This window comes from Schistocerca piceifrons, chromosome 8, assembly GCF_021461385.2.
Source record: "Schistocerca piceifrons isolate TAMUIC-IGC-003096 chromosome 8, iqSchPice1.1, whole genome shotgun sequence".
NCBI lineage: Eukaryota > Metazoa > Arthropoda > Insecta > Orthoptera > Acrididae > Schistocerca > Schistocerca piceifrons.
Genome location: NC_060145.1, coordinates 348,015,394 through 348,087,482, shown reverse-complemented (window position 1 = coordinate 348,087,482; position 72,089 = coordinate 348,015,394).

Genomic DNA, 72,089 nt, shown 5'->3' with positions numbered 1-72,089 from the left:
AGGTATTTGAAGTACAATGATACAAGGGTTTTCCGTGATATATTTCATTCTATTGCTGTAATTACATTAATCCTCAGGGGGTACACGCTTACTTTGTGTACCATGTGTTTGGCAAGCACAAGGAGCCCTATCTAATATGGTATTTGCTTATACAACTTTACACATCAGTACCATACTTCTGTAACACGCAAATTACAGAGCTATCTGATCATTTAACTGAGAGATAAACATTTTTTTTACTACATCAGTGACACATGTTTACGCAATTTCACAGTTGGGTAACTTCACACTTATGAAATTGTATTTTGTCTGTACTTTGTGAAATGCTCATATTTTTCGGAACCATTGTGATACTATGAGAGCTTTGAATGTCGTATTTCTTATGGGATCCTGATTTTTAAAGTACGTTTGAGGTAGATGACACTGTTGAAATGAGCAGAGAATTTTCTTTAGGTTTTGAAATTATTGCAGAAAGCTACGACGTTTTTGAGATTTGACTGAGGTGTTATGATGTTATTATTACGATGACTATGTGTATTATGCTGTTGCGATATGTCTATGATCACTAAGCTGATGCTTTATGAGTTATTTGATTATGCTACATATCTGTAATGATGAAATATTGAAGAAGTGTCGACGAATAAGGTAAGGAATAATGAGTAGTGGTTAGGGACTCTGGTTTGTGAAAAAGGTTGTTGGGAACCAAGAATCGTACTTTAAGAGCTATGAAATGTGTGTATATGCGTGAATGTATCACAATGCTGGCGAAAATTTTTTGGATGCTGTTATATTTATAGGATTTTGTTTCTACAGATTTGTAACCCAAATTCTTGACCTGTGAAATATTTTTATATGAGACTGTCACTGTAGCGGAAACTGGTGTCGTAAATATTTCGGTAAGAAAGTTAAGTGACCACCTGCACCTAATGCATCATGGGCACCCAGCTGGGCGACAGTCGCCTTGAAAAAAGCCATTAACGTGTGCCTTCCAGAGGCACAGGTGGAAAAAAAAAGGGAGGCCATTATCCTTGCTATTGACGTTCCTATGTAGAAAGCATCGGAAAAACGACACGGTCGAACTTGATAACATATGATTACACTGTGGAGCTCTTAATTTATGATTTACTGAAATGCCTAATGAAATGATGAGAAATATTTTTATGTCTATACACCTGATTATGACTACTGTCTCTCTAGTTGAGAGATTTTTCTACTAACTTATGAAATGCCTAATGACTACTGAATGATGTTCTTATGCTTTACTTTGTACATAGTTGCTTATTTCATTTGATATCTAGTTTCTAGCTGCACTGCAGCATTGGTTAAAATAAAATTTTATAGATGTACTAATATAAATATTTTCTGTCTACAGATTGAGTAAATAATAATTTTTTTTCAAAAAAATGAGGGATCACAAAACGACATTTACCTTCACAGGAACTACATTCATAATTTTCTTTTCAAGTACTTGGTAATTTCTTTTGTAGAATAAATTGTGACGCATCACTCTAGTATTAAGATGTGACATAGCTATTAGACATGGCCATTTTTAGTGTATTATTTTTTCTGCTTGAGCTTTGTCATGTTTAGGTATAAGTTATTTCATTTTCTGTTGTTGGTTGCCAGGCATAGTGCTACTGAATTTCAATTTGTGTTACTCTGCTAAGCCAGATTTATTTTTCTTGTTTGCTGCACATTGCCTCATATTAGTTGTAATGTTGAATTGCTTGGTAATTTAGATTTACTGTAGCTTGCTTTGCAAATTTCCATTTTTTTCATTGCCGTTTGTGTTAATTGTTTTGTGCTGCTGCATTGCCTCGTCAGTTAGTTTAGCATCTGAGCTCAGTAGATTTAAGTTAGCTTAAGAGGGGTAGACTATATAAGAAACTGACTATGGAGAATAGGTAAAGAATGCGTTGCGAAGTTATATGAAAAAGATTTGGGCCAAAATGAGTATTGTACACTGAGAAATAATTATATTGAAAGAAATATGAATAGAATACAGAAAGCAGGTATAGATAGGACTTTTTGGGAATAATGATGAATGAAGGGAGATCTCCAAGAAGTAAAGGAAGTTTTGTTTGCAAAATACTGCAGTAAAACAAACCCTGTCCTTTCCTTTTGTATTATTCCGCTATATGTGTGTGTACTCTTGTGTATTCGTGTTTTTCCTGTCTTTATGTGTTTAGCTAATACGACTTATGTTGTAGAATGTTTCTAATACTCAGCTACATGAACTATGATGAGGAATACTGTTATCCTCAAATATAATTTGCATTAATAATATGTTATTTACTTTGTATAGATGTTAGACATTATTAATTCTGTTCTGTTTTAATGCTCATGTGCGAAGTCGATGTTTCAATAATTATTCTGATCTTTTATGTATGTACTCATCTCATAATTCCTGTAACATTGATGTATATGTTTATTTCTATTCTGTTGTAAAGCCTGTACTACAAATGTTATCTGTATTGTTATGTTCTTTAATGATGTATTTTGTAACTTTGTAATTTTATTTTCATGTTGTAAATTTATAATTATATAGACACCAGTTCTTCAAATTAAGTATCATTTCACTGCACACGTTTCTGTTGGTTATAGTATATGGACATAAGTGAGAAGTAGGGACTGCTATTGTTTGCACGTGTGTTAATAATTCTGCAAGGGACTGGATAACAGCATTGCTGGTTCTAAGGACAATTCCAAAAACTTTGTGAGTGCACAAGTGGTGGTTATGGACTTGCTATATTATCCGCAAGACTCTTCAATGGTGATTGTGCACCTGCACAGTCACAACAGATGGCTGCTGGCCATCTCTACAAGGACTACAGTGGGTCTGCATCTTTGATGACCCACCAATACCATTATTTCTACAAGGACTACAGTGGGTCTACACCCTTGCTGACTCACCAATACCATTATATCTACAAGGACTGCAGTGGGTCTGCACCTCTGGTGGCCCAACCAATACCATAATCTCTACCAGGACTACAATGGGTATGCTCTGTGACGACTTACCTACCAACATTCTTCAAAACTTCGACTGACTCTGTGGTGGGTTTGCTCTGTTGTGGCCCATTATCTGTCTGCATGTCGAGAGTCAGCACTGTCTTTCCATTGGAAGGACAACACTATGTAAGTTTGTTACTTTAATTTGGTATGATGAAAGTGGTGCTGATATTCAAGACCATAAAAGTGGGTTAAAAACTGTGAGCTGTCTGGGGAAGTTAATCTTGCATTACTAAGCAACTGTTTCACCAGGTATCTAGTCTAGGTTTACCAAATTCCCAACCAGACTTAACATTAATTATAATCTTTTAATAGTTATACAACAACCGGTAATATATATATATAATGGAGAATTTAAATAAAAAGAAAGAAATCAGTTTATATTTGGAAATTTATTTTTAAGATTGATCATTGAAATTTCAGCATATTAAACTTTATTCCTAACTAAACTGGTGCCTTATTTAGGATTGTGAAAATGTGAGATTGCAATCTTACGGAACACATAAAATATGGAGCCAAGATTGGGAGACTGCATGCAACACTGCATTCATAAAACAACACACAAAGAATGTTGAAACGCATGCAAGAGAAAGTTAACCACTACCAACAGATTCTGATTTTCACCCAAAGAAATTACGTCCGTAGCACAATCCTGTCCGTCATGTAATTACCACACACTGGTATACTAAATTCATACTAACTCTCTGTGAAATCTTCCCAAAAAGAATAGCTGAGGGCTACTTTGATGATTACACCACATGCTTCATGTGGTCAACTTCGTTTACACAAAGCATCTAACTCCACAATAATTTTGATAATTAAAATAAATTAGATCGAAAAACAATTTACAAAAGAAAAACCTCGAACTGGTTACTAACGCCTTACTGTTAACCTGACGGGTCAAACAGTTATATAAGCTTGTGGTACTGGTCTCACAAAGTACACCCCATGTGGGTTGAACATAAAGAAAAGTTGCTATATTGAAAAATATTGTCAAGACGAGGCGTTATAATCACACAAGCATTCGCATTTAAGATTGATCTTAGTTAGAGTTACTGATCAACACGTGGTTCCACTTTACTCATAAAGTAGTGACAACGCAACTACCGGAAAATAATCTGAACTTCACACGAGAATTACACTGCGCTGCAATTTAAGATAACCTTAGATATTTTAGAGCTAAACCCGAAATAAAGGTGTTTAAATTTTCAGTTAGGCTGAACTTAACAAATCCATTGTCCTACGGACTTAGCAGTCACGCGCTTAGCCGGAGGTCTTACCACTTCAGACGCTCGCCACGGACAGACTGACCTGCGCTCCTCCCGAGCGTGCTTCCCAGATACAAACGGAAGTGACCAGAGGGACAGCTTCCTATACCAACATGACAAGGGACGGCCAGGACCACGCTAAGAATGGAAACCTCTCTGCTTTTAGAAAGCGTAGCTACCTGTTCCGACGTTGGTCCTACTGTTCTCTAGCAGACAGGCTTGTCTGCTACCCTCAAGCATGCAACTAGAAACACATTTGCTCATTCACCCTCTCACACAGAAGGGAAGGGGGATGACAGTATCTTATCATATACAGTATATAAAAGAAAGCAGATGTAGGTTCCGTATGAGACTGTGTGACATGAATTACATATAAACTGTATTTTAAAATGTAGTAGTGTGACAGATCGTTCTTGTTTATGTGCAAAAGTAACACGTTCCACTACTCAGTCTCCTCCCAGATAGTCAGAATCGCCACAGTAAATTTAGAAGAGGAATTTATGCCGTAAATGACAACAGATTTAAGAAATTAAACATGAAAGGAATCCAACAGAGACCTTTCAGCTACTTCTTCAAGACTGCATGGAAATCCACTACTTCCGTGTGCATTTTCTTTTACTGCTCAGACTTTGAGAAAAACACCACAGTGTTACTGTGATGAATGATCAGGACTGTCTTTATGGACTGTGAGAAAATTTTAGTTTTTACCAACATTGTATCAATAAGTGTGTGCATTTGATATCTTTGTTATTGTAATTATGAAAAATTTTATCAAATCATTATTGGCCACTGCCCAAAACAATTTGTAAAATTTTTTGTGGGGAGCATGGAGGCTATGTAAGTAGGCTGTTTAGGTTTTCTTATTGGTAACGCCACGTAGCACTCTGTGTGAGAATCACTGGCTGTGCTGTGTGCAGTCTGTGGCTAGTTTGCATTGTTGTCTGCCATTGTAGTGTTGGGCAGCGGCAGCTGGATGTGAACAGCGCGTAGCGTTGCGCAGTTGGAGGTGAGCCGCCAGCAGTGGTGGATGTGGGGAGAGAGATGGCGGAGTTTTGTAATTTGTCATGAACTGCTATATATATTATGACTATTAAGGTAAATACATTGTTTGTTCTCTATTAATATCTTTCATTTGCTAACTATCCCTATCAGTAGTTAGTGCCTTCCGTAGTTTGAATCTTTTATTTAGCTGGCAGTAGTGGTGCTCGCTGTATTGCAGTAGTTCGAGTAATGAAGATTTTTGTGAGGTACGTTATTTCTGAAAGGTATAGTTTAATGTTAGTCAGGGCCATTCTTTTGTAGGGATTTTTGAAAGTCAGATTGCGTTGCGCTAAAAAAATATTGTGTGTCAGGTTAAGGACAGTCATGTATAATTTTTCAAAGGGGACGTTTCATACCGGCGACGGGGAGAGTATTTCAGTCCGAAATACTTCGTGGAAAGTGAGAGAAGTGGACGTTTTTTTGTTGGCGTTTGGGGCAACTTCTCTGCTCGGGGAGCATTTCCCCTATGGCATATTGAGGGGATCCTCAACGGAGAAGCGTATGTTAAAATTTGAGGACATAAGCTAACCGCTGAGTTGGTGTATCCTCAAGGAGACCTCTAATTCCTGCAGATATGAACAACAAGTAGCATGAAAGCTGTTTCATAGTTCCCAAATACTGATTCGCTCTATTACTATGTCCTACAATTTATCGAAGAAACCATCATATTCCGTCGTTTGGTAGTCTCTTGATGTTGCATTTTGTTCTGGTCATGGTGTCCTGAAAGTAAAGATTCCTGTTCGCCCTCGTAGCTCCTAGCCTCACACCTTATCCGTAACTACATTGATGAGGATGATGATGTATATAAAGATTTATCAAATGATTTGTGTAGTGGCGTGGCAAGACAGCCAAGCCACTCGGAGGTAGCCGAAAGGCACGCGTTAAGCTCACGGAGATTGGCGTGAGGTCTGGAACAAGATGAAGTAATTATCCTATAAAGAAAAGAACGTAGTTCTTGGAATACTTAACTTTAATCCACAATCGCTCTTGTTTAGACATTATTACACTGAATATAAACTGGTAATGGCGCCTTGCTAGGTCGTAGCAAATGACGTAGCTGAAGGCTAAGCTAACTATCGTCTCGGCAAAAGAGAGCGTATTGGTCAGTGTAACTTCGCTAGCAAAGTCGGCTGTACAACTGGGGCGGGTGCTAGGAAGTCTCTCTAGACCTGCCGTGTGGCGGCGCTAGGTCTGCAATCACTGACAGTGGCGACACGCGGGTCCGACGTATACTAACGGACCGCGGCCGATTTAAAGGCTACCACCTAGCAAGTGTGGTGTCTGGCGGTGACACCTCAATTTGCATCTTCCTTCTGTTTATTTTCCCCATTTGACTTCCTTTCCATCTCGTAGTGCTTTCAGATTTTTCATTCATTCCATCCATATTGTCCTAGCCACCGTCTCTTGCACGTAAACTACTGTTGCTTCCAGAAAGTTCTCTGCTTGATTGCCTAGAGTTACAGAGATGTAAATCCGGTACAGTTGATTTTGCATTGCATTTGTGTATTACCTCTTCGATGCGTTTAATTCTTGAAACGTCTTGGTTATAAATGCTTGCTTTTTTATTACCATTCTTCTATTTACTTGTACTAAGCATCTCTTATCGTTAACTAAAGATCACGTTCGACATAGTTGAAGATCTAGACTTCTTTAACTTTTAGTACCCAACGCTTTTCCATGTGCGTTGATCTCATTAGTATTTTTCTTCGTTGCCGTCCATTCTGTGAGCTGCTTAATTAGATGTTACTTTGAATCTCGTCTTTCATAATGCGTTAGCTGGCACCTGAATGGTCATTTTTATTTTCTGAATTTTGTACTACTGCTACTACTGTTATTATTTATTTATTTATTTATTTACATTGCTTAGACCCATAGAGAATCACATAAATCAAATTATAATCTGTTGCTGTTATTTTTCTTGTTCTTCCTGAATTCATTCATTATCTAGCTGTGTTTAGCGCAACGCCCTTCCGTCCATTCTCTCCTAGATATGTTGGGTTTATCTTCTGGAATTGTTTCCCAGCGGTGGATTTTATGTCTGAAGACTTATCGACTGTCGATGTCTGTGGGTGTGGTGTTGGCATTTTTTAGATCAATTTGGACTTGTTTGATCCAGACTTGTTGTTTTTGGTTTCTGTGGATACATAAACATTTTCCTTGTTAGTTGGCTGTCATCTAATCTCGTGATGTGACCGTAGAATTTCAGTCTTCATTTGCGGAAATCTGTTTCGATGTTGAAGTGTTTTTTTTATTACTGTGTGTGATTTTACACGTTATCTTTCATGTTAGTTTTAGCCTAAGGATTTTTCGGGTGATTTTTCTTGCAACTTTCTTGATGTTCTCGATGTCCCCTTTGTAAATGAGGTTTAGCGTTTCACTGGCATAGTGCTTCAGGTTTGGTAATAGTCGTGTAGCCTCGGTGTTGGGTTTGATGTTCAAGCATTTCTCGTTGTAGATGCCCGCGATTTTGCCATATGCTTTCTGCATTTTCAGTTCGCGTGTCTTTTTTTGTGCTAATCTTTCCGTACCTGTGGGTTGAATGATTTCGTATAAGTATTTAAAGTAATTGACTTGTTTATTGTGCCTATTTTGCGATCAAATTTTGTGTTTTGTGGCCATGAATTCGGTTTTTGACAAAGAAATTGTAGTTCAACTTTCTCGGCACATTCTTTGGGGACTTGCAATCTGATGAATTGCTGTTTATTCATCTCCGGAAAGGATCATAAGATCGTCAGCAAAAGCTAGGCATGTGACGTTGATGTTATGCTGCTGTCGTCCTAGCCTGGTGGGTCTCAGGATGTTTGTGTTTCTCATTTCTTTTTCTTTATCTAGGACGATGTTGAAGAGTAATGGGGAGAGGCCATCGTCCTGCCAGACGTCGGTCTCAATGGATAAGGGTTGTAAGATTTCTTCGTTGAATTAGACTTTGGAAGTTCTGTCTGCTAGGGTTTGTTGGATGCGTCGTCCTGTTTTAGGGTCGAGATTACTTTTCGAATATATTAAAGAGGGATCGTCTGTCGATGGAGTCGTAGACTTTCCTGAAGTCGACGGATGTGCAGATGGTTGGAAGATTTCTTATGGCTCTTATTTTCAGCGTGGATTTCAGGTTGAAAATTTGTTCGATGCCAAATCTGTGTGGTCTAAATCACACTTGGTATTCACCAATTAAGGGTTTTACTTGTTCTTGTGTGCGGTGTAAGAGGCACGCGGAGATGATTTTATAAGAAACTGAAAGGAGAGAAATTCCTCTGTAGTTATTCACACCAGATTTATCTCCTTTTGTTGTGGAATGGGTAGATCAGTGCACATTTCCAGTCGTCTGCGAGCTTTCCACTTCGCCAGATTTCCTGAATGATTTGTGTTATTTCCTGAAGTGATCGTGGTCCAAGATTTTTCAGTAGTTATGAGATGATTCCGTCTTTTCCGACGACTTTCCATTCTTGAGTTTTTTGATATGGTGCTGGATTTCTTCTTCTGTCGGTGGATCGCCTTCGGGTTTTGTTTATCTTGGGGTTTGTGTGGGAATAGTTTGGTTCGAGGTAGTTAAGGAGATCGGAGAAGTTCTTCATAGTTTTCTTGGTTGGTGAGAGTGAGTTTACAATTTTGTTTCTTGAAGGTCAAATTTTGTGGTGAGTAACCTTTAATTTTGTCTGCGAAAGTTCTATAGAAATTTCTGCTGTTGTAGTGTCTGAAATTCTCCTCAACTGATATTCAGCTGTTTGATGATGAAATTGCGTTTGGTTTACCTGATGGTTCTGTTTGTTTGATTGCGGATGTCTAGGAAATGTTGTAGGGTTCCTGTCAATTTGTTGCTGTTGTGTTTTTGGAAGGCAAGTCGGTGATTGATGATGGCTTGATCGTAGTTGGAGTCCCACCATGGGTGTTTTGCCTTCTCTCAAGCGGGTTTAGTTCTTTGGGTTTTCTAATAATTTTTCTGCGGAAGTCAGTCGAGCTGTTCATTGGTTCTTTCTCCCATTATTCTGTGATATTGGTTTCTTGAATTTTGAATGTATCGAATTTTTGAATGCAGAGAATTTTGATGTGAACTCTCTTCGGAGAGAATTTCACTTTAACTCATGTGAGGTAGTGGTCTGAGTCAATGCTCGTGCCTCGTCGGACTTGAATATCGTGGATGATTCTGTAGTGGGCATAGGAGATGGCAGTGTGGCTGTTCTGGTGTTCACCAAGATGCTGGATCGGAGATCGCGACGTTTTCTGTTTTTCTGTTTTTTTTTTTTTTTCCTAAAGTGGGTAGACATCACTCTGAGGTTGAATAGTTGGCAAATGTCAATCAGTAGTGTGCTGTTGGTGTTAGTGTTTCGGTGCACTGAATTTTTACCGTTGATCTTTCTATAGGTTTTTTCTGTCCCAAATTGAGCGTTGAAGCCTCCCATTAGGATTTCCACGTCATCTTGGTCAATTTTGCTCCTGGTTTTTTCAAGTGAGTTCCAGAATTTTTCGATATTTTCATCGTTTTTCTTATTTTAGTTGTTGGTGGGGGCATGTGCATTAATGTGTGTATATTTTTTATTGTAACTCTGAATACACATAGTCATAAGTCGACTGTTGATGGCTGTGATTTCTTTGACAGACTTCATGATGGATCTATGTACGAGAAATGCCATGCCGAAGATTAGTGCGCCTTTTGCTACCTTTTGTTGTGTTTTGAAGAAGCGATAGTTTCCGTATAGCAAGGATTCATTGTCAGTTTGTCATGTTTCTTGAAGAGCAAGGATGAGAATTTTTGTTGGTCGATTTCTTATGTGAGATTATGTAGTTTACCTTTTTGGATCAATGTATTGATATTTATTGTTCCAATGAAAGTTTTCTGCTTGTAGGGAAGTTTACCTGAGATCTCCAATGTTCTCTGCTGTGCTAGCCTGGACTCCTCAGAATCCGAAAGTCCAGTTGCCGTCTGTCAGTGGGCAGGTTGTGTACCACCTGGGTAAAATTGAATTTACTTGCAATGTTCATGTTTGTTTGTGCTTCATTAGTTTGGCCTGAATGATACCAGGACCGGATATGACCAGAGGTCGTTGAAGCCTTTGGAAGCAAATGTTTCCATCCGAGCTCATTGAGGTAACAGACTCTGACCAGAGTACAACTGATTTTCACTTAGAGTTGTCAGGCTTGTGGGTTCAACAGGCTGAGTAGCCATTGAGGATTGTGTTAGTATTTGGTCCACACCAAGTATTTGCTTTCCTCGGTACCACCCACATCTGGGAGGCTTTTCCCTATCTGCTACCTGAAGGGGCACCCGATGGAGAATCTAAGAACCTCACACGGGATTATAATTATTATTTTTATATCAGCAAATCTGATCTGATGTATCTTTCCACCACTGAAACAGATGTGTATTGTTCGATTTAATGTTTGCACCACATAAATATAGGTTATAAATACGTTACGTTACTGCAAGTATACATATTTCTCACTTTTTCTTAAATAGTTGCTACCTGTTACTCCATCAAAGCCCCCCAGGGGTCTCACTGCTCTTTGGTGAGTACGTGCTTGGCGACCACGGGGCCCCAGCCCTCGCAGCACCTGCAATGCCACTACCCGAATTTACTGTATTATTACTAGATCATGCGGCATTGGATTTCAGGTAAGCGGCTCTCGCGTGTAATGGGTTCGAATAGACACCCTATGATGATCCAAATACTACACGGAATTTTTGGAATAAATAATGATAATGGTGCGTAACAAACTTATTTTTACGTCTGTATTTGATTATTAGTAGCATTGATAATATCTTTGAAGTGGCTGAACAGGGAGCACTTAATTCTGTATGTTTGATATTGCCGAGCAAGAGGACACTATTCATTTAAAACAATACCAAAGCCTGAAATTGTTTCCTAATACATTAACACACATGACAAACACTTGAACTTGTTTTAGGTTAATGTTAACTACACAAACTGCAATTGCTGAATTTAATGTTATTGAGCTTGCATTGTGCTGAAGGCACAATGTGTACTGTGGTGGCACCAATTTCTTTGAACACTTACTTAAAGAACAATATAGAACTGCTTGTCAATATAGTTGCTGCAAACACTAATTGAGAATCACGTTGCTCGCGCGGAACCGAGTCATTTTTGACTATGGCAATGTACTGAAAAGCCACCATATCGAGCTGGATAGTAATTAAGGTGGCATCACAGTACCTGACATCTTCCATCAATTGCATGAAGCGGCGTCTGCAGGCAATTTCGGCGTTAATTCCGACTATTTTCTCTTGTAATATAGCTACGTCGATACTCACGCACCATAACTTTTCCCTGATGTTCCCACTGGATATGGGGTAATAATGAGCTATTTCCTTTAAATAATTGATTACACTCGGGGAATGTAATTTAAACCACAAAATTATTATTTCCTCCAAACATTACACACTGTAGAGAACTTGGTTTGACTATTACACAAACAGATTCACAAAATATGAATGTACTGGTAATGGCGTCGGTATAACAACCACTGTTCATAATAATACTCTTGCAAGATAACTTCTAGTTCGTTGCTACCGCAGTGAGCTCACCAGTGGACCTCATCAGTTATTGAGATCACAATACGCCGTTGGATGCGGCTACTGGTCCTTCACACCTCGCCGTTGGCACGAGCAACTCGTCGCAATTAACACAGCATTGCACCATGCAGTGCCATGTACCTCAGAGTGGGAAACCGTACTATTTTGCCGCTCACAGTCTATCTCCGTCGAAATACCGCATTTTACAAGCCTTAGTGTCCATTTACGGTAGCTTGTAGCCATACAATAAACGAAGTCCGTATCTGTTTTCAGCTCACTTCTAAATGGTCTGTTAGCAACGTTGCCGTAGCACATACAAGCAGTCACTTTTGCGCCACTTAACACTTTTTCTGCCTCAGAGCTACGCCAACTTACTTCTACCGCCAATATTATGCCCCAACATGTACAATGTCCTCATTCTCGGGGATTCCCCCCCCCCCCCCAAACCTAAACATTATTTTACATTACGCCAAGTTCTCTATTTACAATTGAACATACCATAGCATTACAACATTCAATTACAGTCAATTTCGTATATTAAAGTAATATTACATTTATATTTTTACCACTTGTAACAATATTATTTAGTTTAATACTTTTGTTATTTCGCTGCCAGAGTGCAGCACAAGCTAGACACTGTATCCCGCATAGCCTTCTTTAATGAAGCTGCCACCAGGCGGAAGCACTTCCGCTTTGCCTTAAATTCTGGCCCACAGATGGCATAAGCGTCCAGTTTCTCTACCGTTGCGCTTTGACTATGCCTGGCATTCACTAGACGGCACGTTCTCACATTGTTGTTGTTGTTGTTGTGGTCTTCAGTCCTGAGACTGGATTGATGCAGCTCTCCATGCTACTCTATCCTGAGCAAGCTTCTTCATCTCCCAGTACTTACTGCAACCTACATCCTTCTGAATCTGCTTAGTGTATTCATCTCTTGGTCTCCCTCTACGATTTTTACCCTCGAAGCTGCCCTAAATTGCTAAATTTGTGATCCCTTGATGCCTCAGAACATGTCCTACCAACCGATCCCTTCCTCTTGACAACTTGTGCCATAAACTCCTCTTCTCCCCAATTCTATTCAATACCTCCTCATTAGTTATGTGATCTACCCATCTAATCTTCAGCATTCTTCTGTAGCACCACATTTCGAAAGCTTCTATTCTCTTCTTGTCCAAACTATTTATCGTCCATGTTTCACTTCCATACATAGCTACACTCCATACAAATACTTTCAGAAACGACTTCCGGACACTTAAATCAATACTCGATGTTAACAAATTTCTCTTCTTCAGAAACGCTTTCCTTTCCATTGCCAGTCTACACTTTATATCCCCTCTGCTTCGACCATCATCAGTTATATTGCTCCCCAAATAGCAATATTCCTTTACTACTTTAAGTGTCTCATTTCCTAATCTAATCCCCTCAGCATCACCCGGCTTAATTCGACTACATTCCATTATCCTCGATTTGCTTTTATTGATGTTCATCTTATATCCTCCTTTCAAGACACTGCCCATTCCGTTGAACTGTTCTTCCAAGTCCTTTGCTGTCTCTGACAGAATTACAATGTCATCGGCAAACCTCAAAGTTTGTATTTCTTGTCTATGGATTTTAATATCTACTCCGAATTTTTCTTTTGTTTCCTTTACTGCTTGCTCAATATACAGATTGAATAACATCGGGGAGAGGCTACAACCCTGTCTCACTCCCTTCCCAACCACTGCTTCCCTTTCATGTCCCTCGACTCTTATAACTGTCATCTGGTTTCTGTACAAATTTTAAATAGCCTTTCACTCCCTGTATTTTACCCCTGCAACCTTTAGAATTTGAAAGAGGGTATTCCAATCAACATTGTCAAAAGCTTTCTCCATGTCTACAAATACTAGAAACGTAGGTTTGCCTTTCCTTAATCTTTCTTCTAAGATAAGTCGTAAGGTCAGTATTGCCGCAAGTGTTCCAATATTTCTACGGAATCCAAACTGATCTCCCCGAAGGTCGGCTTCTACCAGTTTATCCATTCATCTGTAAAGAATTCGCGTTAGTATTTTGCAGCTGTGGCTTATTAAACTGATTGTTCGCTAATTTTCACATCTGTCAACACCTGCTTTCTTTGGGATTGGAATTATTATATTCTTCTTGAAGTCTGAGGGTATGTCGCCTGTCTCATACATTTTGCTCACCAGATGGTAGAGTTTTGTCAAGAATGGCTCTCCCAAGGCCGACAGTAGTTGTAATGCAATGTTGTCTACTCCCAGGGCCTTGTTTCGACTCAGGTCTTTCAGTGCTCTGTCAAATTCTTCACGCAGTATTGTATCTCCCATTTCGTCTTCATCTACATTCTCTTCCATATCCAGAATATTGTCCTGAAGTACGTCACCCTTGTATAGACCCTCTATATACTCCTTCCACCTTTCTGCTTTCCCTTCTTTGCTTAGAACCGGGTTTCCATCTGAGCCCTTGATGTTCGTACAAGTGGTTCTCTTTTCTCCAAAGGTCTCTTTAATTTTGCTGTAGGCAGTATCTATCTTACCCCTAGTGAGATAAGCCTCTACATTTTTCCTCTAGCCATTTTGCAGTTCCTGTCGATCTCATTTTTGAGACGTTTGTATTCCTTTTTGCCTGCTTCATTTACTGCATTTTTATATTTTCTCCTTTCATCAATTAAATTCAATATTTCTTCTGTTACCCAAGGGTTTCTACTAGCCCTCGTCTTTTTACCTACTTGATCGTCTGCTGCCTTCACTACTTCATCCCTCAGAGCTACACATTCTTCTTCCACTGTATTTCTTCCCCCATTCCTGTCAATTGTTCCCTTATGCTCTCCCTGAAACTCTGTACAACCTCTGGTTTAATCAGTTTGTCCAGGTCCCATCTTAAATTCCCACCTTTCTGCAGTTTCTTCACTTTTCATCTACAGTTCACAACCAATAGATTGTGCTCAGTCCACATCTGCCCCAGGAAATGTCATACAATTTAATACCTGGTTCCTAAATCTCTGTCTTTCCATTATATAATCTATCTGATACCTTCTAGTATTTCCAGGATTTTTCATGTGTACAACCTTCTTTTATGATTCTTGAACTAAGTGTTAGCTATGATTAAGTTATGCTCTGTGCAAAATTCTACCAGACGGCTCCCTCTTTCATTTCTTTCCCCCAATCCATATTCACTTACAATGTTTCCTTCTCTCCCTTTTCCTACTCTCGAATTCCAGTCACACATGACTATTAAATTCCGTCTCCCTTCACTACCTGAATAATTTCTTTTATCTCATCATACATTTCATCAACTTCTTCGTCATCTGCTGAGCTAGTTGGCATATAAACTTGTACTACTGTAGTAGGTGTGGGCTTCGTGTCTATCTTGGACACAATAATGCGTTCACTATGCTGTTTGTAGTAGCTTGCCCGCACTCCTATTTTTTTATTCGTTATTAAACCTACTCCTGCATTACCCCTATTTGATTTTGTATTTATAAACCTGTATTCACCTGACCAAAAGTCTTGTTCCTCCTGCCACCGAACTTCACTAATTCCTACGATATCTAACTTTAACTTATCCATTTCCCGTTTTAAGTTTTCTGACCTACCTGCCCGATTAAGGGATATGACATTCCACGCTCCAATCCGCAGAACGCCAGTTTTCTTTCTCCTGATAACAATGTCCTCTTGAGTAGTCCCTGCCCGGAGATCCGAATGGGGGACTATTTTACCTCCGGAATATTTTACCCAAGAGGACGCCATCATCGTTTAACCGTACAGTAAAGCTGCATGCCCTCGGGAAAAATTACGGCTGTAGGTTCCCCTTGCTTTCAGCCGTTCGCAGTACCAGCACAGCAAGGCCGTTTTGGTTAGTGTTACAAGGCCAGATCAGTCAATCATCCAGACTGTTGCCCCTGCAACTACTGAAAAGGCTGCTGCCCCTCTTCAGGAACCACACATTTGTCTGGCCTCTCAACAGATATCCCTCTGTTGAGGTTGCACCTACGGTACGGCCATCTGTATCGCTGAGGCACGCAAGCCTCCTCACCAACGGCAAGGTCCATGGTTCATGGGGGGACGTTGTCACATTACACACCGCTTTTCTCTCCGTGCTGCTTGTCTCCCCTTCTCCTATCCTTTTCCCCTCTCTTGGGGAGATGTCCCGTGCCTCCATGGGCTCTTGAAGCTCATTTGCTTTGGTTTGCTTGTGGCAATATTATCTCTTCTACTGCTCTTTCCCTGTACTGCTATTTCCCTGTACCGCTCTTTCCCTGTTCTATTTTTTCCTCGTTTTGCTCTTTCCCTGTTTAGCTCTTTCCATGATCAGTTTTTTCTCTGTTCCACTCTTTCTCTGTTCCACTCTTTCTCTGTTCCACTCTTTCTCTGTTCCACTCTTTCCTTGTTCCACTCTTTCCTTGTTCCACTCTTTCCTTGTCCCACTCTTTCCTTGTTCCACTCTTTACTTGTTCCTGCAGGATAAAGCAAAATCCCCACACTGCAATCCACGCCAGGGAAACCTTGGGGTATGAGTATCTACAGATACTTGAGCGGTGTTCCTGGTCCCTTGGTATGTCACACGTGAACATGCCTGGAATGCAATTGGAGGACTTATAGCAATGTTATTACGTTGTCATAGCACATGTTCAGGTATGGCTAAAATGTTTTCCAAATGACATTGGGAGGCTGTTTGCTCCCATGTCACAACGAATACAAGAGTGTATTCGCGCCTGCGGACCTCATAAATGGTGGCTGTTGGTTTAGAGTGGAATGATAGTTTAATCATCAGTACCCATTAGATGATGACCATCTCCTCAAAGTTTAATAAATACCGGGCGAGTGTGTCAAGATATAACATTTGACCATGTGTTGTAACTCGCAAAATTTTTTGTGGCTACTTTGTATCAAAGAGTTTCTGTTTCGCAGCTGGTGTATTCCACCTCTCCCTCTCTCTCTCTCTCTCTCTCTCCCTCACTCTCTCTCTAACACACAAACAAACACACACACACTCCCACGCCCATAATTAAATATTGCTCTTCTTTCGCTCTGTCAGTTTCCAGCAATCACCGAAGAACTGTGAAACGATATTTGCTCTGTGTATTCTGTGAAACCACTTTCTGTACTCAGCTGTTCCAGAAGACGATTTCATCCCCATCGTCAGTACAGTGCAATGATTGGAAATAAAAATTTATGAAAATAGCGCAAGTTTCTTATGTAGAACCTGAATTGCAGCGAAGGCTGTCAAGTGTGTGTATTGGTTGGTTGGTTTGTGGGATTAAAGGGACCAGACTGTGTGTATTCAATATGGCAAATTCATGTTCTGTTTTCAGTCGAAGAGTTGGCAAGCTGTCGACATGTCCCAGCGCGGAGCTCCGGTAGCCAAGGAGGAGGGCTCTCACGTTGACGTATGTTTGATTGGCCAGTGGGCGGCAGATATTATGCAATTTGCGGACGCTCGTGCTGACAGCGCGCTGATTGGCGGGCAGCGGCCACGCCGGGAATCCCCTAGCTGCGTGCCAGGCCGCAGGGTCCCGGCACCGCATTCCTGCAAACAACAGTCCGCAGCGGCAAAGCTGGTGGCTCCCCTTAGCTATGGGCAAGCTCACTGTGCTCGACACTACTAGGTCTCGCGAATGCGAATTCTAACATACTGTCTTAAGGAAATAGTTAAGGTCCCAGAACAAGTGGAGGAAATGATACGAATACCGAATGTTGCGTGTTTGGTTGTTATTTGATTTTCACGCACCAGACAAAAAATTAATCATCCCTTAATGACATATCGGTAATACCGTGTAACACCGCCTTTGACCTCCGTGACATGCTACGTTCAGCGAGGAAGAGAATCTACATGTTTCTCCAGGTATCCAGCTGAAGCTACTCATTAATGATTAGATCCAGTAGAGCTACCAAATTGCACGAATAGTAATTACTACGTTTCACCTGCTATTGTTAATCTTTGTACATTCTTATTTAAAATGGATGAAGGTGGGACACAGCTGGTATAATTTTTTATTAAAAATGAAATTCCTCCAGCTGTACTTAAGATATTTTATTTACTTCGCTACTAGTGTTGACGTTGCGTCAACGCCATCTTCAGGCCCGTACAGTTTGATGAAATCAGTTCTAGACTGAGCCACACACAACTGATTTCCTCAAAGTATACGAGCCTGAAGGCAGCGTTGACGCAACGTCGAAGCTAGTAGCGAAGTAAATAAAAAATCTGAAGTACAGCTGGAGGAATTTCATTTTTAATAAAAAAAATGCTATTGTAAATGGTCCCAGCGTATTTTCTAGGAGATTAAGATATAGACGTACAATGGAGATCTGATACAATACTTGATTGTTCATCAAGCTAGAAACGTATGCGTGCAAATGCTGTTATCATGGAAGACGGGACGGTCATGCTTATCACGAAGACGGATTGTGTTGATATAAACATCCTGGTTCACGTTGATGGTAAGCAGAGTTCGTGTTCGTGGGCCCAACTTACGTTATGGAAAACATTCGCAAAAATTCACATAACCAGGTGTGACCTGAAGAACACCCACTACACATTGTAGGTTAAACGCCTCATAGAACCATTGGGGTACTCGGTGCCTTGCGTCATCTCAAGAAGAGAAAAAATAACCACACGTGGTTTGAAATGCACCCAGTGCATACTGCAGTTAAACGCCTCATAGAACCATTTGAAGAGATGGGAAAAATCACTAAACAACTTGCCGCCTGAAGTACACCACAGGTTAGATGAGTCATGGAACCATCGGGGTACTCGTTGCTTGGCGTCATTTGAAGAGAGACAATATTGCAACACGTCGGGCCAAACCACGTGTTTCCAGTCAGCTTCAGTTCCGTTCCTCTGTTGACTGCCTCACTGAAGGTTCGCAGCTTCATGTGCCGCTTCTTCAAGATTCTAGGCTACAAAATGTTGATTGCATGGTATCCATATCGTTGGCTAGGAAAGTGATTGAGATGGACATCTATTCATTGACAGCAGCAAGTCCTCTCGCATTGGAAACTGAGGGTCTTTTGCAAGATGTAACACTCTTCTCAGGTACCTGTCAGTTGTGATATATTTACGACCAATGATCTTACGCCATGTTGCAGGCTCTGAAATATATACCATTCCTCACTGACACGTTGGGCAGTCCGAATTCTTTCTCGGTGTGGCCATTCTCCCACGTCTCCACGTCGATCAATCCCACTGCGATGATTCCATACAGCAGACTGGCACATGGGCACAGCACTACACTACCATTGTCGTCAGCTGTGGAAAGTCGCCTGGTCGCTTGGAACCGGCTCTGCGCCACTGACTAGTTTTTTTTTTTTTTTTTTTTTTTTTTTTTTTTTTTTTTTTTTTTTTTTTTTTTTTTTTTAAGGGTGAGAGAGTCCTAGATAAACTAACAGTAGCCAAGAATCGGTCGACTAAGAGTTTTGTGGACCACCCCATTCGTACAAGAATTACATTTCTTCAAGATTCCTCCTTATGAATTTACATCCAGCATATCATTTCCCCACAACTGGTTTTATGTGCCACTGCACTTTAGATCGCTCAGGATGCGTATTTTTATGCTGTTTATGGGCATTACATTACAATAATTTATGCTCTGGTCAAATGGAATTCCCAGCCAATAATCGATCCTCTAATGGTCTTCCCCTATTCCGTGTTCTGTAAATTTGGCTGCTTTACTTGCCGGAAGTGAACGATGTTGTCTGGTTACAAGATTCTGTCTGGGTATTATACTGGTTTCAGTATATTTCTGTTTCCTCTAAAAGGGTCAGTCCTTTAGGTATAACATTTAGGAGTTGTATTGCATGATCGAACTGGTTTACGTTGGAGTTCACTGTTTTTCAAACAGAAGAAAACAATGTGGGGTTTTGTGGCGCCCTTTCGCTACAGCTTTCTGGCGTTACTACTTTCCTATAGACAGCAGCGTCCTCCGTGATTAGCCTAACGGAGCTTCTAGCGTTGTCTGCCAGTGAGACAGATGTCACTATCGGAAGTGGCAAACGTTATTGTACTTAAAGTAGAAGCAACATGAAATGCAAACAGAAACATGAAACGGCTGCCTAACTCTGTTAGAAATTGTTTTCGACAGAAGAAGATACATGAAAGATTGGAATAACACGGAAAAGAATGTTCTTACATACTTCTTATTTATTTAAAACTGTCTTTGTATGCTGACCATCGTTTTCGGTGCCACGTGCCACGTGCGACTGCTTCCACTGCGCAGCATTTCGGTTCAAATGGTTCAAATTCCTCTGAGCCCTATGGGGCTTACTTTTGAGGTCATCAGTCCCCTAGAACTTAGAACTACTTAAACCTAACTAACCTAAGGACTCACACACATCCATGCCCGAAGCAGGATTCGAACCTGCGAACGTAGCGGTCGCGCGGTTCCAGACTGTAGCGCCTAGAACCGCTCGGCCATCCCGGCCGGCCAGCATTTCGGAAGTGCTCATTCTCAGGGTTGTCTTTCGTCCACGTAAAAACATTTCGAGAGGGCGACCGGAGATACACAGTACATTCATTTGTCACCATAGCCTTACAGTGAGCCGCTAATGGTGGTAAAGCTGACTTTTCGCACGAGTCACGTCGCGCAATCGTATCGCGGTCACTTAATTCATTGATGCTGGTGGTTCAGAGTGAACGGTAACCTTTCTTCGTTCAACGACACACGGAGGTTCTTTTCAGCCGATCTCTTCCTTGTCGATTTTGTTGGTGAACCTCCAATGATGCATTTTAACGTTCAGTAACTTCATTAGCGTTGTCCTCTTTCTTGCGTCTACCACTGCGTGGTGCTTCTGTCACAATCCCAGTTGCGAAGGCTTTTCATTCCAGTATCCGACGATTAGCCACCGCTGGTGCTACTTTCTCGAAACGATTAAAAAAATTACTCTTATTTCATCGTACCTCTCACCTGTTGAAACACGTATGTATTCAGTGTATTCATTAACAGCGATGGCGAGGCATGACAGAATCTCTGACCAGAGAGTTATTTATCGTTGCTAGTCTGCGGTTGACCGCGCGAGTGTTCAGTTGCGAGTAGGATGTTGTGTGTAGCTCAGTCGGAAGTGGAGTGTGAGGAGTCGGCGGGCGTCGACATGGGTCTCTGGTCAAGGTTCGGGACGAGGTATATTGTTAAATAAGGTAATGAAGCAGCATTGCGCACATCTGATAATGTAATGTATGTTAATTGTAATTAATTTGTTCAAGAAATGCCCCAATAATAATTTTGTTTTCAAAGCAATCGTTTACAAGAAAAGAATCATTCGAATTGAAACAATATTTCCTATGCTTTTCCTCCCAGAATCAATTTATCAAATTAATTATTGCACAGGGCCTAAGGTCAACAATGCTGCCCTATTATTGTGGGTTTAATGAATAATGTTCATTTCTCAATTTTTGTGTCGAGTTTACATTGGGCCATTATTTTTCAATGTTTTTGTAGCGAAGGTACAGTCGCTTTTATTTCAATTTAGCGATGTTTTGTGGGAGCTCAACAACATTTGGGTCATTATTATTCAGTAATTTTGTGGGGAACAAACTTTTGGCACGTTTTAATCATCATAGACTTTTCTTTTATTTCTGCTGGGAGGTTACACTTGGCTCTATGCCCATTAACATTTAATTAATTATTTTCTTTCATTTTGTGGGAAGGTTACACTTGGCTCTATGCCCATTAACATTTAATTATTGTCACTTTCAAAATTCTGTGGGGAGGTTACACTTGGCGACATCTGGCCAGGATCGTATTTTTTTTGTGAATCTTCTAAGAAACAGTCAGATATCTGCTCTTATATATTTAAATATAATTAGGATTTGGCGCAACGCTTTTACTAATTTTGTCAATTTCTTTCACAGATCATCGGCAATTCGTTGCTCTTTGTTGTACTTGTATTTGTTGAATTTTGCATTGTCTTTGTTTCATTTGTGAATAATTGTGATTTGTGTGAAAATGCCGCGAAAAACTATTAATAGTACATCGCGAGGTGTAATGAATGAAATTACCGACTTAAACAACTTCACCGATAGTACTTGTGACACACAGTGTAATGATGACAATCCTGCGTTCACTGACAATCAGTGCGTTCCAACCACTAATGATGATTTTTATCTTAATGATGAACAAACGAACTCAATTGTCTCCTCTGTTAATTTGATGACAATTGATGATGCGGGGCGTTCTGTTGCAATGAGCGCTGCCCAGCTTAACACAACCAGTTTGCTAAATTCACGTGACGAACAGACAAATTTTTCTAATGAAAATGAACAGTGTACTGAAAGTACGATGGATTCATTTAATTCGGAGGTAGTGACTAACAGTGCGCATCCGATTAGCAAACCTTTTTGTGAATCACAGAATGACCTAATGGTCACACAAAGCGTGACAATTGCAGGTACACCATCAAATAGCACAGAGAATAGAAATGCTAATTTTGTGTCGGATCCAATTATGGCATTGTTGCTACAAATGAATAAACAACTTAATAAAAAACTAGACAAAAATTCCAGACAACAGAATGAAAAACTAGACAATAATAATGAAAATTTCAAACAACTTAATGAACAGGTCAGACAACAGAATGAAAAACAAGACAAACTTAATGAAAAATTAGACAACAATTCCAGACAGTTAAATGAAAAATTAGACAACAGTTCCAGACAGCTTAGTGAACAGATTAGAGCTGTTGCCACGCAATGTCATGATACTAAAGTACCGTTACGCGAGGAAATTGAGGCTTGTGCTAGGAAAAGTAGCGAAGAAATTAGATCTGTTGCGCAAGGATTAAGGGATATGCAAACAGCTACAACAAAATCGCTTAGGGACGAAATTAATGCAGTCGGTAACCAATGCTCTGATAAAGCTACACAATTACATGACGAGTTTAAACTAATGACAGCAGAACTTTCGCGCACAATGGATGCAAAGATAGACGCGAAATTCGACCAACAGATCACTCAGATTGAGAACGTTTTAATCACCACATACAAAACAGTGATACGCGTATCCGCAAATTTATACAGGATCAAAATAAAGTAAAACGTCAAGTAATGGAAACAATCACAGCACAGAGACAAGAAGACAAACGTAAAGTGTTTGCGAAGGCAAAAACATACGCAAACAACAATATTGCTACAGTGTCTGACGAAATTAATACCACCAAACAGTTGAACATAGAATTATGTGACGAAATTTCTGATCTTAAATCAAAAACAGATACACACACAGCAGATATTCAGACAGTGACAGACAGATTCGAACAATTAGAACTAACACAGGATTCCGATGACGTGAAAGCTGACGTTAAAAAATTGAACGAAACACACGTAAATTACAAAAACAAATTAATGCTTCTGACAGTAAGAATGATGATCAGGCAAAAATACTGACTGAAAAATATGATGAATTGGCCAGTCGTATTGATGTTATCGAAAGTAATAATGACAATAAATCAGACGATACTGCACCGAATTCGTTTAACCAAACACCTGAATTCCAAAATTCAACAGATTCTCTTACAATCCTGAACCTGTTCCGTCATACAGAGATGATAATTTTGATTACAAACATTTTCTGTCAGTGAGAAAATTTAAAGTATTTAAAAATGACAGAACACAGATTCACCCACTGGATTGGATACAATTTAGCTTTGCTTTTCCACCGACTTGGCCCGTAATGCATAAACTTGAATTTATTTGCAGTTTTTTGGAAGGCGAACCGGCAACTTGTATGAGACCGATCGCGAGGCAATGCTATTCGGTGGAAGGGTTTCAGAATGCTTTTCTGTCAGCATATTGGTCGAAGATGACACAGCATGGAATTAAAGATCAATTAATTAGTTTACCAAATTATGAGAACACAAATTTTCCTAGTGTCACGCAATTTTTTGAGCACATGGTCCAACAAAACCAGTACCTAAGTGAACCATACAGTGAATCTGCACTCATTCAATTATGTATTTCTAAATTGCCACAATAATTAAGAATGTCACTTTTAACGGGTCAGCAAAAAGAAAATATTTCGGCATTCAGGGATCTGCTGCAGCTTTTAGAAGTGCAGCAATCAGATTATTCCTTCGTAAACAAAAATTTTTCATATAACAACCAAGGCTAACAAATTTACAGTAATTACGATCAACCACGCAATTTCAATAGCAAAGCTAATAGACGCTTTAGGAACGACAACCAACAGAACTTTAATAACAGGCAAAATTTTAATTATCAATATCGTCAAAATTATCAGCAACAGGAACTACATTTTGGTAACAATAGAAGTTTTCCACCGCAACAGCATGAGAGTCAGCCGGTTAGCATACCTAACCAACAATGTAATGCACAAGGTCAGCCAAGCTTTAATGTTTTGCCGCGTGCACGTATAGTCCCAGGTACAACAAATAGTAACGCATGGCAGCAAGGAAATAATTACATACAGAAAAGACAGTATTTCAATTCCTATCGCAATGCACCATATAGGAATGACTATCACGACAGACGTAAAAACAATGAGCATAATTACCAACATACGTTTAATAACAGTCGGTCCTACCAGCAGCAAAATGATCAGCAACAACATATTCTGTTGAATGAACCAGACAGTAGGTATCATCCAGAGCGTAATACGTCTGGAAGAAATAATAGAACAGTTAAAATAGTCGAAATGCCACAGAATCGTCCTGACAATAATGACACGTCAGATAGAATTTGACTAGATACTGTACAGATCGCATCTTCCAGTAACACAAGCACTACTTTAGACACGCAGAATGTTGTTCACGATAATGTAATTACTTTTGACGATATCAGAGACACTCTTTTGCAGGAAAGACCAATTGTGCAAAAATCCATTTCACATCCTGTCATCGAAATTATAATTGGTTCATCGAAATTTTCAGCAGTAATCGATTCCGGATCACCTATGTCAGTAATAAATGAAGAAACTTTTAACGAGTGTAACAAAGAGAATACCTATCCTACATTACCATTAGGCAAAACGAAAGTGAAAGGAGCAGTGTCGAGTAAAGGAGTAGATGTTAAATTACAGACAAATTTATCATTTTGTATTGCAGGTCGCACATTTCACTAAAATTTTTGGATTGTTCCTTTATTGACAACAGACGTTATTTTAGGTACGAATTTTCTGGTACAACACGACGCAGTTATCGATTTTCAGAATTCCTATTTAATACTGATGGGTGAAAATTTACAATTTGCTATAGAATTTCAGCACTCACTATCTGCAGAAGAACAAACAATTAATCGCACAGAGGTCATTTCCGCATCACGTAATATAGACTGTAATTCCACACTCCAGACGAAGCTGACTACGACGTAATGCAAATGATTTCTGATAAAGTTAAACAAAGCAGTGCAAATACAGACGACGAACGCACGTAACTACATAAAATTCTTTTGCAGCAAGCTCCAGTTTTTGACAACATTCCTGGTACTATGTCCGGTTTTATGTATGAATTTCAAGTTAAACAGCACGACACATTTAAAGCCAAGCATTATCCCATTCCGTATATTCATAGAGAACAGGTTAAGAAAGAATTGCAGGATATGTTTGACCAAGGAATTATTGAACCAGCAGTTAAGAAAAAGGATGGCTCACTTCGCCTCGTGCTTCATTCACGTCACATCAATGACATTATTATTAATGAAACAGATCGACCACAGACAATAGAAGAACTACTACAGAAATTTCATGGTACGGCTATTTATTCCACACTAGATTTGAAATCGGGATTTTGGCAAATTCAGCTTCATCCGAATTCCAGAAAGTATACAACTTTTCTCTGTTTTGGTGACTGTTATCAATTTTATAAATTACCGTTCGGCTTAACTATTTCCTCAGCAGCTTTTATTCGCGATTTGAACACAATACTTCCGACAGAACTTAAAAACAGAATCACGACGTACGTAGACAACATTCGTATTGCAGAAGCTAACTGGACTGAACACAATGTGATTTTAGAACGACTGTTGTAAACTTTTCATGCACAAGGACTCACAGTTAATCTCAGTAAATCGCACTTTGGCAAAACTTCTATAAAATTTCTTGGACATGTAATTTCAGCAGAAGGCATAGCGCCTGATCCAGAAAAACTTTAAGCTTTACGTGACATTACTGTTCCTACAACAAAGAAGCAACTACGCAGTTTTTTGGGTCTAATTAACTTTTTTCGTAAATTTATTCATCACGCTGCTTTAGACACACCTAGATTATGCCAATTGACAGGTAAAAACACTATTTGGACCTGGGATAAGCAAGCACATTCTGAATTTATGAACCTGAAACATGCTTTGTTGAATGCACCACTTTTATCGCACCCAGACCTTACCAGAAATTTTTCTATTGCTACCGACAGTTCTAACACCGCTTTAGGCGTACATATTTTCCAGGAAATTGAAGAAGATGGCTCTACAATAATTAAAAACATCGCATTTGCAAGTCGCATTCTATCACCTGCTGAACGTAATTATTCTGTCACAGAACTGGAAACATTATGTGTTGTTTGGGCTTTCACGAGATTTCGGCACTTTCTTTATGGAAGACATACCACCGTTTACACAGACCATAGAGCAATACAGTTTTTACTTTCGGCTAAATTTACACACGACAGACTCAGTAGATGGAAACTTTATCTACAGGAATTTAATTTTACAATAGTTCACATTCCCGGCACACAAAATATTGTAGCAGACGCACTATCCCGTTCTCTCAGCAACAATCAGCAAGACATCACAGCCAACTTCTGCAAAGCAAATTTCAGCGTTATGTACATTCAACAAGTTGCATTTGAAAAGTTTATTTCGTCGTCATTAAAGGACATAGCTGAAGAGCAGAGTAAAGACAACGTGTGGAAAGAAATTAAACACCTTTGGCGAGATAGGAATAATGTTACGATTAGAAACCATTGCACTGTATGCAATGACATTATATTTCGCCGCTCTCATCCTGACAGCAACAATTGGTTATTATGCATTCCTGACGAGCTGGTTAACAAACTAATCTGGTATACTCATTTAAGTTATGCACATTACGGAGCTAGAAAATGTTTTCTTATACTTAGACAGAACTGTTATTTTACGAACATGGAGAAACGTATACGACGAGTTTTAGCGTCATGTAAAATCTGACAGAAAGCTAAATCAGATACGACTTCACATATTCCTCCATTATATCCCATTGCACCTGTTAAATTAAGACATATGGCCGCTGTTGACATTTTTGGTCCGATTCCCAGAACTAATAGAGGTTTTTGCTACATCTTTGTCGCTGTTGAACTCACTTCAAAATTTGTTACCTTCACTCCGTTACGCAAAGCTACTGCTGAAACTGTTTCGAAAGCATTTGTAAAACATTTTCTATTTCATGTAGGGCATGTGATGAAAGTAATTTCCGACAATGGATCACAATTTCGATCTGCTATATGGACACGTATGTTACGAGTTAGAAACATTTCTCCGATCTATATATCCATGTACCATGCTTCTTCGAACCCTTGTGAACGATTAATGAAAGAAATTGGTAAACTGTGTAGAATATACTGCCACAAAAGACATATTGATTGGGACACTCACATATTCTCATTCCAAGATGTAATTAATTCCATTCCAAATGAATCCACTATGCTATCTCCGTCTGTTATGCTGAAAAATGTTGAACCACCTAACAAAATTACAGAATTAGTAAACTTTGCTACATCTCGTCGATTACGACACCACGAAATAATCGACATTACGCTGAACAACATCAAACGTGCCGCAGAGCGCCGGAGAAGACAGCAAAAACAGGTTTGTGCACGCCATGAGTTTCACATTGGACAGAAAATATTAGTACGTACACACTATTTATCCAACAAAGGAAAAGGTAGGTGCAGTAAATTTGAACTTCTATACGCAGTTCCATATCGGATTCGCAGCATTCCTCACCCCAATGTTGCACACGTCGAAACTTTGAGAACCAGAAAATTCAAAGGCACTCACCACTGGACAAACATCAAGCCTTTTATTGAATGAAGACACTTTATGATTTAACATGCTAAAATGCCATTTTCTAATTTTTATGATCACCTATGCAATTACATTCACATGACTAATTACTGATGATTATCGTATTTTTTCTTGGCAAGTGCCCGGCAAGGTAAGGTTAGCAGGTCGCTCTTCTTGTCGTTACATATCAGACTGTGCACATTTTTTCCAGAGAAACTTATGTATCTTATGAATAATTATGCAATGTTATCTAGTGACATATTAATTTTATTAAATTTTCTCTCCATTAAAGTCTTTAATTCTCACCTCTATTAACTACACAACATACAAGCTCAACAAAACGAACGTCACATTTTTTGTCTTTCTTAGGTATATACGATTGTTTCGTGTTTTGTTTGTATGCACTATGAAATAGTTAATATTTAGCAAATACCAGTTGACTTTGACATTTTGCCTTATGATATCTCAACATCGTGACTGCTTTACTGTTGCATTGTGATACACTGAGTACATTTTTGCCTCTGAACACTACATAAGTTTTTCACATATTACGTTTTCTGTCATGTTATGCTGTATGCTTGATTATGTTAACATAAACCAGTCATTATTTAATGAGTATATGATTTAAATGCAAGACAATCTCTGTTCATCAATTTCAGAAAGAAATGATGCGTGAAAGAAATAAATTAAACAGAAATGGGAATTTCACCTTCGGAATGATCGAAAGAAGATGCAAACCTCGTGATGAAGAGTAAATGGATCAGGATTAACAAGCATTAACAAGAATATACTATACACATCGTAGAATAGCAGTCTTAACTAATTTTTTCTTTCAGAATACAAGGCGATTGATGCAAGCTGTCAGACATAACTACACAGTTTTAGTGATGGAATATGCTAGAGATAAGGAATAGGTATGTAATGAGTAATGAAGTGTTTTTTTTTTGCAGATGATAATGAATGCTGATGAATAATGATGAGGAATATGCTACTATGGATAATGAAGTTTTTCTTTACAGGTGATGATAATAATGGAGTTATGATAATATAGATAATGAAGTGATGGATAATGAAGTTTTTTTCTTTACAGATGAGGATAATGTGGAAGTTATGTATTCATGCTATGTAGTTATTTAAGTATTTGTTGCAGTTCGCTTTGACAGCAGGTGTTATATTGCATAGTATAATGACTGAAGGTTTTGGAAAGGACAGCTATGGAACACATTTTTATGCACATTTCACTACCTGTTAATTCGAGGTTCACTACTTTTCAGCACAAAATGCGTTTCTTCTTTCAGTTTAATAATCCATTTTTTTATATATTTTTGCAGGAGAAATTATTTATGAAATTAATGTGCTATGAGCAGTGGTTCATTAAATCTATGTCATTTATGAATGTGATTACATATACTCCACTTGTTTCATAACCTTGGTACAGCTGACTCATGACGAATGACGTTACATGTTTTCATTTACAGGAACAACCCAGAAGCAATTTTTTTTTCTCTTTTTGCTTTCCCTTATAATTACCCAAAGCAATGCATTGCTAACAAAAAAATGTATTACCAGTCCCAAATAATGATACCAGGTTAAGAGAGTTGTGAGCAATACTGATTAGCTCTGAAATCTATGTCATTTATGAATGTGATTACATATACTCTATTTGTTTCATAACCTTTCTACAGCTGACTCATGACGAATGACGTTACTCATTTTCATTTACAGGAACAACCCAGACGCCTTTTTTTTCTTTTCTTCTTCTTGCTTTCCCTTATAATTACCCAAAGCAATGCATTGCTAACAAAAAAATGTATTACCAGTCCCAAATAATGATACCAGTTTAAGAGAGTTCTGAGTAATACTGATTAGCTCTGAATAGTATGTCACTTGAATAATGAATGCATAAATACTATGTGCATAATTTCATTAATGTATTGAGATGACCAATGATTAATTAATAATGCTTTGTAACTTTGAAATGAATGCTACTGATTACTGTATTGAGATGACGAATGATTAATTAATAATGCTTTGTAACTGGGAAATGAATGCTACTGATTACGGTATTGGGATGACCAATAATTAATTAATAATGCTTTGTAACTGGGAAATGAATGCTACTGATTACTGTATTGGGATGACCAATGATTAATTAATAATTCTTTGTAACTGGGAAATGAATGCTACTGATTACTGTATTGGGATGACCAATGATTAATTAATAATGCTTTGTAACTGGGAAATGAATGCTACTGATTACTGTATTGAGATGACCAATGATTAATTAATAATGCTTTGTAACTGGGAAATGAATACTACTGATTACTGTATTGGGATGACCAATGATTAATTATCAACATTATTCTGTATTACTATGTTATTGACTACCTCCTGTTTTAAGTAATGACTTCTGATGATCTGTAATTAGGCAACGAATTTCAATGTTCTCTGTAAAACTAATGACTTCTGATGATTTATAATTAGGCAACGAATTTCAAAGTTATCTGTAAAACTAATGACTTCTGATGATTTGTAATTAGACAACGAATTTCAATGTTCTCTGTAAAACGAATGACTACTGATGATTTGTAATTAGGCAATGAATGCCAAAGTTCTCTGTAAAACAATTTATGAACATTTTTCTGTAATACTACATACATGGTACAGAAATGTTCAATAACTGGGCTATGACTGCCGCAAACTACTAATGTAATTCCCAATGAAGACTAGTATGTGACTTAATGTCCTTCACCTTCTGACCTAACTACCCTGAATTAATGCAATATCCATTTGTCCTGTATATCCTCTTGATCATGGAGCACTATATTTGGTTTTTGCATTAAATCTACGTTGGTGTGCCTTGTAAGAGCGTGGTGTTGACACGACATGCTATCCACCACCGTGAGCGATGGAGACGTTGTTATGGTCGCACTGTGTGGTGTACCTGATGTACTGCCAAAATGATAACATGGAATATTACTACGAAATTTCAGTGTCTTGGCTACGCCGATAAACACTTCTGGGAAAAGAACTTCAGATTGTTTCACTTGGTGTTGTGCTACAGTAGAAAGATATGGACTTTCAATGCAGCTGCGTGCAACCTAAAGTGCTACAACCATGATGCAATCCTTCCCTATCCTATCCTTATTCTTGTAACATAGTGAAAATCATTTTTTTTTTGCTAATATCATTTGTATTAATTGGCTTATACATTTTTTTCGATATATTCTGAACTACAGTGCGTGTGCACTTTTGTCATTTTTCTAACATGATTTCTACTTATTGTATATACATTTTGTGATTTGCTGATATGTTCTGAACTATGGTACATGTGCACTTATGTCACTTGTCAACATGATTTTTTGCCATTACGTTTATTTATTGTGAAGACTTTGAAGAATTTTTCAGTGCATGTGCACTTATGTCATTTGTTAATATGTTTTGTGCTGAATGTCAGTAAGTGTGCACTTTTGTCATTTATCAATATGATTTGTATATACATTTTTCTGATTTGCTGATATGTTCTGTACTCATTGTATATATATCTCTTTTTCATTGTCTGATATGTTTTGTACTCGGTGCATGTGTGCCATATTTACTTTATGTTCTACATCTGTTTGTAAAGTTAATCAGTTAAGAAAAAATTTGTTGCTCATGGCAAGTCCAAATGACTCCCCATCGCTGCCAAATTTTTGCCCCCCCAGTGTAGGGTTATGAAACACGTATGTATTCAGTGTATTCATTAACAGCAATGGCGAGGCATGACAGAATCTCTGACCAGAGAGTTATTTATCGTTGCTAGTCTGCGGTTGACCGCGCGAGTGTTCAGTTGCGAGTAGGATGTTGTGTGCAGCTCAGTCGGAAGTGGTGTGTGAGGAGTCGGCGGGCGTCGACATGGGTCTCTGGTCAAGGTTCGGGACGAGGTATATTGTTAAATAAGGTAATGATGCAGCATTGCGCACATCTGATAATGTAATGTATGTTAATTGTAATTAATTTGTTCAAGAAATGCCCCAATAATAGTTTTGTTTTCAAAGCAATCGTTTTTAAGAAAAGAATCATTCGAATTGAAACAATATTTCCTATGCTTTTCCTCCCAGAATCAATTTATCAAATTAATTATTGCACAGGGCCTAAGGTCAGCGATGCTGCCCTATTATTGTGGGTTTAATGAATAATGTTCATTTCTCAATTTTTGTGTCGCGTGTACATTGGGCCATTATATTTCAGTGTTTTTGTAGCGAAGGTACAGTCGCTTTTATTTCAATTTAACGATGTTTTGTGGGAGCTCAACAACATTTGGGTCATTATTATTCAGTAATTTTGTGGGGAACAAACTTTTGGCACGTTTTAATTATCATAGACTTTTCTTTTATTTCTGCTGGGAGGTTACACTTGGCTCTATGCCTATTAACATTTAATTAATTATTTTCTTTCATTTTGTGGGAAGGTTACACTTGGCTCTATGCCCATTAACATTTAATTATTGCCACTTTCAAAATTCTGTGGGGAGGTTACACTGTTCGTTCCTTCTCATGCACACGTACCCTACGGAGAAGACCTTCAATTATGAATCTGCTTGTATCCGCCATTATAATATGAATATTTAAAATAGTGTCACATTGGTAGCAAAACAGGACACGATCACATGCCATTGTATTCTCCAGCATGACAAGGAAAACAACACGATCACATGGAGTAACGGCAAGAATGTTGTAATCTGAGTTACCTATACCAGACATCAGACGAATTGCATGTAGGAAACACTGTTTCCAACCCCGAACACATTTACAGATCCACGTAACCGCGAAACCACACGTTACGTTATTTGAATACTTACCGATCGTGACTTCTGACCCACTCTGTAGACCATTATGTGTATTGTAAATACTAGCGGGTCAGTAACAGTTTGTTTGGGTACTGCAGAAATTATCTTACATCTGTCGATTTTGTTGAACGGAGAAGGACGTGTTTAATTGTATTTACTTTGAAGTCCTCTAACTAGTTGCAAGTCTGGTGCTACATTTGATGAGCTAATATTTTGTTCACTAAACGACAATGCCTACGTGAAGTGAAGAAACATGGCATCAACCTTGCATTTTTGCCTATGATACTGCGGATCTCATGGACAAAGAGACATAATTAGTACATGAAATGTTTTCGCAGTTGCCAATACAAACAACAACGAGCTGTATAGAGGAATGGTACAATGAAAATTTGTACCGGGCCGGGACTCGAACCCGCTTTTCCCGACTTATCCAATTTATTGCCTTAACCGTACACGACTCACAGTCCGACCCAAACTTCCATAAATATAAAGATAGTAACTGTTCTCTAAAGAACAAATACCATTGATGACCGAGCAGCTTCTCTAGAATAAATGAAAATCAATTGAAACCCTCAACCGCCAACAGGTGTTGTTGTTATACCTCGATGGGGACAGCTGAAAATGTGTGCCCCGACAGGGACTCGAACCCGAGATCTCCTTTTATGACAGAGGCTCTATCCACCTGAGCCACCGAGGACACAAATGAATAGCGCGACTGCAGGGACTTATCCTTTGCACGCTTCCTGTGAGACCCACATTCACAACTGTCCACAATCTACAAACGTAATGTTCCTAATAGATATTTGCCCATCCACTCATTACTCGCGCCGACTAAGGTGACGATTCCAGTCAGGGTTCGGGCAACCATTGCGCATTCACACAGACGAAGGTCAATGGCCTGGTTGCACCTTTCCACTTACAGGCCACATATCCTGAGGATATACATTATGTATCATCAGTGCAGTGGTTTCCATTGCTTTCTGTATCCTCATACCGCTGATCATTGCCAATTCTGCCACCTTTTAGGATTAGTGTGCCAACTGCATGGAAAGAGGGTGTCCGTTTCTCCACCCTTTAGCAAGGACACTGTTTGAACGACGGATACTCCTTACACCAAAAGTCATAGGCCGCAAATCCTCGTATTTGTATCGGCGCTCAAAGGCAGTGTCCTTAATACCTACATTAAAATATTTTCTGAGACTGGCGTGACTTAAAGTGGTAAAATAAGAGAAATAAAAAACTATGAAAATATCAGAAGACCCCACAAACCTTTCCCATTAGTAAGTGCGACTGGCGTACCACTTGATTAAGAATGGCGGAGAGCTTAGACTAAATACACAAAAAAATTAAGTTAAATACATTCATCAGGTTACCCTCCATTCAGAGGCTGTTGCACTCAGCGACCGTTATTTTGATTTTTAAATAATAAATTTCAGCTATCAGTCGTCCTTTGGAATTTTTATTGGTAGATCTAGATTTCAGCTAGCAACTAGCCATTCGATGAACCCTCTGCCAGGCACTTGAATGTGATTTGCAGAGTATCCATGTAGATGTAGATGTAGAGATTTGCCCCTCCTCTGTTCATGGGATCCGCTTTAGAACCTGTGATAATCTCGGACGTCAGTTTGGAGGAGTTTACATAACAAAGTGAAAAATCTTACACTTATACTAGGGAAAAATCTATAGATCCTCCGTGCTGTTGTTCCTGTGTGCCAATGACGTTGTCATTTGGCAAGCACAATTTTTAATAGCTTCTTTTTAGTGATTTTGTGGGCAGCGCAATCCTGTGCATCTTCTAGATTAACTGGGCGAACTCCTAGATATTTTACTTTCACGCCCATGGGGCTAATTCTTAGCAAGACTTGGCGTACTTTGACAGGCGTTGTACTAAGAGCGTCTGCCAGAGTTACCAATTTTCCTCTTTGGATGTGTTGCAGTTTGACTGCGACGACCTATTCACTTCTTAATTTGGAATCCTATCCATAGTTTTATACTACAAACGTAGATAGCGGTGGCCGGTACTCGTTTATAAATAAAGTCAGAATGTTCTGGTTATCTGTTGTAGTCCTTCACAAATATGAGCTAAGGAATTCCACCTTTCATGTAGAAGGACACCCAAATACTTGCAAATTGCACTTACCAGAATAGAGACCCAGTATAGCTATAAAGAGGTACTTTTTACCAACTTACCATGAAGTAGAATTCATGTCGTCTTATTTGCAGAGATCTCAGTTTTCATTGCGAACTCCGTTTTTCAGCATCGGAGGTTCGTCTCTCCAACTATTCTCTCGAACTGTGAAATGCAGTCATCATCCTGTCATCAGCACATGTTATGACGCAATCAATGAATGAATACGCTAGAAGTGTCTTAAACAGTGGAGCTATTATTCCAAAATATGAGGCCATACACTGAGCCCTATGGACATCCTTTTATAACAATCTTTTTAATTTTGTCTGTATTTGTTTCCCACTTCACTACCTTGAAATTAATTCTGACTTCCTCCATTTGTGCTATTTATTAAGTTCATTCCGTAAGTTTAATAAACACAACAGATACAGATAATAGATCCTTTAGTCATCAGTAATATAGTCTCCTTCAGTATCTGCAACGGTCTTCCAATGCTGGCGTAACTTTTCGACTCCTCGATCGTAGAAATCACTCGCTTTTGAGGCGAAGAAGTCATCGAGCCATGTTCCGAGAGCATTTTCAACCGCAAAGGAAGTTCCGTGAAGTTTGTTCAATAGAGAGGGCGCAATATGAGGTACGTAGTGTGGGTGGGGGCATGGGTGCTTTTTGTCATTGTGGCGGAATGCCAGGGGGCGTTATCATAACTTAACGCTGTCTTCCTGGTCGTTGTTCTTGGATTGCATCTGCAAAACGTCTCAGTTGTTGACAATAAATGTTAGCAGATACATCTCGGGGAAGCAATTCTTAGTACACCACACTGTCACTGCCCCACTAGATGTATAACATTATCTAAGGTGAATGCGCGCAGGTTTTTGAACGCGGAGTTGCTGCTTTGCTTCGGCTCAAAAAAATGGCTCTGAGCACTATGGGACTCAACATCTTAGGTCATAAGTCCCCTAGAACTTAGAACTACTTAAACCTAACTAACCTAAGGACATCACACACACCCATGCCCGAGGCAGGATTCGAACCTGCGACCGTAGCAGTCCCGCGGTTCCGGACTGCCGCGCCAGAACCGCTAGACCACCGCGGCCGGCCGCTTCGGCTCAACCATTCCCTTCTATTCCTTATGTTAGCATAAAGACACCATTTCTCGTCGCCTTTTACGGTACAGGATAGGAATGGTCAGTGCTGTCCACGTGTCGATTGACGAACAAGCTAAGATGCACACAAGGCCACCAGCTGATTTTTGTTATTATGGCTTAGATTTTTTTTTTTTTTTTTTGTTTGTGGTTTTAGGGCGCAAAACTTCTATGGTCATTAGCGCCCAGCCCGTGACGTAGGAAACAGGAAAAAAATGAAATTTAATATCAGCAGCAATGGGAACAAAGTCATAAAATTTGAGAAACTAAAGGCTGAAGGAATGCTTAAAAATCCACTATAGAAAGGGGTTGGTTGTCCCCAAAAAAAACTTCAAATGACTGACGGCATTTCACTGTCACTAATAAACTGTAGAACGCGGTCAGCTGAGCGCGTGTCATCTGCTAAAATCGACGATAGATCAGGCGATAGCTGTAGACGGGAGCGTAACGGATTAACATTCAATTAAAAGGTGTCTGACCGTCCACAGCTGAGAGCAGTGGGGACAGAGTGGGGGAGGATCACCGCTTAAAAGATGTCGATGACTAAAAAGACAGTGCCCTATCCGGAGTCTAGCTAAAATTACCTCCTCCCGACGACGCGTTCGGGAGGAAGAGGTCCAAGCGCAAGGAAGGGCTTTCACTTCCCGCAATTTATTATGGGGAAGTGTTGACCAATGCGCATGCCATAAATGAGCAACTTGGCGACATAAACCGCTCCGTAGATCGGTAAACGGAAGAGACTGAATAGCTGGCCGAGGAAGAGTGACTGCAGCCTTGGCCGCTATATCGGCCGCCTCATTCCCACAGATACCAGCGTGTCCCGGGAGCCAGAGGAACGCCACTGAGACGCCCCCCACGTGGAGCAAGCGCAGACAGTCCTGAATCCGGTGGACCAGAGGGTGCACAGGGTAAAGAGCTTGGAGACTTAGGAGAGAGCTGAGAGAATCTGAGCAGATTACGTACTGTATCCGCTGATGGCGGCGGATGTAGTGGACAGCCTGGAGAACAGCGTAAAGCTCCGCAGTATAAACCGAATACTGGTCGGGAAGCCGAAAGTGATTTGGGGTGTCGCCAACAATATAGGCACTCCCTACACCTAACGATGTTTTCGAGCCGTCGGTGTAAATAAATGTGGCTTCCGTCATTTGTGCACATAGAGCAGCGAATGCCCGACGGTAAACAAGTGTAGGGGTGCCATCCTTGGGAAATTGACATAGGTCTCTGAGCAAGTCGATCCGGGGACGGAGCCAAGGCGGTGCTGTACCCCAAGTTGTCAAGAAGGTTTTAGGAAAGCGGAAGGAAAGAGAATGGAGCAGTTGACGGAAGCGGACTCCCGGGGGTAGTAGGGAGGAGGAGCGGCCTGCATACCTGACATCAAAGGAGGCGTCGAAAAAAAGGTCATGGGCTGGATTAGCAGGCATGGAAGACAGATAGCTAGCATAACGACTCAGAAGGACTGCCCGCCGATTGGACAGCGGAGGTTCAGCAGTCTCAGCATAAAGGCTTTCCACAGGGCTGGTGTAAAAAGCTCCAGACACTAAACGTAATCCACGGTGGTGGATAGAGTCGAGACGCCGAAGAATAGACGGCCGAGCAGAGGAGTAGACTATGCTTCCATAGTCCAATTTCGAGCGCACTAAGGCGCGATAGAGGCGGAGAAGGACCACTCGGTCCGCTCCCCAGGAGGTACCATTCGGGACACGGAGGGTGTTAAGGGAACGCAGACAGCGAGCCGAAAGATAGGAAATGTGGGAGGACCAGCACAGTTTTCTGTCAAACATAAGACCCAAGAATTTAGCGACGTCGGAAAACGGAAGGTTGACAGGACCTAGATGTAAGGAGGGCGGAAGAAACTCCTTACGGCGCCAAAAATTAACACAAACGGTCTTACTGGGTGAGAAACGGAAGCCGGTTTCGATGCTCCACGAGTGGAGGCGATCGAGACATCCCTGAAGACGTCTTTCAAGAAGGCTGGTCCGTTGAGAGCTGTAGTAGATCGCAAAATCGTCCACAAAGAGGGAGCCCGAGACATCAGGAAGGAGACAATCCATAATTGGATTAATGGCAATGGCAAACAGTACAACACTCAGCACGGAGCCCTGGGGTACCCCGTTTTCTTGGGAGAAAGTACGGGAGAGAGTAGTGTTCACCCGCACCCTAAATGTGCGCTCTGCCATAAATTCGCGAAGAAAAAGGGGCAGCCGGCCTCGAAAGCCCCAAGAGAACAGTGTGCGGAGGATGCCTGTCCTCCAACAGGTATCGTATGCTCTCTCCAGATCAAAAAATATTGCTACCGTTTGGCGTTTCCGGAGAAAATTGTTCATGATATAAGTGGAGAGAGCAACAAGATGGTCAACGGCAGAACGATGCTTTCGGAATCCGCATTGGGCTGGTGTTAAAAGACTGCGGGATTCCAGCCACCAAGCTAAACGGTAATTCACCATACGCTCCAAAACCTTACAGACACTACTCGTGAGAGAAATGGGGCGATAGCTAGAGGGGAGATGTTTGTCCTTTCCAGGTTTCGGAACGGGAACGACAATAGCTTCCCGCCATCGCCTGGGAAAGGTACTGTCGGTCCAAATTCGATTATAAAGGCGAAGGAGGTAACGCAGGCTATGGGTTGATAAATGCAGCAACATTTGGACATGGATACCATCCGGTCCTGTGGCGGAGGAGCGAGAAGAAGAGAGGGCATGTCGGAGTTCCCGCATGGAGAAAACAGTATTGTAGCTTTCGTGATTTTGAGAGGAGAAAGCAAGATGTCGCACTTCCGCTGCACGTTTCTTTGGGAGAAACGCTGGCGGGTAATTTGAAGAGCAAAGTGCTGACCCAATGAGTTAGAAATTGCGACGGGGTCCACTAAGGTATCATGCGCGACAGTGAGCCCAGAGACCGGGGAGAAACTAGGCGCGCCTGAGAACCGTCGAAGCCGACTCCAAACTTCCGAGGAGGGAGTGAAGGTGTTAAATGAGCTAATAAAGAATTTCCAGCTTGCCTTCTTGCTATCGCGGATGACGCGACGGCATCGCGCACGGAGCTGCTTATATCGGATACAGTTGGCCAAAGTTGGATGGTGACGGAAAATGCGAAGAGCACGTCGCCGCTCACGTATTGCGTCACGGCATGCCTCGTTCCACCAAGGAACTGGGGGGCGCCGGGGCAATTCGGAGGTGCGTGGTATTGAACGTTCCGCAGCTGTGAGAATAACGTCGGTAACATGTGTGACCTCATCGTCGACGCTGGGAAAGCGACGGTCATCGAATGTCGCTAGAGACGAAAAAAGTGTCCAATCGGCTTGGGCAAACTTCCAGCGTCGCGGGCGCATATATGGCAGTTGAGGCTGCAGTCTAAGGACACATGGAAAGTGGTCACTCGAGTGTGTATCATCAAGGGCGAACCATTCGAAGCGCCGAGCTAGCGGAACAGTACCGACCGCAAGGTCCAAATGAGATAAATTTGTCGTGGAGGCAGACAAAAATGTGGGGACCCCAGTGTTGAGGCAGACTAGATCCGCTTGGTGGAAGATGTCTAGCAATAGTGAGCCACGTGGACAAGGATGTGGAGATCCCCAAAGCGGGTGGTGGGCATTGAAGTCCCCAACCAGCAAATAGGGGGGTGGAAGCTGATCAAGAAGATGAAGGAGATCAGCTCGTGCCATTGGTGTAGACGATGGAATGTATACCGTACAAAGAGAGAACGTGTATCCAGAAAGGGAAAGACGGACAGCGACAGCTTGGAAGGAACTGTTTAAGGGGATCGGGTGATAATGGAGAGTATCATGGAGCAGAATCATGAGTCCTCCATGGGTTGGAGTGCCTTCAACAGAGGGGAGGTCATATCGGACGGACTGAAAATGAGGGAGAACAAAGCGGTCATGGGGACGCAGCTTTGTTTCCTGAAGACAGAAGATGACCGGCGAGTAGGATCGTAAAAGGAACGACAATTCATCCCGATTGGCTCGAATGCCGCGGATATTTCAGTGGATAATGGACATAGGGTGAACAGAAAATGGAGGAACGTGACCAAGGGTGCTGTCAACTCAACGACTGCTCAGAGCTTGCGACCGACAGCATGGAATGGCATTCAGTCGAAGGCAGAAGATCCTGATCCATAGGTTGGTCAGGAGCATCTCCTGCCACCAACGATCGGCCAGTTGACCGGCCACCAGCAGTGCGCCTCGGTGACACAGAAGATGGCCGAGGGCGATTTCCGCCAGGTGGTGCTGTAGATGGGACACGCCTTGGCGGAGAAGGAGAGGAACTGTGTTTCTTCGTAGCCTTCTTGGAAGTATGATGTTTAGATGAAGGAGGAACTGATGGTTGTGAAGTTGCGGTACGTAAAAACTCTTCACGAGAATGCTCTTTTTTCGAAGACTTGGCGTCTGACTTTTGGGCCCGAGATTTAGCAGAACCCGACGAAGGGTGAGCCATAGAGTGGGCAGGCGAAAGTGTTGAGGTTGAACGGGCGATCTTTGCGCTGGCCGATCTGACGACCGTGGTACTAAAGGTGAGGTCGCAAGTCTGCGTGGCCGCCTCCTTTGTGGGCCGAGGAGAAGCAAGGACAGTGCTGTATTTTCCTTTCTGAGGCACGGTGGGCTGTCGACTGGCGAGTAACTTTCGAGCAGCAAAGGTCGACACCTTTTCCTTCACTCTTATTTCCTGGATGAGCTTTTCGTCCTTAAAAACGGGGCAATCTCGAGAGGAAGCAGCGTGGTCACCCATACAGTTGATGCAGTGAGGGGATGGAGGTGGACAAGCACCCTCATGGGCATCCTTGCCACACGTAACACATTTGGCCGGATTGGAACAGGACTGGCTGGTGTGATTGAACCGCTGACATCGATAGCAACGCGTAGGGTTTGGGACATAAGGGCGAACGGAAATTATCTCATAGCCTGCTTTGATTTTGGACGGGAGTTGAACTTTGTCAAATGTGAAGAAGACAGTGCGGGTTGGAATGGTGTTCGAGTCAACCCTTTTCATAACCCGATGAACAGCCGTGACGCCCTGGTCAGACAGGTAGTGCTGAATTTCTTCGTCAGACAATCCATCGAGGGAGCGTGTATAAACGACTCCACGTGAGGAATTTAAGGTACGGTGCGGTTCCACCCGGACAGGGAAGGTGTGGAGCAAAGAAGTACGCAGCAATTTTTGGGCCTGGAGGGCACTGTGTGTTTCCAACAACAGGGTGCCATTCCGTAATCTGGAACAAGACTTTACAGGACCCGCAATTGCGTCGACACCTTTCTGAATAATGAAAGGGTTGACCGTGGAAAAGTCGTGACCTTCGTCAGACCGAGAAACAACAAGGAACTGTGGCAACGATGGAAGAACCGTCTGTGGCTGAGACTCAGTGAACTTACGTTTGTGAGCAGACATAGCGGAAGGTGAGGAAACCATTGCGGAAGAATCCCCCATGATTACCGGCGTCTCTGATGGCGCGCTCCTCCCTAGTGGGGGCCCTCACCGAGGGCAGACCCGCCTTAGGTGATTGTTCACACCACTCCCGGAGGGACCAATCGGCACTTTCGGAAGGTATCAGCTCGGGTAATCACCCCTCCCTGGGCCTGGCCGTTACCAGGGGGTACGTACGTGTCCTACCTGTCTACCCGGGGCGGGGAATTACGCTTTACCCCGTCACCGGATACGCATGGAAGTGCGTGGGTCGGCCTTCAGACACGCACAGGGAGGAAAAAAGAGAAAGGGAAAGGAAAGAAGAGGGGGTCTCAAACGCCGCAGCGGAGAAAAGTGCAAGGAGAAGAGGGAAGGAAAAGAGAAGGACAGAGGAAGGACGAGGACTTGCAAGTGTAGAAAGCAAGGAATGTGGAACAGTTTCGAGCGTCCGTCTCCGGACGTAGGCACAAACCATACTCCCAGAGGGGGAGAAAGGGAAGGGAAGGAAAGAGCCAGTGGTGAGGGGGGTGGGCGAAGATGGGGGACGGGGAGGGATGCGGAAAGGGAAGGGAAGGTATGCAGCCCGGAAAGGAAGGAGGGCTACATTAGCTCGGGGTCCCGTGCTCGCTACGCACGTGTCCACAAAAGAGTTGTGGACCCCCTGGGGGGATTATGGCTTAGAGCATGCCGTACCTGATCAACCAGTTTTGGGACCCACCGCATGCAATTGCAAATGTCGCATCATGGTGGAACGATCACATTTCATCACATTTGCTAGTTGTTGAGTACACTGACTTGCATCATTGTAGATTAATGAGTTTATGCGGCCTTCATCAAACTCCGAAGGCCTCCCTGAACTTTCAGAATCAATTATGTCGAAACGATCCTTCTTAAAACAAGCAGTGCTCCGTCCAGTGGCATTAACCCCATACGCGTCGCAAACGTTTCTGGTCGCCTTTCGCTGCTCTCACCCCGCCACTGGAATAAAACAAACGAATATGTCAGCTACGTTGTCATTTCTCTAATTGGTAATCCACTTTCTACATCTACAGTTCCAGTCACTACTTCCAGATTAAAAAAATGACAATATGTAAACTCAAACAGCAGCAGAGGACTACAAATAGTAAAATACAGTTAATAAACACTCCTATAACCGTAATATCAACATGCAAAACAAATACCCAACTACGCATATCATTGACAGAAGCAGGTCAACAGAGAGTCAACGGTGCTCATTGCTGTATGCTGCAGATGATAAAGTACAAACGGAGGGGCGAATGCTTACGAAGTTGCAAACAGAATACTACGAGGCATGTTCAGGAAGTATGTAGACTGTATGGTTAACGGGTTGTGGTTTTTTGTTTTTTAATTGTTGGCAACAATTAGTGGTAGAGGTGGATCACCTAGCCAGAGCGAGCATGGAAATAACACGGTAGTACGTAAAATCACGGTGCAGTGTCCAGTTGCGTGAAAAGTGTCCCGCCGAGTGCGAGCCGTTCGCTGTGATCCGCTTCCTAGTCGTAAAACTGACAACGTCTGGGAGAGCGATGCGCTGACCACGTGCCCCTTCTTATTTGCATGCCGTGACGCCTAAGGGCTGAGGATGACATGGTGGCCGGTCGTATCGTCAGAAAAAATAACAACTTTAGATTTGTTTTCTCGAATCAGAACGCATTACGGCGAAGGTGTTATGAACAGAACGAGCCTATGTAATTGGTAAAGGGCCTGTAGTGGCGGAAGAGTAAATGTTCGTGATGACCACAGGTGGTGAAGTCCTTTCTTTTCGACTGATGCAAAAAGTCGAGGGAACTATCTGTGAAGATCGCCGATTGACAATGCATGAAATTTCTGCGATGTTTCCACGACTCTTCAGAACTATCTTATACGAGACACTCATAGATACACTGAAATAATCGGAAAGTGTGCGCAAGATATGTCCCAAAGCAACTCGCGGAACGGCACAAGAAAAATCATGTCTATAGCGCCTGCGAGTTCCTTGAGCGACTTAAACTGGAACGCGAGGGTTTTCTGTTACTACTGCATAAGAAATGAGGGCAAACCATAATATGCCTCAGACAAATAGACAGTCGTCAGAGTGGCGTCACACCAATTTCCGACCTGCCAAAATATTCAAAATCACAATTTCGGAAAAAAATTATGGCATCTGTTTTGGGACCGAAAAGGCATCATTTTGATCGAATTCCTGCCTCAGCGAGAGACAATCAATGTGTAAGCCTAAAAAACTCAAAAGGAACATTCAGAACAAAAGGAGGGCAATGCTGACGAGAGACGTGTGCTTGTTGCACGACAACGCCAGTCCTCACACAGGAGTCCTCTTGGATTTGGCGCCTTAAGATTATCAAACTTTCACCTCCCTGAAGGCACACCAGTGTTGAATTAAATTTTCAGCCGACGGGCAGGTGCAGAAGAGGTTCTGAAGCAGGGCATGAAGCTGGCGGGAGAATTCTTCGAGATGGGCACAAATGAGCTTTTGTCACGGCTCACCATACGCATTGAATGGGATGGCCATTATGTGGAAAAGTAGTCAATAAATGTATGAATAATATCCTGCTTTTTTTCAAATGCGCTTTTTCTAAAGATCTAAAACACCTAATTCCTGACCAAGCCTTGTATACGAGAAGTTATGTTGCTTAACAAGTCTCTCTTGTGCAGTCTTTCCGAAGTTACTTACGTCTCACTGCTCATTGTCCATGTGGATAAGTTCCTACTTGACAAGCGGCCATCGAAGATTTCTTTCCATTTTGTGCATTAAACTGTGTAATAAAACGTTGTGGAACTTTCCCAACTTTATCGTTCATTGCTTCGGACATCACCATCGAACATGTCACAAAATACCATTGGATTTGTATTGGAGAATATGTAGTGAATCACTTCTCCAATACAACTCCATTATCAAATGGTTCAAATAACCCTGAGCACCATGGGACTCAACTGCTGAGGTCATCAGTCCCCTAGAACTTAGAACTACTTAAACCTAACTAACCTAAGGACATCACACACAGCCATGCCCGAGGCAAGATTCGAACCTGCGACCGTAGCGGTCGCGTGGTTCCAGACTGTACCGCCTAGAACCGCTCGGTCACTTCGGCCGGCGAACTCCATTATCATTTGCTGAAAAGTGCGAATTATGAAGTGCAAAGGTATTACCAGAAATCGGTTTATATATTCAGAGAAAGTCGTAGGTGATTAATAAATTCACTCAACACCAATTTTTAAATTATCGTCAAAAAATTATAAAAATAACGAGAACTGTAATAATAATAATAATTATTATTATTGTTACTATTAACTTTTATTATTATTATTATTATTATTTAAGGTGTCTTTTTAAAATCTGGACAAACCTGTTAATTCCACATTACATGTTTTTTAACATTTGCATGTAAGTAAAATAATGCTATACAGTTTACTTATCTGTATCCCAAAATCAAATTTCTTTTATGATTTCTAATTAATGTGTGCACCAATTTACCCGTATACATCTACATGTACATACACACTCCGCAATCCACCATACGGTGCGTGGCGGAGGGTACCTCGTACCACAACTAGCATCTTCTCACCCTGTTCCACTCCCAAAAAGAACGAGGGAAAAATGACTGCCTATTTGCCTCTGTACGAGCCCTAATCTCTCTTATCTTATCTTTGTGCTCTTTCCGCGAAATATAAGTTGGCGGCAGTAAAATGGAACTGCAGTCAGCCTTAAATGCTGGTTCTCTAAATTTCTTCAGTAGCGATTCACGAAAAGAACGCCTCCTTTCCTCTAGAGATTCCCACCAGAGTTCCTGAAGCATTTCCGTAACACTCGCGTGATGATCAAACCTACCAGTAGCAAATCTAGCAGCCCGCCTCTGAATTGCTTCTATTTCCTCCCTCAATCCGACCTGATAGGAATCGCAAACGTTCGAGCAGTACTCAAGAATAGGTCGTATTAGTGTTTTATAAGCGGTCTCCTTTACAGATGAACCACATCTTCCCATAATTTTACCAATGAACCGAAGACGACTATCCGCCTTCCCCACAACTGCCACTACATGCAAGTCCCACTTCATATAGCTCTGCAATGTTACGCCCAAATATTTAATCGACGTAACTGTGTCAAGCGCTACACTACTAATGGAGTATTCAAACATTACGGGATTCTTTTTCGTATTCATCTGCATTAATTTACATTTATCTATATTGTTAGCTGCCATTCCTTACACCAATCACAAATCCTGTCCAAGTCATCTTGTATCCTCCTACAGTCACTCAACGACGACACCTTCCCGTACACCACAGCATCATCAGCGAACAACCGCACATTGCTATCTACCCTATCCAAAAGATCATTTATGTAGATAGAAAACAACAGTGGACCTACCACACTCCGTGGGGCACTCCAGATGATACCCTCTCTTCCGATGAACACTCACCATCGAGGAAAATGTACTGGGTTCTATTACTTAAGAAGTCTTCGAGCCATTCACATATTTGGGAACCAATCCCATACGCTCGTACTTTAGTTAGGAGTCTGCAGTGGGGCACCGAGTCAAACGCTTTCCGGAAGTCAAGGAATATGGCATCAGTCTGATACCCTCCATCCATGGTTCGCAAGATATCATCACAGAAAAGGGCGAGTTGCGTTTCGCAGGAGCGATGCTTTCTAAAGCCGTGCTGATGCTTGGACAGCAACTTCTCTGTCTCAAGGAAATTCATTATATTCGAACTGAGAATATGTTCGAGAATCCTGCAACAAACCGATGTTAAGGATATTGGTATGTAATTTTGAGGATCCGTCCTTCTACCCTTCTTATATACAGGCGTCACCTGCACTTTTTTCCAGTCGCTCGGGACTTTACGTTGGCCAAGAGATTCGCGATAAATGCAAGTTAAGTAAGGAGCCAATGCAGTAGAGTACTCTCTGTAAAACCGAATTTGAATCCCATCAGGACCTGGCGATTTATTTAAACCCATTCAGCTGCTTCACAACCCCAGGGATGTCTATTACTATTTACTCCATACGGAAATCTGTACGAGACTCAAACGGCGGTATGTTTGTACGATCCTCCTGCGTGAAAGATTTCTCAAATGCTAAATTTAAAATTTCAACTTTCATTTTGCTGTCTTCCGTTGGCAGGCCAGACTGATCAGTGAGTGACTGGATGGAAGCCTTCGACCCGCTTACCGATTTTACGTAAGACCAGAATTTCCTTGGGTTTTCAGCAAGATCTTTTGCTAAGGTATGCCGGTGGTAGTGGTTGTATGCTTCGCGCATCGCTCTTTTTACAACAGCACGAATCTCTACTAATTTTTGCCTGTCCTCATTCTCCCGATCTTTCTTGTACCGCGAGTGTAACTGCCTTTGCTTCCTGAGCATTCTCCGAATAGCTCTGTTAAACCACGGTGGGTCTTTTCCGTCCGTAACCCACTTTTTCGGCACATACTTGTCCAATGCGTGATTTACAACGTGTTTAAAATTTGCCCATAGTTCTTCCACGTCCATCGTACCGGAAGTAAATGAAGTCGATTCATTTACTAAGTGGGATGCTAACAACTGCTAATCTGCTCTTTCTAGTAAGAATACTCTCCTAGCCTTCTTGTCAAGAACTTAACTTTCGTAACCAAAGTCGTAATGACAACATCATGGTCCCTGTCTCAACACTGACACCGTCGATGAGGTCTGGACTGTTCGTGGCTACCAGATCTAAAATATTTCCATTAATCGTTGGCTGTCGATTTTGCTCCTCAAGACAGTTTTCGGATAATGTGTTCAAAAGTAATTCACACGACGGCTTGTCTGTTCCATCTGTAATGAATCCATAGACATCCCAGTCTATACTTGGTAGGTTGATGTCGCCTCCGACTAATATAGCATGATCCGGGTTCTTCTGCGATACAGAGTGTAGACTCCCTTTGAATGATTCTAGAACTGTCACGATGGAACCTGGTGGCCGGTAATAACACCCAACAATTAACTTTATTTCTCCTAGCCCTGTTAGACGTGTCCAGATAACTTCACAATCACACTCTACTTCGACCTCAGTGGACACAATATTTTTGTCAACTGCAATGAAGACACCACCTCCTATGGTGTCTAATCTGTCTTTCCGATACATGTTCCAACCCTCACTAAATATTTCAGAACTATCTCAGGGTTCAGCCAGGTCTCAGTCCCGAGCATAATTTGCGCGCCACACGCTTCCTGGAGAGCAGTAAATTCAGGAACTTTATTCCAAACACTCTGAAAATTTAGTGCTAATATCTTGATAGCTGAAGTGTTTTTACACTGAGCGCGTCCTGATTTCCCCGCCTGCACGTCGACTGGTGAGTGTTCATCAGGACACCTCGCACTACAGCCTAGCCTAAAACAAAACCAATGTGCACGCCACAAGTACTCTGCTACCCGAGTAGCCGCTTCCTTTGTGTAGTCCCCCCTGATCTATCTAGGGGCGTCCTAGAATTCCCCACCCAATAGCGCAAGTCTAGAAATCTGCAGCCACAGAGTCGACGAATCCTCTGGTTGAGACCCTCCACTCGGCTCCAAACCAAAGGACCCCGATCCATTCTGGGAACGATGCTGCAAACAGAGAGCTCTGCTTGCACCTCGCTTGCGAGGCCAGCGGTCTTCACCAAATCGGCCAGCCGCCCGTACGAACTGAGGATCGCCTAAGAACCCAAGCGACAGGCATCATGGGTGCCGACGTGAGCAACTACTTGCAGACGACTGCACCCCGTACGCTCGTTAGCCGCAGGCAAGGCCGCCTCCACATCTTGGATGAGGCCCCCCGGCAGACAGTGCACGTTGGAATTCTTTCCAGCCCTGTACGCTATTTACCTAAGGGGCTCCATCACCCGCCTAACGTTGGAGCTCCCAGTAACTAGCAAGCCTTTGCCCCCGTGTGCCTGCTCGGGCCCTGCTGAAGGAGTGGCCACCTGCCCACTGGCAGGATGAACGGGCGAGGCCAGCCGGCCAGCCTCCACATTGGCCCTCCGCCTCGAGCGACGCGAACGCGTTGCAGTGCGCCACTCACCCTGAGGTGTGGGCGGCCCCGATGCGCCGGGTACACTAGAAGGTGCCTCGGCTGCTGAGTCAGCGGACGCAGCAAGCGACACCTGGGGTGTCTCAAGCGACGCGCCAGACCCTCCGCCGTCGCTGCACCTCGAGGCAGCAGCCTGAAGGCGGCTGACCGTGGCTAACAGCACGCTTAGCTGCTCGCGAACCGCGGCCAGTTCCTCCTGCGCCCGCACACAGCACGCATACGCCCTATCCATCCTACTGCTAATATCTGGACGTATAGAGTTGCGACAAAGAAAACAGCAATATGCGTCTGCACAGTTGCGTCACCAGCGCCAGATTGAGCTGCGATATATGAACAATTACTTACGAACCAAGCAATCAAATCACCACGACTACGCCACTATACAGATATTACAATGCGATCCTACCCCTGTCTTAGTACAAATGACAACCGCCTACGCGATGTTACACTCTACCGTTATTAAAATAATTCGAAAATACGCAAAGATCCAAAAAATTTCACCACGCAAGCACACAAACACACAAAGTAATTTGAATTAAGCCTGCGGAACTAATACAAAAAACTGAATATACGACTAGTTTCTGCTACTGCTGCTCGCACGCGTCACTCTGCACGCACAGGTGAAACTGCACTGGCTTCTGTGTGCTGGTAACTGACTCTACGAAATAAACAGAAAACACTCTGTCCAAAACAAACAACTGACAAACGACTCCGCGAATTTATACTCTACAGCTATAAATAAGTAATATTACTCCTCTCAAATAGGAGAATACGGAAGGATTTTATGGCATTAAATATGCAAGCGCACAAACACTCGGAATGAAATTAAGACCAAACTACAAAACATATATGAAAGCTAAATATGCGACTCCCTACTGCACTGCTGCTGCACTACTGCTGCACTGATACTTCACCATCGGCTGCTCGAGGCTCATTTCATCTGAGTGCACATAGTAACCAATTTATTTAAGTGTATCGAGAAGTACAAATTGTAGCGTAAATGGGTCACTGACCAGTTCCATTTCGTAGGCCTTAAGGCTGCGCTAGAGTTCTAGAAAAGTTCATTTCTTTAAGCTGTCTCCTCTTTGTTTACCACTGTGGGCAGGTGAGAGGTCACCGCCTGCTAGACCTGCGCTGCATTCGGGTCAGTGGGTCGGCCATTCGCACAGTGTTAACTACGTCACAGGGCGGCCCCTACTCTGGGTGGGTTCACGTGCCGGCGCCGATAGCCCCACTCGCGAGCAGAGCTCCCGTAATTTTCTCTTAATTTATCACCCAGATAATGGCCGCGCGATGGAGATATTTCGTTGACGCGCAAATAATGCACTTCCGCTTGTAGTAACGTTTCCCTTTCGTTGCCTACATTTCCTGCGGGGCGTTTAAAACACGCGAGGATGCGCCTTGCTCCCGCGTTCTTTCTGCCTGCTCTGTTAACCCTCTCATTACGGTTATAAATTTTCAGCATTTGCGTGCTATATTTTCAGCGTGGACGAGAATATCTCACATCTGAATCACCACGGCACTTTTAAGCCAGCTGACAATTTTTTAATTATTCTCTTGAATCTGGATTCTCAACATTATGTGGAAAAAAAAGTATGAAAAATCCATATGAGGGTTTTTCCTTTGGAGACTGCTGCAGAAGAAAAGGTCAAATATGGAAAATTGTAAATGAGCGCAGGCGAATACGAACACACACATATGCTCGTTTGTGCCAGGAAATAACTCATTTGTTATGATATTGATATACGAGGAAGGAGAATTACAAACAACATAAACTTCTAGTGCGAGCCTTTTCACAACCCACTGCTCTGATTAGGGTAACAGAAATGGGCTATCGATCTGTATCATGGTAAGCGTCGAAAGTGCAGTAATAACTGTGGAAAGATGAGGTTTGAAAAATTAACCAAAACATGGGATTTCAATCTCATATATTTCGTATGTACTAGGCCCTAATCGGGATGTGCACACTATAATAACCGTGTTGACAACCTTGTAGATAGGGCGACCGCAGCTTTGGGTAATCATCTTGAGCAATAATGAACCGCCTCAACTGTATTTAGTACTTTAGTTTTAGATCACTACCAGTTTTCACCTGACGTGACTCATAGTACCATGAAACCACTACTGATCTAAAAATGAAGGACTAAATACTCCTGAAGCGGTTTATTAATATTGAAGACTGTAATAATTGTTACTAAGAAAGAAAAGGGAATTATATATGAAGGTGTTGCGTTCCTGAGTTCACCAAGCGAAATAACATATCACGAGCATCTAGTTTGTGATGGTCCCTAAGTCTAACTCAATGGAATAGATAACCTTGATCTCAAGTACTAACGTTTGTAATCAATTACATTCCATGTATAATCTATATGATTATGATTGAACCACAGCTATTAAACAGCTTGACTGAAAATATCCCAGAAATACTGTGTTTCCTTAGTACAAAATACGTTACTCCGTATGAGTGCGAAACTTCTATGGGCCTCAGCTACGGGGCTTCTCCCATAAATCAACTGAATTAAAAGTTGCAGTTGCAAATAAAAATCGAAACCAAAATGTTTTTGTGCACATTCGGCCTTGATCTTCATGATCATGTGACCAATGATGAAATTCGCAGGCGGTACGGAGTGTCACCTACCTTCGAGATGAAGAGTGAAAGAAGTCTACAGTGGTGTGGACACATACCGCGAGGAGATCAAGAAACAAGAGCAGAATGCAGATTTTCGTTAAAAGCTGATGTTCAACGACCTATTGGCAGACCGACACAACGTCAGTTAGGTACCTTCCATATAGCAAACATCAAGAGAGATGGCATCGCCTCCGATTAAACTAACGATTGCATCAACTGGAGACAGACAGCCAGAGGCGCGAACTACGCTACATTGCGGGGAAACGCTGTGGAAGAAGAGGAAGAAGAAGCAGGAGAAGGAGAAGAAACAGTTGTCTCACTGTGTAAGGACCAATTATATTTTAAATTTTAAAACTTTATATCACTTAAAAGCAAATGAAAATAACTGAATCACACATTTCCATCACTTTTCAAACGCTCCTGAAATTACAGGAGTGGTGTGAAAATAAACGGCAATGACTGACTTTATTACAATACGATTTTAATTATCAGTTTTTTAAACAAAAATTGCGGAAGTCACCTCATAGCATTCCTTGTTCATTCTTCAAGGATTCCGCCCAGTGCACATCACATTTACCTGGTGCTCAGTGTCCTGGCAAGCGATGATGCATGAGGTTTCAGAGGTTCTTTTATCGCTTGTAATACGAAACATGTTTCAACGTACAGAGTAAATGACGTAATTCACGCATTCGTTCCACATTTTCCATCTCTTAGAAAAGGGTACATTTCTATAAAGCATCTTCCAATTTAAATGATTGTTCTAGAGGGTAAGAGGGCAGCAGATATTATTACGCTCATGTTTCTGTGCAATTGTTGACGTTTTTTCAATAGCTACTCATTGCTTGTTGGGTATACTTCATAAAGTATTTAGATTTATAAAATTTCATATTGTTTTTAAGCAACTTTTATGTTGTACCCAATTCCGCATCAACTTAAATTTGTATTATTGTATGCTCCACTATTGCAAGAAAGGTGCACATCTTTCCCCCTGATATGTCTTTCACTCTACAGAAACTAAATCCTGTTAAAAAGCCGTAGTTTTACTTCCACCCTATCTCTGGCAATCAATTCCACGTTACCTTCCCGAGGTATGAAGTAACCCAAACCATTCTCAGTTTCTTTTTCTTGTAGTTCATACTTTTTCAGATTCTCTTTAAGATATAAAGTGGTGAAAATCATTTGTGCTGCCACATTGCCTTTACCAATAAGTTATTTCATATTGTACAGAATATTATTAATTTCACATGCTTCAGTAGAGATCCGTGCTACACTGTGACACAGGACAAACAGTATTCTGCTTGTTGCTACTAAAGTTGAAACTTTTGTCCATCTGCGACTACACTTGCAAATATCACATTCTCTGGACACTGCTTCGTGAGATTTTTATTGGATTCTAAGAAGAAGAATAAAATTTGAAAGTATTAGGTGTTTAGAAAATTTGCAAATCTGTGACATGTGATCTTCAAAAGAATGAGTCAGATGTCCATAATCGTATAGTTTCTTCCTCCTTTACTGTGGTTTTAATTCTGCGTCTCTGTTGGGCAGAGTGAGGTGCCAGCTGCAGAAATTGAAGGTTTCACGTAGCCTGATTTCCAGACACACACAATAAAAGATAACTCTGTAGGTCTATCAAAATCGAGATCTGAGAGGATGTTTATAAACAATGGCCGTGCAGAGTGGTCGCGCGGTTAGAGGTGCCATGTCACGGATTACACGGCCCCTTCCGCCGGAGGTTCGAGTCCTCCCTCGAGCATGGGAGTGTGTGTTGTTCGTAGCATAAGTTAGTTTAAGTTGTGTGTAAGTCCAGGGACCAATGACCTCAGCAGTTTGGTCCCTAAGAAATTCATACACATTTGGACATCAAAACAACTCACCCTCGGTTGAACTGCATTCTGCTAACACTTCCGTAAGACGTGGACAAATCATTTCTCCTCAATATCATTTCAACTAAGAGATCTAGTTAAGAAAGTTATGCAAAACAGCAGCAATGAAATTGGAACGTAGGTCAGTTTCGTTTCGGATGCCGGGCCAGGAAGACGAGTTCACCAGAGGTCTCGTCTTCAGATGCAAACACGCATAAGAGCAAGCACTCAGCAGAATGTAACAGTTATGGGAATAGCAGAAACGGAGCAGTTCTCCAAGCACTGAGGCGTGCATGACCGTTACAGTTGGCCGTTGGATCTCTTTTGGATTCCTGTTTGGTCCGCAGATGTCTGAGAAAGTTCGACTGAGGTAAGATGGAGTAACAATCTTATAATGCAACGTTTTGGTTAACGCTGTCTATGTTAAATTGATAACGATTGAGAAAAATTATTGCGAAGAGTCGAATTGCAACAGAAAGAAGAAATCAGAAATGTCTCTGGGGGTATTTATATGGTTGTATGACTGTGTGCTGGAAATAATACCTCAGAATGTTTTATGTGAAAACTCTTAAAGTACTTTAAATGAAATACGTAGGTAGCAAGAAGATGATTCAGGATGGAGTAACTGTTCACTACTTGCAGCAGTCCACTGCTGTATAGGTGAGTGGTCGGCTGTCATTTGCACGTCTGTCAGCTATTTCAGTTCCCACTGATCGACAGCGACACTTGTTAGCGACGCCTTTTGCGAAGGCTGTTATCGACGGCTTTCCTCCGAATCAAGGTACAACCCCGAGAAAGAAGCGCATTAAACGCCAAATGTGCCACGCGGGATTAGCCGAGCGGTCTAAGGCGCTGATTCCGACGGAGGTTCGAGTCCTCCCTCGGGCATGGGTGTGTGTGTTTGTCCTTAGGATAATTTAAGTAGTGTTTAAGCTTAGGGACTGATGACCTTAGCAGTTAAGTCCCATAAGATTTCACACAAACGCCAAATGTCTGAGCGGCCTCAGAGTTGGAATAAGCCACATATCGTGCACGAATGATGTGGCCCCGATCAAATGCATCAATATCGGGTCAATATGATATGGTACTCAAATAAGTACGACGTCCAGCATAAGGTCTAACGATAGCCAAGTGATGTGATACTTTAAATTATTGGTTTGGTGCATAAGTTCGTAGCATTTTTCCCTAATTTTAAGAAACCTTGAAGATACAGAGACTTTATTCATCAATAACATAGTCTTATTTACTATCTATAACAGTTTGTCAGTACTGTATTAACTTTTGATTCCGTAACTGTAAAAATCAAATGTTTTGAAAACGAAGAACTAATGGAGCCATGCCTGGAGCGCATTTTCATCTGCCTTGAAGGCTGTCCAATAGAGAGTAGAAAAACTTAAAAACTGAGGGCACAAGATCAGGTGAACAAGGTGGGTGCGGAATGACTTCCCAAATCAACTCCTGTATAGTGTTTTTTGTTGGTCCACCAGAATGCGACCGGGCATAATGGTAGGGTAGCATCGTTTCACGCAGACTTCATACTCGGTTTTCTTGGATTGCGTCCGCAAGACGCCTCAGTTATTGACAATAAATGTCAGCAGTGATGGTAACACCTCGGGGAAGTAATTCGTAGTACACCACACCTTCGCTGCTTTATAGCACTGTCTTTTGTGGATGAGCGTTGGACTAAGTATCGGGGGTTGGCGCTTTGTTTTGCTCTTTGACTACTGTTTTTTCTTTATGTTAGCATAAAGACACCATTTCTCGTCACCAGTATCCATAAAACATAGAAATGGTCGGTGTTGTTTACGAGGCAATTGATGATAAGGAAGCAGACACGGCCACACGCTGAAATTGTGATTTTGGCGTAGAGCATGCGTATTTTGGAACCTTACTCATTGTACGCAGATGTCGTACGATGGTGGAATGATCACAATTCATCACATCTGGCAGTTTTCGAGCACAATGGCGTTGATCATTGTGATTTTATGAGCTTAAACGATCATCACGAACCCCAAAGGTCTTCATGAAGCTGGAGAGCCATTAATGTCAAAACGATTTTCCTTAAAACGAGGAAACAATTTTCTTGTCGAGCCCCGCCCAATGGCAGTATCCCCACGCGCGAAAATCTTTCTGGCTGCGTCCGTTCCTGACACACCTCTACTGATATCAAACAGAAGAATATATCGGAAGTGTTCCGATTTCTCCACTTGTTACTGCATTTCTTACCGTCCGCGGCTCCACTCATCTCCAAAATGAGAAAATAGCATTACGTGAACAACAAAATGAGAAAATAGCAGTAAGTTAAGTCAAACAACAATGATGAACTACAAATAAAAAAAATGACAATCGATAAATAAACCCATATCAACCGGAATACCAACATAAAAACAAACACCCCTCGAACATACAGTTGCGCTCTCTGCACAACACAGCATCTACCACAAATTTAGTTCCTCGTGATAACATTATTACCTGTTTACATAAAAGGCAATGACCTGTGTAACAGACTCAACATCACCCATCCTAAACCACTAAGATTAGAAAGTTGTAATTTGGAAACAGCGTTGATCTTACAATTTAGGCGTCCTTTAAGAAGGGATTTTTTTTTTTTTAAATTTCAGCCCCTACGTGGGTGAAAACTGAAACGGAAATTTTTAAAAAAGTGTCGCTGATGAGGTGATTTTGACGGTATTCGGTTTCTCTGTCAGAAGTAAAGGAATATATTTTAAAATTTAATCGCTATGGTGATGAAATAGTGGGTAAAAATCTGTTTTACCTCTCGCGGAGAAAATTAATATATAGTTTTGGGAAAGTCAGCGCCAAAGGGGGGTGGAGAGGGGGGTTGGGGGGGGGGGGCGTGAAATAGGGGACGAAATGTTTTATCAAAATATATCATTATGGAAGCACTTTTAAAGTGCATGTCACTGTTTTTGGAAATTCAACCCCTAAAGAGGGTGAAATAAGGTGTGAAACGTTTTATGAAAAGATTTCATTGTGAAAGAATTTTTAAAGGTAAATCCTTGAAAAACTGTATGTGGCCTCACGGTTAGAAACGAAAAAAAATATGTTTCGCTCTTTTTGGAAATTCAGTACCTAAGCGGTGTGAAATAGGGCTAGACTGACCCATCATTGCCCAGTGCATACCGTCAAGGACAGAATCTTGAAATTCGGAGAGGATGTTAATCTTACATTGTAGGCACCGCTTATGAAAAGACTGTTCAAAATTCCACTCCTAAGACTATGAAATAGGGAATGAAAGACATTTTGAAAATATTCCGATATTAATGCAATACTGAAGCTACAACTACGAAAATTTGTATTTCATTTGTCAGTCAATATTTAAAAACTACGTGTTTCAGAATTTTTAGAAAATCAAGCAGCTAGAATAGTGGGTGAAAGTTATTTTGAAAATCAATTATTACTACTGAAGTAGTTTTAAAGCTTTGAAAACTGGTACTTGACTTCTGCGTCATAAATAAAAAAAGTATTTCCCTGTTTGAGGAAATTCAAATCCTAAGGGGATGAAAATTTTTAAGAAAATACTTCGTTATATTAGCAGTTATTAAGATAAATCTATGAAAATTTGAGTTTCAGTCCTCGGATAGACGTAAAAAAATATGTTAGCGGATGAAAGCTTCTATGGAAATACCACAATAAGAACGAAAAAGGTGTGATTAACAAGAATCGTGGACTCTAGCTACTAGAATCGCCTCTGCTCAGAAGTACCTTCTAAAAAGGCGATGTTCCAATGGACATAATTAGCGCAAAAACTTTAGAAGGTATTTCAATTTGTGAAAATACGTCTGAAACGACAGCAAATAATAATAATTTCACTGTCGTCTGAGGGTATACAGCGTTCGACAGAAACTATACAGAGTTGTCATCTATGGAAGCATCAACTGTTGTAACCAGACAGGGAATCGAATCCAACTGGGCTGGGATGACAGATGGGAGTAAGTGACATCAGGCTGCTCCAACTAAACGCTAAAGTTCGTCAGTCATAGTAGATGGCGAGATGTGGCGTAGCAGTCTCTCGGCAGTCCACGATCAGATGTTTGCAGTGGGTGAGAGACCTGCAGAGCAATAGCGGAACACTGTCTTCGTTGTGGTAGATCAGGACAGCACGGGAAATACGCGTTCTTATGGTTGAAACATAGCGCCACACAGACATCCTAGGCAGGGCAAAGCCACGGCCAGGGCAAAGTCACGGCCCTCAAGATGTTAGTAACATGATGCCTACTGTACTAATTACTGGCTATGCAAACCAGAAGTGGTCGCGTTGAGGGCTCAGTAGCGTTTAATAGCACGATGGCAGCGCTGGGTCCAAGTGAAATGCTGTGTGGTGAATCAGAGCTCGTCGAAAAAGACAGTGTGTTACCACTCTTCTGGCCAATATTGAGATGTGCACCGCACTCCCGGCACGCCACTCTCGTCTTCCGTGTCAAGGGAAACCTAACAACTGTCGGCTATGCTACAGATATCACATCGTTCATATGGGTATTTGTTTTGCTAAAAACCGGCCTGTCCCCTTACTAAATCATATGACGTGGTTCTGTCATCATGCATACCCCAGCAAAATCACGGGTGCTCTTTCGGGAGCAAGTGTTGCAAGTCCGCTGAAATCCTACACGGTGTTGAGGATGCCAAACCATGCCTAAATGTTCCCATTACAGTCGTGGGGCACTGACCAAAACTAGCAGCAATATTACGAAGCGACATGGTGTGGCGGTTGCACACTCTAACCTTGTATACCAGTAACACAACCAGTTTGTTGTTGCAACACTTCTTTGTTGATTACACATACACATGAATTCATCAGCAGTATTAATCAATTTTCATATCAAGGCCCTAGCCACAATTAGTATTTACAATATTAACCGTCGCACTTGTGACAACGGCCCCACTACGCGCCAGTAACAACAGATAACCAAATGTTTACAACGTCGGCAATCGCCTTTCTCACTCAGTTTTACACTTACTGAAAAGGTAAAATTAATTTTATGCTATCTGACCTGAAGCATACTATTAATTGTTCTGTTTACACTTAGCATTCTACTACACTCAACGTCCGGAATATTCTAGACTGTATGCAAAACGTCGATTTGATGAACCTGTGATGGACGCGAGCAAACGTTAATCTATTATGATTTCACAAACACGCGATCGATAGGGTGAACTTATACTCAGCTTTGGGCAGTAGGAAATTTTTTGCCTAAAACAAGCTTTCGTTGAATGGAATAGAGAAATCGCGCCTTAACGGGGTCCGGACGGCCCTGAGATCAAATTCTGAAATTTCCGTCACACTGCAAGCTAGCGGGGCGAGGTTTGCTCGAGTCGACCACTATACACGTTTCTGAAAACAGGGAAACATGAGCGGCAGACACACTGTAGTATATACAAGTTACAAAAATATATGTATATATATAGTAAAGCAATACCTTAATATAAGCATATTACAAGGTAACCAATGAACGGAATTAAAGAGCTTAGTTTCCTTTGATCCAGAACAAAAAAAAAAAAAAAAAAAAAAAACTAGATACTACGTGAAAAGATGTGCCAGCCCACACTCAGTGACTTACGGTAATCTGTCTTTGCTGAACGACTGACACCACGTAAATCAAACGTGCAGTACGTAATGTGACAATCAACCTTCAGATAGGTATGTGAAATTCCAATAGGAAACTAATGTCACTTCAATACACACAAGAAATTATTAAGAAACAACAACTACCACTAATTCGTAAAACCACAAAAATCTAAATCTATAACTTAATTAAGAAATGAAGTTCATGTGAACCAGCTACCTTCAGCGTGCCACTAAGCACCAAATCCAAACTTACAAATGCGAGGCGCTATTTCTAGCCACTTTAGTAACATAATTTCATGGCCATTCCAGAACATAACTCGCCTCGCGACCACTGCAGTGAATGTTTTGCTGGCCACTAGCACGAGCAACTGCAACAGTCAACAGTCCTTAAGTACGCAATAATATTCACTATATATAGAAGGAGGAACACACCACGAAAGCTTGGGTATTAATTTTTTTCTTCTTCATGTGAAATTCACACGCCATCCATCCACACAGCTCTCGAGATATTAGCAAATCCTGGTCGCCACTGGCCAGCCGTGTCAATACAACTTTAATACTTTCCGGCAGCGGCCCATGCTTCTTCGTTGCTCCAATCAACTGGTCCTCACAGCATACGGCCGTGCCACGTGACATGGTGTCGCCAACTCCCCACAGGACTGATAACCTCAGATGTTAAGTCCCATAGTGCTCAGAGCCATTTGAACCATTTGAACTCCCCACAACGACAACATCGAAAGCAATTCACGTCACGGACTGACACGGCTAATGCGCGGACCCACTCTTCTCGACTTGTGCACGCGCGCCACCATAAATAGCCTGCCTCAAAGACGCAAAGAGAACAAGGCACAGGGACAACGATCAAAGATGGAAGTAAGAATCGATACCGCCTGGCACCAGAAACCAACCGGCTCAGACAAACCAGAGTCTCAATAGGCTACGATCCTGTTACTGTTGAATACCAACAAGTGGCGATAGATACCTGTATCTCTCCTTCTTACACAAGACACAACAATATCATGTCTCAGACAACCAGCACTTAACGTTATTTCTGGATGAGAAAACAGGTACATAATTTTTCCGTAAATGCAGAATGCGTATGGCGTAATGTCTGTATACACTACTCTGCAGAACTCAAGGACGGGATAGATAAAGTAACGTAACTTATTAACAACTCAGTTGAAGTAAATGGAAGTGTGGGAGTACGTTGCCACAGATTTCCCATCCGTGCATAGAAAGTTTACGTCACATACCGTGAGCTCAACAGAACTATAGCGCCAAGTGCCCTGCAACTCGAGGCAACTGAAGGAACGGGAAAGGCAGTGTATGGCAATCATCGAGCTGTTGCGGTGAACTGCAGAGGTATTCTTTATTGGAACATAGCTCGGAGACAACATCTGGATGACTTCACACGTGCAAGAGTAATGGAGAATCTGTAACATGTTCGAAGTATTACTTGTGTAGTTCAGGAGCTTGGTATTGCTCACAGCTTTGCTTCATGTGCATGGGGAGCATTCCAAGCAGCATGCACTGCTACTGGAAGTTGTGGAGTTGGTCGCCCAAGGTCAGACACAGCAGCAGGTGACGCTTCACGATGTTACGGGCAAGATGCACAACAAGTTCGATTATAAAAAGAGTTAACAGGACTGCAAGGCAGTCCACAGTGGTACGGCGACTGCACGACCGTGATCCTTTTTCCCGATGACCATCTCCTTGCTAAAATTGAAAGTGAAACCTTTAGCTCTGATTTATTTTGCACAATTCGTTATTAGTTTCTGTCAGCGGCCATTATTAAGCTTAGCTTTGTGTTACTAGATGTCGATGTGGACTTGCCTCGTGACGAAAATTATCATACACATTGTTACTGTGAGAAATTTTGTACGTACAAAGGGCGTTCAAAAAGTCTTGCACAGTCGTGTCTAATTTTTTTTTTTTTTTTTTTTTGCAGGAGGAGAGCGAATTTTTTGTGAACGTACTTGCAACATTTAGCTGAAAGTTGCCATATAAAAATATTTTCTTTTATTTGCAGGTGAGCCATCATGAACCGTGAAGCAGATGTCAGGTTGCAACAATGGTCGGTGATGGAGTTCGTCTTCAAGACCGGTGATGACTCTGTCACATCGATTCACAGGAAGTTGATCCCTGTCCATGAGGCGGACACAGCGGATCGTAGCAGTATCCAGAGGTGGTTGCAGAGGTTTAACGAAGTTGATTTCTCTCTACTGGACAATCCATGATGCAGTAGACCGTCGACCGTGTTCAAATAAACCAGAATGACAGATTTGTGACGACACGACAGCTTTCTGAAATGACTCGTTTGTCACTGGGTAGTGTGGTTTCGCTGGTACAGTCACTAGGTTACAGAAAAATCTTTGCGCGTTGGGTGCCTAGATTATTGACAAGAGAAATGAAACCGATGTAGAAGAATGTGTGCGAGGGTCTTATGAAGACTTTTACTAAAGAGTGGATACAGTGTTTGGACGGCGTCATTACCCAGGATGAAACATGGTTGTTTTCGTCCGAACCTGAGAGCAAAACACAATCCATGGAGTGGTGTCATCCGGATTCACCTCGGAAGAAGAAATCAAGACTTTCACGAACAGCAGGCCGAAAGGTGATGGTCTCCTTGTTCTGTGATCAGTGTGGTGTCATTTTCATGACGCCACAATTAACTGGAACGGTTACTGTTTGTCATTAGACAAGCTGCGACGTTTCATGAACCACAGACCATAGCTTCAGGGTCAGCTCATCAGACTACACCATGACGTTGCCAAACCCCATACAGCCTTTATGACGCAGGAGAAAATCAGGAAAATGGGCTGGAAAATTGTTCCTCATCCTCCCTACAGTCCGTACTTGGCTCCGTCTGATTTTTACCTCTTTGGTCCTCTGAGGGCCCACCTGCGCCGTAAAACAATTGATAGTGACAAAGACCTTATTTCTTGTGTCATGGCCGGCCGCAGTGGCCGAACGGTTCTAGGCGCTTCGGTCCGGAACCGCGCTGCTGCTAGGGTCGCAGGTTCGAATCTTGCCTCGGGCATGGATGTGTGTGATGTCCTTAGGATAGTTAGGTTTAAGTAAGAACTACTAGGGGACTAGGGGACTGATGACCTCAGATGTTAAGTCCCATAGTGCTTAGAGCCATTTGAACCATTTAAACTTGTGTCAAGCGATGGTGCAAAAGTCAATCCCCACAATTTTACCAAAGTGCATTTACAACATGGAAAGAACGTTGGGCAAGATGCGTCACAGCTGATGGAGGCAACATTGAGTAGGCCCAATGTATAGCTAAATGTCCCAAGTATGTTCACAAAAAAGTATCATTTTTCTCCTGCAAAAAATAAAAAAATTAGAGACGGCTGTGCAAAACTTTTTCAACGCCCTTTGTACTGTGGTGTCCTAAAAAGAGCAAATTATTTTTGTTTAAATCATGGTATAACTTACAGTTTTAACGGTCAAAAGACCAAATAGACGTTGCCCGATGAGACGACCAACCGAACGACCGGCCAACGGTTTCCCTGCTCCAATCTTCTTCCGTCGGACAGTTTATGGGTGTCGCCGGCGGTCGGTGAACACTGGCTGTCCCCACCTCACTGGCGCTCGGCCCCGACTTAACTGCTGCTGCGTCTGGACTGAACTCCCAACTGACACAAGACGATCTGGAAATACTAGCGGTCGTTCCAGAGATGGTACGACAGTGCCCTTATTGATAAGCGCTGCTGCTACCACTCACGGGCAAGCGAAGCAGCAACCTAGTGACGCCATTAAATCCTATTAAAAGAAAAACGAGACGACAGAACCACAGAAACAGGATGACGAGCAGTGAACGGCATAACCACGAGCCGCGCACAGCTCACAGGCTTTCAACAGTTGGACACATTAATGTGAATGGGCTGTGTACTATTATTATTTTTTTAATTATTATTATAACGGAATTGAGCCACTGTTACAGAGTGAGGTGACATAGTGGTTAACCACTGATGTCGTACTGGACAGGAGACGGATGAAGTCCACGTAGGGCCATCTAGACTTAGCTTCTCCGTTGTTTCCCCTAAGTAGATTTACCCAAACCCCAGAATGTTTCCCTTGAGAAGGACAAGGTCAATTTCCTTCCTTTTCTTTGCACAGACCGAGCTACAAACCCGTATCTAATGACCTTGCCGTCGATGGGAACCCTAATCTTATTTTCTCTCGATTTAATCGTTATCCTGTCCGCAGCTCGTGGTCGTGCGGTAGCGTTCTCGCTTCTCGCACCCGGGTTCCCGGGTTCAATTCCCGGCGGGGTCAGAGATATTCTCTGCCTCGTGATGACTGGGTGTTGTGTGATGTCATTAGGTTGGTTAGGTTTAAGTAGTTCTAAGTTCTATGGGACTGATGGCCACAGATGTTAAGTCCCATAGTGCTCAGAGCCATTTGAATCAGCCAATCGTTATCCACTTAAGGGGACCACACACTGCCTATCTAACCTATGTTAATTTAGGCAAGTATTTGACCGATTTCTGAAAAAAACAATTTGATGCAGGACCTTAATATTTTTACTGTATGTTACATGATGCTAATAGACTCAACTGTACTAAAATCTACTTTATCCATTTTACAGTTTTTAAGAAACACTTTTTTAAGTTTATTAACAAAAAATATTATGTTTTTTTCTGCAGAAAATACTTTTTGTGAACTTCCTAATGGGGGAATATTAATGAATATGTTACCCGAGGTGGCTTTTCATGTTACGCAGAGTCTCTGAAAATTTCATTCATTTATTCTGATAGTTTCTGATATAATGGGGCATATGTACTAAAAATTTTAGTTTGTAGGAAATTGACTGTAAAGAAAAACATTTTAAATTTGTTACAGTTAATTAAAAGTGTCCTGCTGCATATGATGTCCCTTCATTGGCCTCTAGCAGTTCTTCCAGCTTCTTTTTCACCTTCCTGGATGTTTGTCTTGCTTTCTTGGCCATATTGGATGCAGACCTATCTGCATCGGCTATCCTGATTTTATCGCAATGTGATCATTTTTTCACCAGGATTAATTCCCAGCTTTTTCAGTACCCAACACTTTCCAATATTACCACAATTTAATGTAATAACAGCATCATGAGCTCCTAGTTTCATTGTATGCATGCCTACAAATACAGTTTTATGACGGCGGTTCCAAATTATGCTGTTTAAACATTCATTTGGGCTCTGTGTCTGCCCATGCAGACATTTGCTTAGAAGGTAAGGATGAGCCAAGTCTCTGAAAATAGGTTTAATTGCTGTAATAACAACAGCAGGAAGAGAATGCTGGTGGGAATAAGATTCTCCAGTTGCCTGAGCCCTATTGTATTTGCACCGTGAATTTTCTCCTGATAGACACAATCCATGACATGGCCCAAACATCCCTCTTCATTGCCTCAAGATTTTCTTTATTTCTTCTAATTGGTTGCCCATGTATACCTGCTCCCTTTTCTACTTCACTTTTAGTTAACCGACCCTGTCCAGTCAACAGATTTACATCTTCTAATTTTCTTCCTCTCATATTGTTAGTCAAAAATGTTCAAATGTGTGTGAAATCTTATGGAACTTAACTGCTGCAGTCATCAGTCCCTAAGCTTACACACTACTTAACCTAAATTATCCTAAGGACAAACACACACACATACACACCCATGCCCGAGGGAGGACTCGAACCTCCGCCGGGACCAGCCACACAGTCCATGACTCCAGCGCCCTAGACCACTCGGCTAATACCGCGCGGCAACTTAGTTTTCTCAGCCTTGTTCCCAAACGTTTTTGAACATGCCCTATGTGGTGCCACCGCCAGACACCACACTTGGTAGGTGGTAGCCTTTAAATCGGCCGCGGTCCGGTAGTATACGTCGGACCCGCGTGTCGCCACTGTCAGTGATCGCAGACCGAGCGCCACCACACGGCAGTTCTAGAGAGACGTACTGGCACTCGCCCCAGTTGTACAGCCGACTTTGCAAGTAACGGTTCACTGACAAATACGCTCTCATTTGCCGAGACGATAGTTAGCATAGCCTTCAGCTACATTTGCTACGACCTAGCAAGGCGCCGAATTCAATTGATATTGAGATTATATTAATGTATCATCAAGAGCGATGTTCTACAAATGTGGATTAAAGTTAAGTATTCCAGAAGCTACGTACTTTTCTTTATAGCATTCATTACGTATCCTGTTTCAGACCTCACGCCAGCCTGCGTGAGTTTAAGCGCGTGCCTTTCGGCTTCCTCTCATTGTGTCTAGGCTGTCTTGCCTAGACACAACACCCTACACATTATATTTTGGTAATAATGGCATCTCCATATGGTTTAGAGTTGACAGTTGGGTGGGTTGACAGTCGGTGACAGACAAGTAGGCGTGGCACATAAACACACGTGGTAGGAAAATGCTCTTTAAATGCTCGAAAAAAAGTTTGTGCGGCAAAATCCTTTTCAGAGTACTTAAATAAAATCTTAATCTATCGAAATATGATGAAACTCGAAAATCAATTATTTTCGACCTGAAGCATGGTGTGGTGCCCTTAACACAGTTACAAGATACAATGAGTGCTTGGAATAAATAACAGATCACAATGATATTCAGAATTAGGAGTTATTGCAGAGTTATTAAGAAGAGACCGCCCAGGGAGCCATTCCGAGACGCACGGGAGGCTGCGCCGCGCCCCACTGCGCAGTGGCACAGAGTCGCATCCGCAGCTCCGGCTGCCGGCTGAGAGCTTTACGGGCGCTGATAACGCGACCGGGGGGCTGTTGGTCGCGCTCTCGCGAGGCATAAAGTGGCGCCGCAGTTAACGCCGGCTTTGTTACGCCGGCCTGAGTTACGGTCTGATATTTCAGCGGCGCAGAAAGGGCCTACCGGCGGCAACAAGTACGGCAGGAGCGTCTGGGCCACTGCACGTGCAATAAACCAGCGCAACAAGGCGGCGCCCGTCTCGCGGAAGTTCGCGAGACGGCGCCAAAAGCTACACGGCGTTCATGGGAAGCACCGCTGCGGATCTGTGTAATTATATCGAAGTCAACTCTGTTATCTTCTTCTTCTATACCTCCCGTTTCATGTTTCAAATTTTGTTTCATCATCGTTAACTGTGAAACCACGTCTCTCCTCACGTCTTCGACAACTCTTGAGTCAGACCTAAAGTAGTAAAATTACCGTTGGCCACCGTAGACTACCGTAGTATTCCAACGAGGCTTGGTCATTTACACTACTGGCCATTAAAATTGCTACACCAAGAAGAAATGCAGATGATAAACGGATATTAATTGGACAAATATATTATACTAAGACTGACATTTGATTACATTTTCACGCACTTTGGGTGCATAGATCCTGGTATATCAGTATCCAGAACAACCACCTCTGGCCGTAATAGTGACTGGCGTATTGTGACGAACTAGTTGCTCGGCCAACATTGGCCACACGTTTTCAGTTGGTCAGAGATCTGGAGAATGTGCTGTCCAAGGCAGCAGTCGAACATTTTCTGTATCCAGAAACGCCCGTACAGGACCTACAACATGCGGTCGTGCATTATCCTGCTGAAATTTAGGGTTTCGCAGGGATCGAATCAAGGGTAGAGCGCCGGCCGGTGTGGCCGTGCGGTTCTAGGCACTTCAGTCTGGAACCGCGTGACCACTACGGTCGCACGTTCGAATCCTGCCTCGGGCATGGATGTGTGTGATGTCCTTAGGTTAGTTAGGTTTAAGTAGTTCTAAGTCCTAGGGGACTGATGACCACAGATGTCCCATAGTGCTCAGAGCCATTTGAACCATTTTTTGAAGGGTAGAGCAACGGGTCGTAACACGTCTGAAATGTAGCGTCCACTGTTCAAAGTGCCGTCAATGCGAACAAGAGGTGACCGAGACCCATATCATCATGCCAGGTGATACGCCAGTATGGCGATGACGAATACACGCTTCCAATGTGCGTTCACCGCGATGTCGCCATACACGAATGCGACCATCATGATGCTGTAAACTGAACGTGGATTCATCTTAAAATATGCACCCAGGTTCGTCGTTGAGTACACCATCGCAGGCGCTCCTGTCTGTGATGCAGTGTCAAGGGTAACCGCAGCCATGGTCTCCGAGCTGATAGTCCATGCAGGTGCAAACGTCGTCGAACTGTTCGCGCAGACGGTTGTTGTCTTGCAAACGTCCCCATCTGTTGACTCAGGGATCGAGACGTGGCTGCACGATCCGTTACAGCCATGCGGATAAGATGCCTGACATCTCGACTGCTAGTGATACGAGGTGGTTGGTATCGAGCACGGCGTTCCGTATTACCTTCCTGAACCCACCGATTCCATATTCTGCTAACAGTCATTGGATTTCGACCAACACGAGTAGCACTGTCGCGATACGATAAACCGCAATCGCGATAGGCTACAATCCGACCGAAATCGTGATGGTACGCATTTCTTCTCCTTCCACTAGGAATCACAACAACGTTTCACCAGACAACGCCGGTCAACTGCTGTTTGTGTATGAGAAATCGGTTGGAAACTTTCCTCATGTCAGCACATTGTAGGTGTCGCCACCGGCGCCAACGTTGTGTGAATTTTCTGAACAGGTAACCACTTGCATATCGCAGCATCTGCTTGCTGTCGGTTAAATTTCGCGTCTGTAGCACGTCATCTTCGTGGTGCAGGATGGCCAGTAGTGTAAGTCTGTGGATGTGTTGCCTGTAGGTTATGTATGTTGCATATGTATTGGTCGTTGCACATTTCGATCACTTTGATTGCTTGTGCGATTTGTGTCTTACTTGAGAAACAGGAGGCGGTGAACCATCTAGAAACTGACTGAGGATATATACGGCCAGTCAAATTAATGTAACTTCCTGTCGAAAGTCTGAGTAACCACCTTTTGCAGTGCGGGCGTACAGGAAGAGTGTCACCGATGTTCTGGAATGTGCCGACGGGGGTGTGCAGCCATGCCGATTCTAGTGCCGTGGACAGTTGTGATAGACGTCATGGGTTAGGACCGGTGGCTTGAACAGTACGATCGAGGCGATGCCACAGATTCTAAAATGCGTTTGAATCCGGGAGGTCTGGTGGTCAGGCGAGTGCGGTAGACTCATTCTCGTTATCTTCTAACCACGCACGTACACTGCAAGTTGTGTGACACTTTGCATTGTCCTGCTGGTAGATGCCATCGAGACAAGGAAAAATAAAGCACATGGAGGGTTGGAGATGGTCCCCAACGATAAATGCATATTTGTGTTGATCCATTCAGCCTGCCAGAGTTACGAGATCAGCCTCGGAATGCTACGAAATATTCCCCTGACCGTTCTGCTCCCTCCTCCATCCTGGATCCTACCGACGATTGTTGCGGAACTACACACGATAGCTGCCATCTGCCCGGTGGAGCATAAAAAGTGATTCATTCGAAAATGCCATCTGTCACCACTCAGTCGACGACTTTTTGTAGTATTGGCGTGCATATTTCAGCCCTCAGTGCCGGTGATCAGCTGTCGGTGGATGAAGCAGGCGCCTGCTGTCAACGTCCATAAGCAGCAAATTTGCTGAACGGTGGTTGAAGAGACACGGTTCATCTGGGAGGTCAGCTCCTCAACTGTTGCACGTCTATTCGCCTAGAAAACTCCGCAGCTGTCTTTCACGGCGGTTGTCCATGGCCTGTGGTGTACCACAGTTGCCTACAAGACGATTTTGGAAAGCGCCATTTTGCACGGTATACTTTAACCACAGCGGCACGCGAACAGTTTACAAACTTAGTCGTTTCGGGAATGCTTCCGTCCCTGACCCGAAAACCAATGAGCATGCCCTTTTGTACGCCAGATAAATCGGTCCGTTTCTGCATTAAGTAAACGGCTCCACTGTTTTCCACGTTCCCACACTTCGTATACCACCCACTGCTATTGCTGCCATCTGTTATATGTGGGGGAGGGGGTATTGCACGTTGACGTCCAACATAAGCGATGGTCTCATTAATGGTACTGCATCATGTACAAAACGGCAGCGTAACCTAAGGAATATTTTTGTTCTACGTAACTGTTCGTGCTGCCTTTTATTTAAAAATGAAACGTATTTATAGTAAAATTGAAATTGGCAATGTTTGAATCAGGTTTTATTTGAAAATTGTTGATTTGTAACTTGAAGCGGATGGACGTTGTAGTGAGAATAACAAAAAAGAAATCCCCAAAACAAAGCATATCAAATATCCCTTCAGTACTACGCCTAGCTTATAAGAAACATGTTTCTGTCAGTCATAAATAATTTCAGCACTTGTCAATAATGACAGGAAACTTTTCCTTCTATCGTGATAAGAATTTTGTATTTATTACAAAATGACAACAATAATCATATAGATTTTTTTTAACATTTTTGGTTGTAAACCTCAGTTGTATCAGAAATAATTCCTCTGGTTACATGAAAGGGCAGAAGCAATGGTATAAGCTAATTTAATTACTTATAAAATGCACATTATATTTTATAGCTATATTCAATGCACAAAGGACTAACACTGTATACGTTCAGTTCCAATTATGTGCGAAACAAACAGTCAAAGAAACAAAAAACGAAGATAATTCGTCGGAACTCAATTCCTATCCTGTTCATTATTTATCTTCCTTTCCCCACCAACGCTACAAATATTACCAGTAATCCTACTGTTTTTTACGTCATTGATGTACTGCATAAAAATTACAGCACCGTAGTTTTGGTACAGCGTACATCCAGTGAGAGCGTTTATTGGATAATACTAATTCGAATTCCAACAACTTTTGCTTCCGAAGTATTCAGAACCGTGTAATACATAAACGAGCCAAAAACGTTGTGGTTGTCTGATTAAAATCTTCTGGTCCACCTTCGTAACCGACATAGCAGTGAGTCTACGTGAAATGGATTCGACAAGCCATTGGTAGATTCTCTTACGTATGTGGAACCTGATACCAACGCACGGTTCACTTTGTACCTCTAAATTTTGGTTTATGTTCTTCGTCTGATAGACAATGCCAGCGGTTACTCCAAACTTGTAATACAACACATATATGTCATATTAATCAACATAAATCATCCTGGTGGTGGAGGTTTAAACATTCTAAACGCGTTGTGGAAAATGAACAGTGATTGGTAACGGTAAAATTCTTTCTCCCGTGTTGTGAACGTGTCGCTCTGTCCAAGAGGCATGTCAATTCAATACGACTGCGCCAGTGGTAGTGCTGAAGGCAACTACACAAATAAATAATGCGACTACAATAGCTGTATTTATTAGAAAACTCAGAAAGAACATAGAACTCTGATTTAATTGAACTAACTAAACCTGCAACTTCACATGCAGTACCGCACTTACAAGTCCGTACTCACCAAGTTATATTCCGAAATGACTGAGTGTTGGTCTACTGTAGCGACGGTGGTATCGTTTGCTTCTTAGTGTGGACTCGAACTGTGGACTGGTCGCACCATGAACTCGCTATGGACTGAAAGTAGACTGACCCTAGAAGTACGGCGATGCTGGGTATGTTATCACGTGAATGAGTGCGCCCAATATGCTCGATTGGCTGCTCCTGGCTAGGATGACAAGCTGCTTCTTCATTAGGCCTCCAAATTTGATGTCATCCGTCAGGTGATTGGTGTCTACGGCACGTGTAGCAATGTACTTCCATCTGCTGTGATCCCCTCTTGGGGCAGTCGTCGCAATGTGCCTTGCTGGATGTCCGCGCCTGTTGACTATGCAGCCAGTGACACTGCGCTGTACAAAGGGGTTTTATCTGGCGGGCGCTGGAGGACGTGACATTTTGGTATCTGTCACGATGTACAGGAATATTCTTCCAATTTTTTATCTATTTTGCTTTGCCTTGGTTGCTGGATATCCCGCTTCACGCTTCTTCATCGGTAGCTTGTCTTAACACGTGTCTCATAGTGGATGTTGCATGCATTCTTTTGTGTATTCTTGTACAGTTGCTATTACAATAGCTTCATGCCTTGAGGTGGGAGCCATCTACCCCTCGTTGCGGCATTGGTTCTTTCGGGCAACATGTGAATCAACAGTTACGAAAACCCGGTGGCAGGTACTGACATAATGCTACTTTAGCCTTCTGCACTGAGCAAGCTGTCTTACAACAGGCAGGTTACTCCACAACAACGTCTGTTGCACGGCTTTTAAGATGTACTTAACAATTTTTACCACAACAAACGATGCCCACCGAGTATAGCTGCCTCTCCAGGCCAGCGAAATATTACTTGCGTTGGGGACATGTCTCTCGTCAGCCAACGAGATACCCGTACTGTCCTGACGTCTGATGGTCTTCCACACAACCACCGCTGACACTCGGCTGTACTTCAATTTCGGTACTGACTTCAACATCTCATCATCGCCGATGCAATCTGCCAGCGTCAGCTAGCCTAATCACCTACGGCATCGAACTGTGCCCATTCTGGTGCGGCCATATAGTGAATGTCAGTACCCAGCACTCCGTCGTCGCCGGAAGTTCTGGGTTTGACTCAGGCCATACTCAGCACAGGTAGCCATCTCCCGGCCGGTCGGCCGCCAGCACTTGCTGACACTCCAATGGAGGGTTGTGTTGACACCACCTATTCTGTCAGGCCTTCCCAGACGGCTGTTCCAGACTCTGCGAGGTTCTAATTCTGCCACCTCATCAGTCCTCCACTACAGGCACAGGTCAACTTTGCTATACAGTGTGGACTGCCAACAAGAATTGTTTACTTCTGAGACCGTTCTCTGGCTTCACCGTCACCATGGACGCGGCATTTTACCTATTACCTGAAGTTATCCCAGTGCAACATCCTGATGACAAAATGGCTTTCATGCCTGCGTGCGTCAACAGCACGGCTGCTACACCCTCTTCTAGCGAAGGTGTAGCCATGCCACAACAGTGGGTAAGGAATTTTTCCCCGATTTTACTTTCAGTTGGGTTAATTTTATATTCATTTTAATATTGTATGTGTTATTAATCCTGTATTCGAAATTTAAAAATTGCAAAATTTATTCTTCGATGGAGCTAATTGTTGCTTTCAGGTCTGTCAATCAGAGTGCAGAAATGTATATAGGTTGTGAGAGCGTCTCTGGACATATTCTATTGAACTTCTAACGAAGTGCTATATTTATCCTTCTTAGGAATTACGATGAAATTTAATCACGTTCTTGTTGCCATGGTGTGAATGTTGGTTTGAGTGTCTGCTTTGGTTACATTGTATTTTATTATCTATATTCGTACTTTCTTTGTAATAGGTCATGTGATGACTTTTTTGTCCTACTAAACATTACTACGTGTCAATATCTTATCAGAAAGTATCTATAGTGTGTGAGTAGGGGGGGGGCTATTCTTTCTGAAGGCGTGACGGCAGCCAATGATCTCTTCAGTGCAGATACATGCGCGGCTCGGACTCTCACGGAAATCGGCGAAATGCCCCGAGTAATGAAGATAATGAACCAGGGACAATAAATTTGTAGTGTGTGGATAAGATGAGAATTTGGGTCTGACAGTGCTAGTGTAGACCGTACAGCTTACTGACAACTGTATCCAGATGGCTCAGTGGTCAGAGCATCTGTATAACAAGCTGGAGATTGAGGTTCGAATTCTGGTCTGGCACAAATTTTCAGCTTCGCCAATTGATTTCAATCAATGACCTCTCACAGCCTTGTCTGTAATTCCTTTGTGTGCCTACCAGAGTGTGT